This window comes from Perca fluviatilis, chromosome 10, assembly GCF_010015445.1.
Source record: "Perca fluviatilis chromosome 10, GENO_Pfluv_1.0, whole genome shotgun sequence".
Taxonomy (NCBI): domain Eukaryota; kingdom Metazoa; phylum Chordata; class Actinopteri; order Perciformes; family Percidae; genus Perca; species Perca fluviatilis.
The window spans coordinates 22,360,090-22,432,178 of NC_053121.1; the positions used below are offsets into that span (position 1 = coordinate 22,360,090).

General features: G+C 39.7%; 1 protein-coding gene and 1 long non-coding RNA gene across 4 annotated transcripts; one reads left to right on the forward strand and one right to left on the reverse strand.

The window, feature by feature from the left end:
* Positions 1-15,176: 15,176 nt before the first annotated feature.
* Positions 15,177-48,122, reverse strand: tsc22d3 (TSC22 domain family, member 3). Of its 3 annotated transcripts, none has more exons than XM_039812944.1 (3): positions 47,301-48,122; positions 17,363-17,414; positions 15,177-16,876 (listed from the first exon to the last, which is right to left on the reverse strand). In XM_039812944.1, the coding sequence occupies exons 1-3, from the start codon at positions 47,639-47,641 to the stop codon at positions 16,616-16,618; spliced, it is 654 nt and encodes a 217-aa protein (XP_039668878.1). In that variant the 5' UTR covers positions 47,642-48,122; the 3' UTR covers positions 15,177-16,615. The 3 variants fall into 3 exon arrangements, with proteins under 3 accessions (XP_039668878.1, XP_039668876.1, XP_039668879.1); XM_039812942.1 differs by lacking the exon at positions 47,301-48,122 and adding an exon at positions 22,102-22,451; XM_039812945.1 differs by lacking the exon at positions 47,301-48,122 and adding an exon at positions 17,959-18,277.
* LOC120566464 lies at positions 30,264-36,962 on the forward strand. Its single transcript, XR_005640407.1, has 4 exons — positions 30,264-30,540; positions 31,559-31,619; positions 36,179-36,390; positions 36,513-36,962. It is a non-coding gene; the product is annotated as an uncharacterized LOC120566464 (long non-coding RNA).
* Positions 48,123-72,089: the final 23,967 nt, after the last annotated feature.

A 72,089-nucleotide genomic window follows, 5' to 3' on the forward strand; every position in this document is an offset into this window, starting at 1 on the left:
TTTTGGCTATTGGAGTTTTGCTGAGCATGTGAATCTCTAAAAATCATTTAATCAATTACATCCAAATAAAAATGTATTGTTGCTCCTGTTAATAACCACCAAACGAACAATCCATGCAAAACATTTCACCAGACATCTGTGGGCCACCAAGACAAAGAGGTGGAACCATTAACATTTCCTATACAAAACCATAGGGAATATGACCAGCCATTGTATTTTCCCATATGTTGTTTTTACTGCACAGCTAATCATTTCCTCTGTTACGTACTTAACTTTCCTTCATTCTATTTCTGTATGAAACCCTCAGCTTAGACTTACAGAGAGTAGAAAGAACTGGTGTATTGTCAAATGACGTTTCATAGTTTAGTCTAGATTCCAGCTGGCAGCTGTCCAGTATTTTACACTGACACCTCCAGTTAAGAAAAGATCCCACACACACTGACTCATCCAATTGAAATGTCGTCTCTGGTCAATGAATTAATGTGAATATTCATTCCCTTATTTTATTTTACAATACGGTTTAAACATTGATCCACTGTGTATAGAGTTTTAAAATTCATAGGAACAGTACACGGGAACAAGGCATTGGTTTGAAAATAAGTTAATACATTTGCACACAAAAAATCTTGGTTAAAGTGTGTTTGTATCTGGAAAGTTGTGGAAGTATATTGCTTGGATCACTTGCCTGCAAAAGGTCTTTGATTGTCACTCTCAGCTCTTTAGCTGAAGTACCAAAGAATCCAGTACTGTCAATCAAAGAGTATCACATCTTATAATTCAGGTTCAAAATGTTCAACATATTCATTAATTTAATGTCTTTATGTGCTTATTCCTTTTAGTCACAGGGAGCCGGATCCTGTCCTCTGATCTTTTGGGGTTATAATGTTTATATTATCACTGGCAGTGGAACTTAAAATGTTGCAGTGACCTAAATAATGGTATCATAAAAAGATATAACATAGACATAAAAGGTATACATTGAAAGCACACAAAGCAAAAAAAAGTGACACTTAAACACACTTAAGCACACACACATATTGCATGTACACACAAACCCTGTACTTGGGGAGTGTTGCGTGTGAAGCTTGTTGAGCCTGCAGAGCTAGACAGTCTCTGCTCTGAGCTCTGTGTGTCTGTTTTAGAGGTTATGCAACACAGGCTTGGCTACACCACAACTAGCTTCTCATTGGCTCACTTATTAGCATCCCCTCCCCCGAACCAGTTTCTGTCTGGAGTTCAACCGGGAGAGAGTAGGGCTGCTTTGAATGAATCTGTTATTTTAGAACATCTTTGTTAAGGCCTACTTTTCTTCTTTTGTTGCAGTTATTGGACGTAAAAGACATCTTAAGCAAATTATTTGCTGGGAGGAAGTGAACCCAGTGAACTGAAAGAAGGAAAAAGGAGGAGAAACATAAATCAACATGTCTAACCTCAGGGTTCAAGCTTCAGTGGTGTAATCAAATGTGGGAGGGTACAACACGTCCAAAGTCAAAAATGAAAAAGCTGCCTTACATAACAATCTGAATTCCACTTATGTCTGCTATGCGACGCATGGGAAATATTTTATTTTTCTGTTTGACCAACTCATCCAGGAACAAATATAGAGTGACCAAAGCTAAGCCCTTACCCTTAGCAAAGTCCTCAACTATGAAAAAAACATCTCAATCTGGTTACAGCTTATAAACAACACGGACCACCAGAGATGAAAAGATACACTGGCTATTTCATGCTGCATTTTTGCAGACAAGGCTGCAGGCAAGACTAAGCCTCTCGGAAAATGTTGTCTTTTGATGCAGACATGATGTCGCTCAGACTGTGTGCAATGGATCCGGAGGCATTAAATATTCTTTACAAAGAACTGCTGTCTTCCACATGATGTAACATTTCATCGTCACTTCTAATTCTAATCTATTTTACATGGTAAATTGCTGATCATGTGGAGGGGGGGGGGCAAGCCACACCCTTCTCTTTTAAAAGAGAAAAAGAATATGGTTTCAGTCAACAATTGCACAAACCCAATATTTGTTAAGCACTGAAAAGTTTGAAGAAGTCTTGCACTCGCACATGCTATGTCATGCAATGGTCGTTTTCTCATTCCACTCAATTACCAAATGCGCCAACCTGATCTCACAGAATTCCGTAAAATGAACACGGGCCCTTAACTCTAAATCCGTGGCAGTTTCACAGAATTGCAACAATGTTTTCCGTGGTGGCCACACGGAATTTTCACACATTCCGTACCACCACCACGGAATGAACTGTTACCAGTCCGTGCCCATTTTACGGAATTCAGTGAGACCGGTCTGAATGCGCAGGTGTTGCAAAAACAAAAGGCAACTGTGTCGGCAGATCACCTCACTGTGCACTTCCAGAAACACACACGCACACGCACATGCACACGCACACACACACACACACACACACACACACACACACACACACACACACACACACACACACACACACACACACACACACACACACACACACACACACACACACACATCAGTTGTGCTAACAGTTCTGAGAAGCAAAAACAGATGTGATCTGGTAGCGCGTCTCCTTCCATCCTGTCTGATCTTCTGTCCTTCTGATCAGCACATCCTCATACCTAATCGTTGTTATGGGTTCCGAAGACTTCCAAAACGACAAATAGGACAGACCTATTTACTGCCGCATGGTGGCGGTTTAATCGTGTGACTGTAATCATGTGACCTTTTAATTTAATGTAACAGGCGCGGTTTTGAACACGTAGTAAACGTTGTGACAGAACAGGTTAAGTTTAGGCAACAAAAATACTTATTGTGTTGTAGTGTTGATAAAACATCAGCGATTGGCTTAAAATGAGTCACGTTTAACTATTAAAATGAGGACGTAATGTGACGTCACGGACGTCATCGCGTCACAGACTAAAACTCTATTAATTTTAAAATGACAGTTGAATTTTGTTTTCACATGGGACAGCAACCTTGTTCTCCTGAGTGAAAGTCCTGTGTTTATTTGACCCATCCACCACCCCAACCTATCTCGTCATGTGAAATTTGGCGCTCTTATACATTGTCATCTCACTTCCTCGTTTGCTCTCGCGAGAATTACTACAGCCACGAGAGGTTGCTGCCTAACATGAAAGGTATAAACGTATATACACGTAATATGATCGATTTATGGGTGAGGACGGGCTGTTCTGATGGTCAACATGTTAATATCAATCGGTGGCATTAAACTGCCTGGCCTTGGCCTGCATTGGAGAAAGTAGCACAATGAATCAGATAAAAAAAAATCACTTTCCGTGTTCCTCTGGTCCAGAGGTGAGTCACCGTCACAAAAACAATTCTACTTGATGCCAAATACATCTGATCATCTCTGAGGACGGCGACCTGCCTGGCATCGCACCCTGTACAGCTTGCCTGTGCTAGCGAGGCTGCATTCTTAGAAATAAAGTTGCATCATATATTGATTTTCAATAAATGGATGAGTTATGGGGTCATCCAATGAATTCTGCTCTAATCTTTTTGTCTTTTCTGATAACTTGAGACGTCTGACTTGTCTTATCCTGACATAAATCAATTGTGTCATAAATTGTGATATAGTTCTCTGTTTTAAGTCTCTTTAGCTGCATATTTGTGACATTAATATCAGCATTAATATGATGCATATTCAAGTTTTAACCTCACATTGTATACATTTAAAATTAAAGCCCAACAGAAGTTATTTGTTCAAAGGCACTGATGTAAGAAAAATTAAATATTTTGTAGAATTTTTTTGTTTCTTTCAGAGGTGGCCAGCCACTTGAAGTTTCATTTGAAATGAGGCCTGAAAGTTTGTATTTCGTAATCGTTTACATGCTTTAGATTTTAAATGATTGTAATCTTTTTCGGCCGTTCAACCTGCTTAAGTGGCACGTTGACAGACCTAAAGCGGTTAAGTAAGAGATCTGGGTTAAAAGGGTAAGCGATATGCAAAAAAAGGAAACATGTAGTCTGACTGCTACCTTACACATGGAGGCATCTACAGTATATCCAACATGTTCAGTATGTACAGTGAGTTCTGGAGCACTTATATACGCTCAGGCAGCATATAAGTATATCATGTATCATATTCAGCTGTCACTTTTATGCCCCTGGCTAGGTCTAATTCAGTAGTCGGGAAAGTTGTCTCTGGGGCTTTTTTCATGAGGTGACAATACAAATTCATAACATTTCACAACATGTCATACAAAACTGTGCATGGTGTGCAGTGAGTTGTTAGTGACCCAGGAAGAGAGACTACAGGCCCATAGAAGGGTCAGGAGTGTGTATGCATTGTGCCTGTGTGTGCAGTTTTATTATATTTTTTTTTTGAATGTCTTTACTCTGCGTGCAGCATATGTTGGCTCACGAGCCTGTGTATGTGCATGACTGGCTGGCTGTGTGTGTGTTTACATTATGAGTATTGTTTGCTCTAAACAACTTGTTTATTTTCCTTGGGAACATACAACCTAAATAGAGAGTGAGGTCTGACGTGCCAATGTCCTCCACATTAAGACTGAGGTAGTCTATATCCTCGACGTTCCACTTCCGGGATTGCTCCGGTTCCATATTTTTCTCCCATCAACAACAGACATGGCAAGAATCATGGTCTTCTTCTTCTTCTTCTTCTTCTTCTTCTTCCTATTATTATTATTATTATTATTATTATTATTATTATTATTATTATCATGAATAAACAATGAATCATTTATAATAAATGAGGCCTTCGTAAGGGTAAATTCCAGTGTGATTTCAGTTTTATTCTTTTGCAAACATTTTAGGCTCCTTTTGAAGCTTATTGGGTGTTTTAAACTATATTTTATACAACAGAAACTTAAATTTACATTCAGTTCCCAGCATGAATTTATAGTCTAATCATAAACCTAAACAGATATTAATTAGATTTTAACAGAAACAGCTTATTGAGAGAAAGGTTGCAAGAAATGAGAAAACACCCAATAGCGCTGAATCTGCCCTTTGATGCAGTTGTTGGAAAACTAGGATTACCCACTATTTAAATCTCATACCACAATTTGAAAGCACAATGACAACATGTTGTAGTTTTAAAGTGCCTTTCGGTGTAAATGGTTTTCTCTTACAGTACTCTCTTACTTACTTCACTGTGCGTAGTGAGATGCCATCTAAAAGCACTTGAAATTAATGTAAATTAATGTAATGTAATTACTGCTACAAATGTAAGGGGGACATCATTTCAGGCCATCATCAGATCCCTGAAATGAACAATTCCTTATTTTCTTTGGTATTTTTGTCGTATATAGATATGCAATGATGATTGCTGGGTAATATGTATGTTGATGTTGTTGAATGTTATCATGTGACGAGACAATACATGCACATCTGCAAGCTGAACACCTGTGTGTGTGTGTGTGTGTGTGTGTGTCTGTGTGTCTGTGTGTGTGCGTGTGTGTATGTGCGTGCATGTGTCTGTGTGTGTGTGAGTGGGTGTGTGGTGTGTGCGCGTGGTGCGTGTGTGCGTGCATGTGTCTGTGTGTGTGTGTGTGTGTGTGCGTGTGTGTGTAAAACTAAGGTTAGAGGTCAGAGGTTAAAGGTCAACTATTGATATTAAAGAAAAAGAGCTGCATGTTTAACACACATTCTTCCTGTGGTATTCTTTCTTCAAAGAACCTATTGTCCCACAAGTGATGCATTGCACGCCAACTTTTAGTGACAGCTCATTGTGAATAGATTTTTTCCTCCTGAGGTCTTAAAGCTCCATTGTGTAATGTTTTGAGTTGATTCTTAGAAAAAAAAATGTGTTCTTTCACAAATATGTGCTCATTCATGTGTAATTACTTCTACTACCACCAACTAATCAAAATATTCTCGTAAGCATAGAATTTGCCATTTAGAATCATTCAGAATACTGCACTCTGCCATGTTGCGCCTCCATCTTTAAAATACATTAGCCAAAGAGGGACATACCTCTGCGTTTTGCACTTTTACAGTCAGTAGCACCGTGACCAATCCCAGGGGGGGGGGTTAGCGCGCTGAAGCACGGAAGGGAGGGGGAGGGGACGGGATGAGGAGGAGGGAGGTCTCGTTTTGTTTGAAAATACTTTGAACGTCAACGAGAATAACGTCACCCAACCTTGACAGCAACCTTAGAGCACCTTTAAGTTTTGACTCATCTTTGATCCGGTAACAGGTTTTCATTTTGAGATGCAGGGCTGTGTGTTTTAATATTTGGGGTATGTACAATAAGTGCTTCTTGAGGATGAATGTTTGCTTCCTAGAAACCAGTCAAACTCATCATACCGGCGCTACGAGCACCTCACGCTCCTCTCTGGTAACGGTTTGTTATCTGTCTTTCTAGCAGACTCTTACTGTCACTTGAACCTGAGCAGCTGGGAATGCTGTTTGCTGATGTGCCTGCTCTGTAAGTCGACACCTCGTAGCCTAAAAGCTCACTGACACCTCTTGATGACAAATGATTTACAGATCAAAGAGGCTTTGGACCTGTACATGTTTGCTGTCTTGTATAAAGTACTTGAAAGCAATACTACAGAAAATGACTTTGGTAGAAGGTGAAGTCTCCTTTTAGAATATTACTTGAGTAAAAGTCTTAAAGTATATGATATTTACTGTACTTAAGTATCAAAAGTAATTTTCTGATATTAAATGTACTTAAGTATTAGAAGTAAAAGTTCAAGTTAAAAAAAACTTTGATTATGAACTTTATGGCCAAAGGTGTGTAACGTTATCTTCATCACCGCCGTCATCGGGGTGGTCATCATCTGTTACCATGGCAGCAGAGCCTACAGCAGGTGCTTCTATGACACTATCAGTCATTATGCGTCCTCCTCTTTTTCTTTAGTTTGGACCTATGGTTGTTTTTTTTGCCGCGTGGCAACAAGGTCACCAACTGGAATGGAGGGTGCATTATCTTGGCAATTTGGGAGCAATGATTCGCCAAACCTGCTTTTTTCCAGTGTACTTTCCAGTTTCCAGTAACGAGTAACAGTATACATTTTATTTAGGAAATGTAGTGCAGTAAAAGTAAAAGTTTCCGGAAATATAAATAACCAAGTAAAGTACAGATACGTGAAAATTCTACTTTAAGGTCCAGTGTGTAACGTGTTTAGTTGTTCATTATCAAAATCTGTGTTGCCCGTTCACAAACGTGTCCTTTTTCCTGAATATTTACCACCACCATCTATTCCAAGTATTCCTTTTGGCTTGAATTTTACATTTGCATTTGCATGAACTGGGGTAGACGCTCCATGTTCATGCGCCATCTTGAAATACGTTAGCCGATAAGGGACATACATACATATATAATTTATTATAACCATCATCTTCTTAGCCAAGGTGCAGTCGAAGAGAGGTGTTTATTGCCTGTGGCGGAAGATGTGTAGACTTTTAGCGGTCCTAATGTCTATTGAGAGCTCGTTCCACCATTTATGAGCCAGGACAGCAAACAGTCGGGATGCCGATGAGTGATTAGGTGTCCCTCGCAGTTAGGGAGCAGCAAGCAGATTGGCCGATGCAGAGCAGAGTGGACGGGCTGGGGTGTAAGGTTTAACCATGTCCTGAATGTATGACACTAGCAGGTAAACCAGCCAGGAGGGAGTTGCAATAGATATAAGACATATGTTTGAATATAAAAAAAAAGTGCATATAAGCTATACATATACACATGCATACAAATACGTACATATACGCACATGTAAACAACCACCTTTGTGAGAATTGTAAACAGTAATACAAACGAATGGAACCGTGGTGAATAACCGCTGTAATGCAGCAGCAGGATAAAGCGAGCCAAAAAAACAGGGGTGGCCAGACTTGAAATTTAAATGAAAAAAAAAAAAGCTGCCAATATGGGAAGATAAAGATTTGGCCCGTTAGCAAACAATCCTGTCTGATCAACAATAGCTCCACGCAGCTGGAGACAGGTTAAACGGCTGTAAAGCAACCCTCATAAAGTTCACAACCCCGGAAAACCGCAGGAAGGCAATAAAGCATTAGAGAACATGTTGTTCTGCTATCCAAGAGGAGCTCAAAGGAGGAGGCCTCCCAAAGAAGCAGGACAGGACAGGTGTGAACTTTTAGGATGCCTCAGATTCTCTCCATTCAGTTGCCCAGTGTGCAATTATATGATTTAATTTGATGTCTTAGATTATGGGATTCAAATATATGTACCCAGTTTTATGATTCAAAGCTAGCTGTGTGGCAGGGTGTACACAAACATTGATTCTTGCAGTGTGGTATATATTATAGCTATGAGCTTACTTTGGGAATACAAAATACATTCAATTAAATGTTTTAAATATGATGTGTGGGGGCGCCTGGTTAGCTCAGCTGGTTGAGGCTCAGTCCTTGTTGCAGCGGCCGCGGGTTCCCTTTGCTGCATGTCATCCCCCTCTCTCTCACACTTTCCTGACTTAATATGTCCTATAAATAAAGGCAATAAAAGCCCCAAAAAATAAAAATAAAAGTTTTCATAGTTTTAAACTAAAAAGAATAAAATATTAAATAAAACTTAAAATGTATTATTGTGATTTTCCACTGTATTGTATGAAGGACACTCTTGAAAATGTGATGCAACATCTCAAGGGGCCATCCTTTCAATAAATTAAAATGGTAATAATAATAATTATTATAATCACAATCATTCTAATATTACATTAATAAATTCAATTGCGTGCTGTGGTGAGCCTGTGTCTGGTTCACACATGGGACGCCTGGAACAAGATTAAACTAGATCATTGTGTAAAGTCTTTCCTTTGCAATGTTGTTTTTTTTAGAGGTGTCAGAATGTTGTGCAAGGTTTTGGCATCACCTGTTTTACATGCAAGTTGCCTCGCGTTCACTTTTGGGATGTCAACTTGCCAGACACGCCTGAAATAAAGACTGGAAAGTAAAATAAAATGACAGGTCACTCAATTTCATTATGTAGTTTTTGAAACTTATTTGCGCAAGATGAGTTGAGAAATCTTCTGCTGAGTCAGCCTGATCTTCTTTTCAAAACATTCCCTTGTGCATTTCCAAGAAATCTATCTGCTAACTAGAAGTGCTCACAAGGAAATTTTCAAACTCACTATGAAAACAAAGGCACCTACAGATCAAGTGACACGCAAAGCACATACCTTCAAGCTGTTTTCTTACTAAAAATAAGAAAATTGTTTAACTGAAGTCCACAGATGATTTATAACCAACAGGGACAATGTGTGACTGTGACAAAGAGTAATGGCAATAATACTTTCCTATGCCAACCTGTCTCAAATTTCACAATGGTTTATTGTGTTTTTTAAAAACACTAAGCCAGACATAAAGTAAACATTCACAAGACTGAATGGAAATCTTATCAATCACTGTAAATTCTGTTCAGCCCCATACATATAGTAGGCTGCAGGAGTCCTGTAGCAAACAAGAAGCTTGCACATTTTTTTGGTATTGTATTTAATTAACGGCTGCCATTTTGGCACTAAAAATCCTCCTCTGTCAACCTATACTCATTTTCCATGGCAGACATGTCATAGCAGGGAAAGCACAGGTATAATTAATTACATCTGTAACAACTTAATTGCATTTTGGTAAGCCACTGCCCTGTTGTTGTGCGTGTGACACGTAATAGTTCTGAGCCATTGTTAGCTGTATTAGTTACACCTACGCTTATCCTGCTATGACAAGTCAAAGTATCAAAAGGTCAGTGTGAACGGCTCTATATATCTTTGTCATTTCATTTGTACCATTGCAACTGTTTCAAAGTAGTTACAATATGGTTTGTGGGAAAACAGTGGGAAAAGCACAGGTGGAAATCTATAAATTCCATTTAGCTGCTTTGCTTTTAGGATCCTGGTATTGTGCATGCTGGCTCACTGCCACAGCGTCATGACCTACCAGGCCACTTGAGTAAAACAGAGCCATTGTTAATGTTATCAGTAACACCGTTACTGTGCTCTTCCCAGTATGAAATCATGTAGGCGTCTTCCATGAAAAGGCCTGTTGCATTTGAAAACAATAATTGACAGACTTGCAAAAGGCCAACATAAGACTTTTGTTTAATTTGTTTTTCTTTGATTTCTGTTTCCTAAACTTTGTGCAAACCAAAATGTAAAAAAAGTGGATATAGTGCTGGTAACAGAGAAGCATGTTACTTCTAACACTTACATTTGTTACTCAGAATGTTCCATTGATTCAATTTACAGTATATAAGAGGTTTAGCGCTGACATTGGGAAAATAAACTACAACAGTTTTAATCAGTGTTTAAGAGAGTAATTGTTTAAATAGGCTACATGGCAGCAATAACTGCTACTCTGCTAGTATTATATGAAATTGTATTTATTTTACTTGCTTGTGTTTTCCCCTGCCATGCATTTCACAACAAAGGAATGTATTTCCCCCGTTCTAAATAATCATAAAAAGGACAGCCTCAGTATGATGGTTGTTATCATCATCTGTTTTCCTATTTCGATGCGTGCCTTATCATGCTATGACTTGCTTCTGTGGCCACCCAACCAACTCCACCCAGCAGCACATAATAAAAGAGACTAAACCTGGATTTGGGAACATTGTGTTGATGTCAAGAAGGAGTAATAGCTCCTACTGCCTCATAAGCTTGCACATTAAAATGTAGCAAATGTCTCAACAGATGCTGTCATATTTTATAATTTAAAAGTCTGTCTACCCCAGGGATCGTTATGTATGTCACTTTTCACATGTAACAAATATTTTTCCCCCCAAAGGGAAACCCACGCCACACAAACTTATTCCCAAGGTTGTCTGGAGTTCATTTCCTGCTCTGTTTACATCTTAAACTTCCTGCAGCCCACTGACAGCTCATTTCGCATGGGCCAAAACTGATACAGAGGATAAGGGATGTTTACTACACAAAGGGCACAGTCACACAAATAGACAACAATGAAGGAGGGAGAATTGCATAATGGCTCCAAAACTATACCAAATAACTGTTATGATAGAAAATAGTATGAGCATAAAAATGCTGCAGAAAACTGTTCCATAAACTCAGCACTGTCTACATTTCTAGAGGTTTGCTGAAATCTTAGCAACCACCCTCATCTTTAAGTATTGCCACAAAAAAACATCTTTCATTTGTTACTTTGTTCACTTGCATTGTTATTGCTTGTGTCGCATATAAAATATGTTAAAAATAGATCAAGAGACTGCCTATATCTGGAATTACAGCTGCACCGCACTGCAGTGTAGTGTGTAAAACTACAACGGGGCCCTTCTGTGTTTTAAGTGAACTTGATTTCTTGCTATAACACGTCTTGGATAATCTGTGTACACGTCCAGTACACATTCTTGTGCTATTGGTTTTTAAACTTGTTTCAAACATCAGATTTGAGCTGAATGCCATACTGTGGCACAGCTACCTAGAAAACCCAGAAGCCCTGTTCCTGACAATCTTGTGATTGTTGCCCATGCACTGTTATGAAGGAACACAGCTTGGGAAATGTACATGTTCAGTATTATGCAGGTTATGCAACCATCTCCCCTTTGGCCCTGCATGTGTCACATGTTAGTGAGGTCAGCGGGGCTTTAAATGATGTGCGGGCTCTTGCTGTGCAGTGGTGCCATGAACCGGGGTATCACCGTAAATCCGAAAACATTGGCTGCTGACCTTTATTCTTCATGAATTAGATGTCCTGAGCAGGTCGCATTCCTAAAGCGGCTTTGATCAGTTGGGATACAAACACATTCACCATTGAGAAGAAAAAAAAAGAGCTTCTCACTCACAATAGCCAAGCCCCAATCCACTAAAATGCTAACTGTTCTGTTTTAATTTCGCTGTCTTTGATGTTCAGTTTACTGAAAAACAACCACATGTGCTTTTTTTCATATGATTGTGGTAAAATTACACCACAGAATACATTTTGAGTTTAAATGTTTTAGTCCAAGATTCAAATAAAATACATTTTCATCATAGATTAACTTTTCAGAACAAAAGCATCATTGTTCATGTTTTAGTGTGTCACTGGACAGACAAGGACTTAGACAATATAATAAATCCAACCAACAGCTTGCATTAAGGTCAGGCTCTCCAACATCCTCGGGTGTAATACACATTTTTTAAATTCATATATTGTTTCTAGAAGCATGACAAACTCCAGACCCATAGACTCTGTTGTGTCTTAAGGTTCATCAGATGTATCCTCTGAATAGCATTAGCAATGCTATTGATTTGACATCCAGACAGGACATCTTAAAATCGGTTGTGACCTTTTGAATAAAAAACAAATGTATTTGAACAGTTTATTTCCCAACATTTCAGCAAATATGGCAGGAAGACTGATGAGCTTTGTGAAGGTTTGTGCCGCAATTATTTTTGGACCAGAGAGAGACAGAGAGACATTACTTTTTGTAAAAACTAGGCAGAACAAGCACTTTTCTATATCTATCTTTCAGCCAAGAACCCATACATGTCAACACTGACCTCATTTCTAATGTTGACAGCTTTGAGGATTATTGTTGTTTGGCCCATCATGTGGACAAAAATAGAATGAAATGTGTAAGAAGTCACACAGCTACGTCAGATATACAAAGGCTTAACCAAGGATTAATTTGATTATACATGATTCAAGGCATAACCAGCATCTTTCTGTTGTGCAACAACTGTGTCTGTGTGGCTGGACTTTGTACATTCGAGGTTACAGAGGCAAGAACTGAACATCATGAAGCAGTTACTGATACACAGTCATGACCAGACAGCAATACATCAATAAATCTGGCTCTGACAGGTTGTAACCACCCCCTACATGGACTTGTGCATTGTTTTTTTGTTCTTTGACTCTCTGTCCGTCAGAGTTCAATGTAAAACTGTCCCGTCAGCAGATTAAAAAGCGGTGTGGAGGAAGATGTCAATGAAATTATGTTTTTAAGTTTTGAAAAGTGTTGTGTCCCTAAAGCTAGTAATCAGCTTTCTTATGTGAGAGAGCAATAACGGGACATTTTTCATATTATTTAACCATCTCAGCAATTTGAAACTCTTTTGAACGGCTTCGTTTGGAAAAGCAGAGTGACTCCTTGTTTACATTAGAGGAAAAGTGCATTGCATGACACTGCATTACAGCATGGCATACAGCTCAAATCTGACATTTTGTTTCATTCAGCTCTGGCTTTAATGTTGACATGATGAATACGCTGACATTCAAAGGACACACAAATTGTGTGTGTCTGCATGAAAAGCAGTCAGACCAAATGATTCCCCTGCATGCGATCCCAACCACATTGAGGCAGAGCTCGCTTATCCCAGCAAAACCCCTGAATTTCCATCCAAAACAGATGTTCTTTTTTTTTTTGATTGCATAACACTAGTAATCCAACACAAACTCTTCCCTTGGCTGCCTGATTTCAAGTAAGCTCCAATCTAAAGTATAATTCCACACCGAAGGCTCTTCCCACACTTTTAATATTTAACTGTACTTGTGAGTAGTGAGCTAGTGAGCCTATAACCAGGGCTGATATCAATGTTTCATTGATGATTCTAAGAGAGAAAAACATGTTGAAATTGGCTTATGTAATTTAGAACATCTTGGTTTGAAGTGTTGAAATGACATACTTAGTGCTTCATTCATATTTGTTTTTACATCTACACAAATGTGTTATGAGGTAAGAATAATACAATCAAATCCTGTACACCTATATGACTTTAATACTATTTGACCTTAAAAAACAACTTGTATTTCAAAGATAACTGGAGGGAACAAATAAACAAACAGGAATTTCTAAAATGGTCTATTTTCTTGATGCGGCTCCAGTTCTGCACCATGACTGAAAAATCGGTTCAAATCGGTTTCAAATAAAAAAAAGCCACATGCAATAAAGTGATTCTTGAACACACTGTTCCTAAACCACTCCCAAAATAGAATGACAGAATAAGTGTCAAAGCAAAGTAGTAAATCAAGCCCAGGCCCTAATTGTCTTCAGACTTTCTGTACGCCTCTGTGGCATGTACACACGCTAGCTGTGCAGCCAGATGGATTTTTCCACTGTGCTTGAAGGCTGCATTAGCCATTAACGCAAGTATGATTAAACTGCAGTGCCACTTCAAGCTGTAGCAGACCCTTCAGCCTCTTTTAATTGACAGGCACAAGGTGTTCAGGTATCTGTATAAGGAGACTGACTCTAATTATCTTGTGCAAAAGAGCCAATAAACGCCTGACCTTCTCCTCTTTGCCACATTAAACAAAGTCAATATGCTGCACATCCCACCTGCCACTAATCCCATGCAGAAATCATTTCATAACAGCCATATTGATCACACATAGAATCAGTTGTTTTGACACAAAACACCGGGAGGGACCTCAGTTTTATGGGTAACCGTGAGCAATGGGGAAGACACTGTGTTTACTTTCATGCTATTTGACCTGTGGTGGTGATTCTGGGCCCCGAGCTGAGACTTCCTGATCTTAGCGATAGATGGATGTGAGGTCTACACACCAGAGATTCAGATCTAGTTACGCACAGGCTGAACTGACTGGCTGCCAATCGGTCTGAAATGCTACTAGGACAAACTGTTTTTTCACCCAGACAGATTCCTGTCCTCTGGCAACCAGCTATTATTACTTCACTATTAGTGGTCACACAGCTTTTGACTTTGGGAGAAAAAGAAAAATATATATATATATTCTTTCCTTTTCTTAAAAAGTATCAATGGGATGAGTCTTTCCTAAGTCTGAGGAGCCAATATGCTAAATTAAAAGTACCTCAGTCTAAAGTATGGGCCTCGTGGCTCACTGCAACATTTGTAAATCACATGCTGCTCATCAAGACTGATCTTGTAAACACAAACAAGGCTCAAAAAGCTGAACAAATCAACATCCTATGCAAGATGTTGCGATGAGCGGCTCCAACTTTCAAGAGGTTAGTTTTGCGAACAGATGTCGTTTACTCCGAAATTCTAATTCAAGATTTCACAGTAATTCTCTTATTTCAGCACCACAAAATAAAACCATCCCGGGTGTTGTTGCGGCAGCCTCATCTGTCTGTGTTGTCTGATTGGATTTCCAGTGAATAATTGTTTCCATTGCATAGAATATGTAACCTCCAAAACACTACCATAAAGGGAAATGCTACAAAATAAAACTACTAGGGTCTGGCATTACTACTCCTGTAAGACCTAGCGTTGATTACTCCCCAACACACACACACACACAATAAAAAAAAAAAAAGACTTATCGTATTATGTAAACATAAGGTTTATTGCAAATGTGCAGTTGTATCCAAACACCATAGTGAACAACTTTGAGGATACGTTACAGCAACAATACCGTTATCTTTACAAAACAAACAAAAACTTTCGCACTAGCTACATACAAGACTTCTCCCTGTGAAGTTATACACATGGTCCTGGTTTTCTCAGCTTCTGTTGTCGTGAGAAAAAAAAAGAAAAAAAAAAAAAAAAAAAAGGCTAAAAGTCTTTGGTAGCTAGAAAACAACAGAGCTCAGTGTGGAAATTTGTTCCTCTCTTACTAAAAAGGACAGGCACTGTTGTCATGCCATCGTTATCAAGTTGGCATCTGAGCAAGAAACCGACAGATATTGGATGACGCTGCTAAAATCAGAAGTGCATCTGCAGCAACAAAGCTGGCTTCTGCTTGCTCACCATCTCCACTATGTTGACTTCAGGACGTTTCAACTTTATGTACATTGTAGTTATCGTTTACTGTGAAGAGCTAGGCAGACAAGGTAGGCAGATATGCCTGTCCCAAGATTATTTAAAATAAAAATCTTGTAAGACCACTCAATACTCCTATTTTACAAACAACTGATTTTTGTTCAGAATCACAAACAAAAAAAACAAAACAGAAGACATAGCTGGATTAATTCCCCCATAAGCAGCAAGCCCCAACAGCAGGCAATATGAGATTACATTTTATGAATCATTACACTTTACTCATCAGTCTACTGCAGCGGTCCACCAGCTCTAATAGGCTATGCTGCATTAACCTCCACCTGTTGCCTTAGCTTATTCGGTTGATTATTCTTGTTATGCTTAAATGTACATGAACACATACATTATAGGTACAGGAAAGTCCTCATTATGTGGCTGAAATGTGTGGCTGGGAGTCCTTGAAACTTGTATTTTGAGGTCGGACAAATCCACACGATGGGGCTTTTCTCGTTGAGACATGGAGGACCACCTCAGACGGGTCTCCTCTGGGTGAGTGGGGAGCACCCTCCCCAACACTTTCCAAGTTAGCAGCGCCAGGGCCAGCCCAATCAACACCTCCTCACCCCCCCCCCACTCTCTGGAGCAGAGGGTGTTTGTTGGAGGGCAGGGAAAGCCCCCTTGCGGTCTGAAAGCGAGCGCTCGGTGTCTAGCCGGCCCTCTCTCTATTCGTAGCACTTTGGTCTACACAGAGAGACTACGACAAAAGAGTTGGACGGTATCAGAGGACGGGCCTGACACCGCACCAGTCAGAGCGTCCTAAGTTCTGTTTGTGCTTATCAATGTCAACAGTTCTTTTGTGTCCCATCGATCATTTACAGCCCCGATGCGTCACCTTCACGGTTACGAAGGCTTCTCGGCGGCGGCGATTTTTGTAACGCTTACGTTCAAATGGAGGTCCATTACTGTAAAGAAACAGTGGCTCTGCCCGCCCCAAGGCAGAGCCACTTATACAGCAGAGCCAGTGCTGAGGCTGCAGGGCTGATGCTGGTCTACGGTCACCTGGGAGCTCACATTGTCCAGGGGTAACAGCGTGTCCGTCGGGATGCGAGACTGGAACTTCTCCAGCTGCTCTGGACTGGCCAGGTTTTTCAGCAAGTAGTTCTCCCTCTCGAGCTGGTTGTTCTTCTCCGCCAGCTCTTTGATCTGCTCTTTGAGGACTTCCACCTCCTCACGCACCGCATACATCAGGTGGTTCTTGACAAGATCCTGTCATAATAAGAAGAACAGATGGATCAGTTTAGATATAGAAACAGAGAAATGTTAAGGTTGAACTGCTTGGCTGCACAGCTGATGCATGTGCTAAAAAAATGATGGTGTTTGCTGTCACAGTATATCTTCTACACCACTTTGTCTATTTACTGGCATGGATCTACAGTATGTATACTACAGTAGTATACATGTTATAACAGACCATTGGTGGTTTCAATAATTGTAAGCTGCCAAAATGTTATCAGTCTCTGTTTATTTTGTACTTCCTGCCATCATCTTCTGCACTTGTTTTCTACTTTATCACATGAATAAAGCATACAGTAGTCTATGCTGCCTTCACATAACGGGGACATTCATAGAGAGCTGCTTTTGTGCAGAATGCATTGGGATAACTGCATTTTGAGGAGGTCAGCGGGTTATAGCTGTTTTATTATATGTGCATGTTGATGTATTTTTTTTTTTTTTTTTTTCATCTCGGCTTACCATCGCCTGTTCAATCTTGTTGTCGATGGCCACAACGCTAGCACCAGAGGCACTGCAGAAGACAAAGAAAAGAGGACATTATTTAACAGTTCAACGTAATTTACTTCACTTTAACCCCAAACTATTAGGAAAACAAACACATTGCGGATTAATTAATTCGTTGGTATCGGACAGTGAAACAGAAAGCTTGCAAAAGAGAAAGGAAAAGCCGTTTACGCTGCCGTCATTTTAAGTATTGCTTTGATAGTATGGTCAGGCTTTTATTTAGGTTATAGCGTGAGTGTATGAGGAACTGATACAGTACATAGCTCCGCGCACATATATCTGTTCAAAGTCCAAATAGACAGCAGCAAAGAGAAAGGTAGTTGCGCACAGAGCATTTGGAGGCAATGTGAAATCACAAAGTATATCAGACATTGCACACGAGAGCATTTGTTATAAATCGCTATATGGAAATACAGTAACGTTAACGTTAGCTGGAGGCCTGTAGCAACGTCAGAATGAGATTATTCAGAATAGGCTCGTGCTCCTATGTATAAGTAATCATTATAAACGAAATAAATTTCTAAAATATGGCGACTGTGTCGGATATTTACCTGTTGTCAAGTTTGACAGATACAACGTCTCCTCCGAGTAACGAGGAGAAAAACGAGATTGAAAAGTTATGCAGCTGGTAGACGGCCACCTCCATGGGGGTTTTACCGAACATCTCTGTGCTCATGTTGAGTACCAGACTCGTTTGGATTACGCTTCTCGCCACGTTTGCGACTGGTTGGTCACCTAACTGTATATCCGGATTTGTTTCGTCTTTCGTAGCGATGCACTAACTCGCTGAAGCTAGCTGAGCGCAATGCTGTGTCGGTGTATGAGCTTCGCCGGTTTAAACAAGCGACTGTCTGATGCTATTTCTGCCACCGGCTGCTATTTAAATGACTTGCCTCCTGACGTCATCTGACGCGTACATGCGTTCAGTCAAATGAGGTGGCGGGTCAGATTTTGATGGTGCCTTTCCGCACCATAGGAAAAACTGGATTTATGAACTGGACCATGATAAATGCATCCCACCTCAACCTTTTGCACAATAAACACTGAGGGGGGAGATAACAAAGTTCTTCTTTTTGTTGATGCGATTGTGCAGAAGTTTGAAATGTAACACATAAAACCATACAATATGATGCAATGGTGTATACAACCTGCAATTATAAAATATATATAAAATGCCTAATATTAGATTAATGCATTCATTTCAGAGAACTACTGTATTTTAAAGAGCTAATTACTTGATATTTTCATTTTTCATGATACACATACTACAGAGATTATAAATATAAAAGTGATGTAGTTCTAAGACGGGCTCTCTTAAAGTATACCATGCGTCTTGATACTATGATAGATTTTTTTTTGGATGGATCTCATAAAAAAACAATCAAAGACAAAAACTCAGTGTTATCAATTATTTTATATTATTAAAACAATGCATTTGTCATTGTTATGCTGCAAAGCAAAGTGCAAAGTACACCTCTCAATCAGTTATTTTATAAAACAAAACAAATGGCATTAAAAAAAAAATCAATTTTAGGTTGCATTAAAGCTTACTATAAGTAAACAAAATGGATCCTAGAAAAAAACGAGTTTTTAAAGAAGCATTTGAATGCTGCATTACATATGCCCTGATTCTGAACTTTTCCTCTGCCACTGGCTTGTGCAGTTAACCCACAGACCCAAATCCGTACTCGATGCAACCGACAACATCAAAACAACCACCGAAACAAATGTCACAGTAGGTCTGCATAAATAAGTCTAGTATCGGCAATAAATAAAACCCCGAATTGTCCAAAAAAAAGAGCCTATGTTTTCTTTAAATATGTAATTTAAAAGTAGGCTATTAATTTGTTCTTGATTTGCCATACACTTTTAAAACTGTCCTTAATTAGTAGGCTGCACGCTATAATGGAATGTCCTGCAACAACCTCTGTCCCTGTCAATTTCCACTCAGTCTATGTCTGAACTCTATCGGTCTCTAGTGGTAAAAATGTCTAGTACACCGGCCCGTAGGGGACAATATTAATAACAAAGGCTCTGTTCACGGACACAGTGTTTACCACGGAATTGTTCGTACACCTTTTCCTGCCTCTATAAATCAACAACTCCAGGTTGTTTTTTTCTTCTTAGAAAACATATGAAACATTTTCAAAGGACAATCTACATCCATTTGTTTATACATTCATTCATCCATCCATCCGTTCATTCATTCATGTATGTATTTAATACTGATCACATATGCCATAGCATAGAACTTGTTTTTTTGTTTAGTTCTCTAATGTGTGTGGACTAAACAACAAAGCAGGCAGGGGTATTTTAGGGGAACACAGATTGTAGGGCACATGTTCTGTGTACCACCACTTAGGCTATATTTAGTTTAAATATCCACTCATTGGGAGGGCATACAGGAATCTGTCTGGCTTTAAACCTGAAGACTGCTCTCTGGTGTAGGCTATGACCTCTTGCACTTTGTCTTTTGAACATGCATATTACAACATGTCACACAACTGTACTGAGCATCCTGCAAAGTGTGATAAACAAGTTTTAGTAGAAGCTGACCACAGAAGACAGGGAAAAAACACACCTGCTATTATCTGTTATCTTTCTTTTCACCGCATTTCCAACTGAGTACTGGCTTTGTTTTCAGTGAGGCGTTCATGCAGGTTTTAATAGCTTTAATGTAATTGCTCCCCACCTCTCAGCTGTCACATTATGTTCCTTTTTGCTGTTACAATTTTCTGATCCAATACTGATAAGCCAATTAAATTTCTATTAGAGAGTCTCTGTTGTATAATGTTTTTCTTCCAGTGCACTAACGACATGGAGAACATCACTAGCTAGAATTTAAATTCTCTTCTGAGAGGGTCTTATTTAATGTGTATAAAAATGAAATGGTTTTCCATGCAAATTTCCTAAAAGGTTGCACTGTACAGGAAACTTAAATTATACTAAATGACGTAGAGCCCTCACTATAGAAAACTAAGGTCTGCCATATTTTTTGTAGAAAAAGGAGTTATGTAAAAAATGGGGAGAGTGGAAAGGCTGACTTTTGGTAGGCCTAACAAGGCTAAGCAGAAAGCACATTGACTGGGTATTAGGACCCATAGTGCCTGTCATCTCAGATTTCGTGCTGTGACAGTACAGCTGCCAGGTTTAATATCAGGCCCTGTTCTGGCAATGAGGGGCTGGTGAATTACCTTGCCCCGCTGTGATAGTCTCACTTAGGAGGGGGGAGTCACAGAGATTACCTGTAGCTCTCCTCAGATGCACAGATAGAAACAACAGACAGTGGGGAGCCTTCGTGGATGGATGAAGTAAAATATACCTAATGAGCCATATGCAGAAAGATGACAGTGTAAACTGGATGCTCATAACCTTATGCTTTGCCTGCTTAATTCACAGTTTAAAAACTGCTTCAACACAAATCTCAACAAGTGAAAGACATTTAAACGAAAGACATTTACACGCAGCTTAAGCAAGTCTAGTTTAAATTGCATCGGCATGTTTTTTAACAGTTTATGTACCACAGATATTGACCAGTGCTGCCTTCTCAAGAAATTAAGCCCTTCATATTGCTGTGGAACTCTTACTTCCTGACCATGTTTGGGGCGTGCCATATCTAGTGAGTCACTATTCAGCTAGGCGATGGGCCATGGTCTCCATCAGATGTCCCTTGTGCAAGAGCCAACCATGTTATATAATTCTGATTCATCTGCACCAATGGCTGAAGAAGAGTGAGGCTGAAACGCGTTATTTTGGGGTTTTGACCAAATGCGAGATGAACTCAATACAGCCCACTAAGAAACACAGGTAGTCAAATGCACAGAGAAAACAAAATCTATCAGTTTGAGATCACTTCTTGGTCAAAAGGACGCCTTTCTCTTCTTCTTACTGCGCCTGTCCCATCTGCATTTTTATAATTAGGAATGTATGTCGTGTATGAAAATGTGGCCTGAGAACACACAGCCCTGCCTTAGGCTGCAGCCAGAGGCTGTCTCAGTGGAAGCTGTCAGTGTGAGCAACAGGAGCGGTTACAACCAATGAATACTGAACACTCCACATACACTGGGACACCCAGAGGCACTCATCTCATTATTATCACATCACCTATAAGCTGCCATTGATAGAAACGAGGTACATGACCTTGGTCTTGCTCATGAGGTTTTTCAATGAATTTAACAGGCTGTCAATTTCTGCCCTTGGAATGCATGTATAACTTCATGTGATAGCTTGTATCAAACATGCAATACATGCAGAAGCTGATAAAAGACATTTTTATCCAAGGGCTAGTAGCGAAATCACTTTCTGCCTGCAGTAAATGCTGCGGCCAACAATCAGTGGAAATCCTAAAGATGACTTTTAACATCATGATCATCAAGATTTATGCCAGAGAAATAAAGATGTCTTAAAGTGGCACTCAAATCTCATTAAACACAGCTGATACAGAAAAGATGTTGCAGCACCATTTCCTGTTTCGTTCTCTATTTGGCATATGTGTGAATTATAATCCAAACCATTTCATGACAATACTGCATCTAAAAATCTACATCATTTAGACACTGACACGCTGCCGTTACCAGCCGTCTTCTCCTGAGCTGTCTTTAATGTGCACATCTGTCACTGACAGGCCATCATGCCAGATATCCTCTCACACACAAAACAAACTCTCTGACTGTCCTCTGCTGTTCCCTACTTACCGCCGTTCTGGCCTCTTAAACAGACTCGGTGAGTAAGGGGGCGAGTAGCTCATAGCTCTCTCAGGATAGCTGAAGTGCTGGTAGTGGCAGCAGAATCTGTGGGATGGTTCGGCCAGGCGGAGGGCGCACACCGTCCTGGGAGAGGGTGGCATAGCCCCAACAGTGGGACGCGTCTGAGAGTGTCCCATCTTGGCTTCCAAATGAGGCTCAAGAGCCAGGGGCCCTTTGACTGTTTGCTCCCTGTTCTGCTGTTGTTTGTTCTCAACAACTGTTTTCTCAAAGCACAAAGAGACCATTGACTGGTGTGCTGGCGATACCTCTGGATATGCAGCCATAACTGTGAGTGCCATGCTCTGACTGGCACTCGTATGATGCGTCTCGAATCCAGTGGAACACAATGCCCGAGAGTCACAATGAAAAGGCAGCAATTGTTTTGTTTCTCTTTGCTGCTGGAGCGTCTATTTCAGGCAGACAAAGCAAATGATCTTTCTCTAAGTGTACCTGAACAATCATCATGCCTATCTCCATACCTCAATCAATCAGTGGTAATAAGTGTAATAAAACACATCGTCGGGCCGTTGTTCCATGATGTGAAATAAACTTGTGCGACATCTAATGACCTTATCGGGCACCAGATTTTGTAGGACTCTAAAGGCAGCCACACATCCACTTACTGTATATGGAAAGGTTTTGGAGCGCTTCAGAGAAATTGTTACACTGCTCAGAACTTGTGTGTAAAACCAAGCTGAGGCAGATAACTTAGCTCAGTGGTATGTTATGTAACATTTCCCCTAAACACTTTTAAAGCTTAGTGGGTTTGTCAGTTTCAGAAAGCCTCTTTTGTCTTGAGGGGTGTTATTATTTTGGAATGTTTGTAGAGCTATTGCCACTGGTAAAGGTGCAACAGCAAACGTAAGCTACTCTCGCCATGATTAATAGCATATGCTGTCAAGTTTGACAGTTCTGTGTCAATGTCTGAAACCTCTGTCTACATGTTTTCCCCCATCTTTTTGGCAAGTGAAAGGTTTTGAAGTCTGATATGGTATTTTGATGCACAGCAGGTGTGGTGTTGCATGACAGACAGTCGTGTAAAACCAGTTTCTGCATGTTGTCAAAGGTGAATTCTTTGTTTTGTAACATTTGCTAATTGGCATCTATCACTAGATAGGATTTACTGTCTATAAATTCAGAAGGAAAAGGTATAATGAACTAAATGTAAAGCAATAATAGGGAGCTTCAGAAATGTGAGTCTACAATATACCTTAAGATTATTAATTCAAGAAAACTAGATTAATAGCAATGTACTGCAGCCTATAGTTAAAGATTATTTGGTCAGGTGAATATTATTGTACCACACACCTTCTCAAGTCAAGAAAATGTAATTTATATTTTCTTGTTATGGTGGAATTTCAGGTTCACTCAGTTCAGTTTCTAACACTCAATCACTGATCACTAATCATTACTCAGGGTTATTTGCCGGGGACAGCAGTTCAGCTGCGTCTGAATGCACAGCATCAGTAGAGGGAATGGATGGCTTGCACTGGGCATGTTTACACCCATCATGTCAGGAGCAGTTCATTTAAAATCAAGAACATTTAATCCTTTTGTATTCAGCTTAGTCATTCACACTCAGGTGGATGTTTTTTCTTTTTTCTTTTTCGTTGTCTCCAGTTTCTTGGGGTGTTACATGAAAAGACATGTATTCGTCTTAATGTAGCACTTACGATATCCATTTTTTTTTTTGCCTCCAGCAAAAGACAAGATGGCAGTTAGCTGAGACCTCCCTCTAATAAAACCAGTGGGTAACATCGTAGATACTGCATGTTTCTTTACAGTATTGTAAACCACAGGGTGCTTCTTGTTTTTATTTTTCTGCCACACAAGTGGCGCCATGTAATTACACGTGGCCAGACAATTATCTTCTCACACATATGACAAATACTGTCTGTATAAACATGAGAAGGCACACACACACACACACACACATCCAGGAGAACAGCAAGAGTGATTGACAAGGCGTCTAATCGGGTTATCGTGTTGTGTTAGGAGACAGCAATTTATTTTCCTGAATCTCTGAAGAAAAGGAGAATGAGGGGTAAAGAGAAAAATAAATGTGACTTTTGCTGTCATAACATTTCATGATGGCAGTGATGTCACACATCCTAAACAACCAGGTATTAAACCTGATTATATACTGTATTAGTTTAAGAGTTTAAAAACAGTAGCCTATGTTGTGAACGCAGCATTTACTATGAGTCTGCACTGCTGTTACTGTAAGCAGTGTGGCTAAATGTTGGTTACAGATGGCAAAAGAGCAACTTTTTAACAGGCTGTACTTAGCTACAGAAAGGCTTTAATTATGATTTGCATGGCAGGAAACATAGCATCGCATTTTTTCCCCTGTATATCCCTAAAGGCAGCTGTTACAAAATCAGAGGACACCGCGAGCAGGTGTTTGTGTGTGTGTGTGTGTGTGTGTGCGTGTGCGTTTGTACTTTTCAGCATCTGTGCGGAACTGTAACTCATTAGTCCCTGATGGAAGATCTCGTACTATCTGCCTAGGTAACATGATTAACTTTGTTCATTACCACCACAAAAGACTCACTTGCCTTGATTTGATTCCTCGAGACAATACAAAGGGCCACTATATTGCTTCATTTCTACTTAATTTCAGTTCATACAAAGTGATTATAAGTGCATATACAGTAGCCTTCGCTGAAACTAATAGCAGTTTACAGCAGGGCACACAGTACTGTAGCTAATGGTGTGTCTGCAGTATATTGCAGTTAACAAGCTTGGGGACTTGGCAGCGTCTGGCACCAGGCTGTGATTCAGCAGACAGCTTCAGGCCATAATGTAAAGATTTACCTTGTGCTATAACGAAGAGAATGTCCTGGCTAAATTTACTGTGAAATACTGACATAGACCAAGAGGAGTGTGTCCGGGGAATATCACAGTATGGTGAACTCATGTCAGGCCACAATTATCACCCCAACCCGACATCCCCCTAAAAAGAAATAACAGTATGTTCTAGCAAATAGCCCATAGGATTCCCATCTGTGTTTTTTAGTGCAAACAGGTGTACACACACAAGATTGTCTGCTATGGAAAACCATGGATTAGACCCTCAGGATGCAATTAAGTGATCTCACTAATGGCTCTGTGGATGCTCTACAAAAGGTCAAAGGTTGTGGACGCAATTGGCCATGCAGTGTTAAATAGCAGTGGACTATGTTATTACAGTAGCTATGTCATAGCCCTTTGACTCTGCTCGGGTCCCCTATATTACCATAAACTTTTATGAGAAAACTGTTGAAATGATCATTATTTTTTTCTGTCTGGTGTAATTACATACATACCGCTACAACCTATTTGAGTTTCTAATCTAAAATATTATATATATAATTTCTGGAATTAAAATCAGGGTATGCATGTATGCATGCTATTTACTTACATACAGTACAAAGCATGAAAAGTGATATTCAAAAGAATCCAAAACACACTGAGTGGCAATGGCTGCCACTTTGCGTGGCACCTGTGATATTTACACTGTTGGCTGGATCATGTCCCAGAACAAAAGTTTACAGAGTTCACTGCCATCTGTCTATATTCATCTGCCTATGTTACTTTAGTGTACTATATACATCAGCTGTCGTAGTTGGTGTGGTTGTGTGTATCTATGTCTAATCTGAGTCACTTTCAGCCGCGGAATGCTGACATCCCACTAATGGGTACATACTGCACCGAAATCCATCACAAGACTGTCACGGCACTGGGAAAAGGAAATCTACTGTATGTGCTGTGAAGTCGACTGATACACATAGAATTGCTCCAAGGCAGAGCAATGGGTTATACCGCACTATCAGCTCTAAGTTGGCAGGTTTTATTTTTCATTGCAAACAGTGTCATCTGCTGAGCTTCAGTGTGCTACAATTTTCAATAAGTCATTACAAAAACGTTTTTGGGACTGCATGTTCATCATGAGCAAAAAGGATGTCACTAAGAAGGTTTGTGGCATCTGTGCTGTATATAAATATATCTGCTAAGTGAAGGCTGAGCATCTTTATATGGCAACATATGTGCTATAAGTGAATAGATCTGCTGATTGATGGCTGGGCATCTTTATAGCCCTTCCACTTAATTGCTTTAAATCACGAAACAGTAAAGAGGGCAAATGACAGAAAATCAGTGACGTTTGAAAAACGGAATTTGAGATTATCTTTTAGGGAAAAACATCAGAGTGAGGGATGACAAGAAGTAACAGTATTTTGATGATAGCAATTAGTCATTTGACGGATTCATTCGTCTTTGGTTAAAGTTAAACAGATAAAAGAAAAAGGGTGATTAAACGCCCTCGCCCGCATATACAGTAACATCCTGAGTACCTTTCTTTTTTTTGTTTAACCTTTTTTTTTTTCTCTAAAGTATACCTTATTTTAATATTCCCACCTTCTTTCATTTCATTTCTACCTCTCAAATTCTCCCTCTCTTCATCTTCCAACTTTCCTCAACCTTTTCCAGCTGTGTGTCTGGCTCAGCCTGCAGCTGTGTGACCCAAGTCACCAGCAACTGGGACAACACTGGAGGGAGCTGGGCCCACGATGGACCGTCCCCTGATGTGTGTTTGTGTGCTTGCATGTGTTTTTGTTATGCCCGTGTGTATGTCGATGCGTGCGGTTCGCCACACGCTCGCATACGTGGATTCTCATGCACGTCTGGCCTTGTCTGCACAATCTGGATTTAACTGGATGATAGGCACCCTGCTTACTATCGCTGTCGGTGTCATCCAAACACAGAATCGTTCCCACAGACTCCAGCAGGCTCTTCCGCTGAGCATTAAAGCGAATCCTTTGTCACCTGCGAGATGACGGTGGAACAACAACTAATTTCCCACGGATAATTTGAGACAAGTCATTAGCGGTCATTGCTGCTGAAGAAAAGCGCTTTTATGGCTTACAGCTCCACAAATGAACATCATATATTCCTTCGTGTTCATAATGTCTTTCAATTTCTTCACCTTTTCTCCAAGTAGGGTTTACATGTATGCATGTATATAGATTTCTTTCCAGTTTTGTTGTTTTGGCCTGCATGTGGATAAACAAGATTACCATGTTTGTATTCTTATGTTAAAATTATCCATGTCCAGTATTGGAGATGTATACATAGGGTGATGATTTGCTGTTATTCTAAACCTCCAGTATGCAAAAATCTTAAATTTTATCACTACCAACAATTCTTCCAGTAGAAGTACAAGTCATACATACAAAAACTTTGTTTAAAAAAAAAAGAAAAATTTAAATATTATAGGCCTATATTACTTGTTTCTTTGTAAAGTCACTTGAGATAGCAGTGACCAGGCTGCGTTTCTACCAAGTTGCTCATGATGATAGAATAATAATTGATCCACTTGTGGTATATGTATGACAACTTTATTTATAGAACCACGTTGTAGTATACAGATACTGGGGACCATAATGCCCTCAAAAAAGCAATGCTTTTAAAGGGTAACATTTATATGATATCCTGATTAAATTGTACGCTATCGGACAATCGGACATCAAGCTAATGCAAATTTATACTGTTGTTGAATTAAAACCATTCACAGGCCACTTTTTACATTCTCTCAAAGGGGAACCATATATAACTCAAAGTGCAGCTGTGAAGTGGTGCACCAGGGATCTCATGTATATTCAGCACCTCGTATAATTCTCCCTTTCAAATAGCATCACAAATTAAAACCATTGAACTCTGGTGTCTGAAAAGCCACAGGGGCAATAGGGCTGTGCAGTCCCACAGAGGTAAAGTGTGGATCACATGCAAACAGAGAGGAGGGCCAAAGAGCGAGAGAACACAATGTACGCAATGTTTCCTCAGCCTGTCTGCGTGGTGAGGATCCCCTACCGACAGAGGACAGGCAGAGACGGATGAGGACAGGGCCAGATGTGCAGACCACGTTCTACTGAGTCTTAAAAGAAAATATGCTGGAATTTAATAGAAGAAAGCTTCAAGAAAAGTTAATGAGAAGGTAGCCACATCTCTTCAGGAGAAGAACTGAAATGTGTAGCCAGATGTCGGCCACCCGTGTGAACACTGTAAAACGCTATAAACACACATATTACATCATAACTCTCACTGCTAAATTTTGGAAAGTTAATGAGGACTTATTATTACATTATTGGTTATTGTGGCTGTAGCATCTATATCTATTACCACATGAAAAACAGGAAGCTAACATGGGCTAGCAGTTACAGTTATGTAGCCTGATCATGATTCAGGTTCTCCCTATTTTTTGAAGGGAATAAAACGTTCTCCAGGCCTCAAAATATTCAATGCTCTTGTTTATCCTTGTGACTGATATCAGTTCAGAAGGATTTATAGTGTAACACAAGAGCACTATTTCAGGATGTGAGTCAGCCAGGGGAAGGATCAACATCAAAAGCTGGTGCATGATCCAAATAAACTGGGAACAAAGTGATATGTGCAGTGCTGAGCTGAGAGGTTGTTTGGGAGTTTACAGGAACCCCAGCCTATCCTGCCTTCAAAAAGCCAAAAAGGCTACCTCTCACACAAAGACGCAAGTCTTATAAGCTTTACTGATTGGTCATTTGAAGGTTGTTGTTGTTTTTTCTTGGTCATGCTCCGTTTGCAGACGTGCAGCAGGGTCAATAAGAAGAGAACAGATCGGAACTTGACTTCAGGATATTTGGTGACTTGTTGTCCGAAGTCAGAAAATCTGACAAATACATAGTGAGGTAACATCTTACATCCCATGCACAATAAAATCATGCGATAAATATACAAGTATCCACAGTATCACAAAATGTTGCATTCACTGAGTTTGGAGATTGTCTTTTTCTGATGGGATTCTCCTCGAAAACACTTCCCAGCCACAGCTCATTGAGCATGCTGCTTTATAATAAATGCAAATGTTTGAGCTAAGCAAGTACGTTATGCTGTAGCTGTTGAATAATCACACTGATGGTGTCAGTACTTTGCAATTGCGAAAGTCTCATAGGGAACAATTTATGTGCTTTAAATACAAACACATGTAACTGTGAGGGATACGCTTAAAGCCAGCATTCATTTCACCTCAACGTTCTCTTTAAATTTGAGGATTTTGCAGCAGATGATCGGCTGACAGCAAAGTTAAGGTTCAAGCTCTCCTCAGAGAAACAAACAGGAAATACTTCCACTTGAAGTGACTCTTGAACTTGGAGTCGGTCAGAGTCACAAGACAAATTGTCTTTTTGAGATGTAATTTTCCTGGTCTCGAAGCTGCACAGAAGAGAGAGTAAACATGACCTGCTATCCCAGTCATTATATAAAGGCTTGGATAAACAATGTACGCTAAATTTGCCACCTCCAGCGTGTACCCAAGAGGTCCAAAGTTCACTTATAAAACCACAGAACACTCTTGTATCTGTTTTGCACGCACATGCACCACACAGGTACACAGGTACACTCCCACACAAGTGAAGGTGTGCATTCAAGCATGGACGAACAACACTGAGAGATTCATATCCATGTACGCATGCAAAAAGGACAAACCTGCGCCAAGACACGTAGACACACACAGAAATGGACATGCATTTGATGTGCACACAAATTTGAGATCATTGACGTATGCAGACAAAGCACAGACCCACACACACACATACATATAAGTATACATACATGCAAGCAAGGACGCACAAATACACGCTGCTTTTGTCTCTGTCTTGACGTGTAGATTTACAGCGCTTGGCAGGCAGCTGCTCACATTCTTAACACAATGAAATAAAGAAATTCTACCAGTTTGACACCTTTCGTAGGGTTGAGCTCTTTTTACGCTGGATTAAATACACCTTAGAAATAATTTTTTTGGAGATACAAAGATTAACATTGCTAGGAGCTCAAATTGAGGGAAAATGTCATACTCAATTCTGAAAATGTCGGGCATCAATCAAAACAGCTGTTTCATAAAGAACAAGAAGAAGAGGACTGCTATGCTTGAGATTTTTTGAAATGAAAGCTGAGTACATAAAATCTCTAATCAGATCTGGCTCATTGGCATAGAGGAGTGCGCAAGAGCTCTTGATTGTTTTGGAGTTTCGCCAGATTTGCCCACGTAAGCAGCGTTTGGGAGCCAGTAAGATTTCACCTTATCTTCATACCAAAAGAGTTCAGGCATTGAGGGACAAGACTCCCACCAAGCTTGGTTGTGCGTGACTCGGATTTGTGGCGGCACGGCAAGGTGAGGAAGAAACGAGTACAAAGCGTTCAAATGTGTTTCCTGGAAAGCAATTAAAACTTCCCAGAGAAGATATTAAAGAGGAAGAGACTGGGAGAGGCACTGATCAGCGTACTAATCTTTGGCTTCAACCCCACCATAACACAAGAGCACTCTGCAGCGCATCATAAAATGGGAGAACTACGTCAAACTTAGAAGTGTTGTTGCAGGTATGTGCCAGGGTGTTTGTCAGAATCAGTTAGAACTAGATTGTCATGTATTATCTGCCCGCAATCAAACCATCTATCCATCATTCAGTCCAGCAAACTGTGCTGTAACAACATATTCAAAGTATGTAGCCACTTACATTTAAATTGCCACATTTCATGTGATCCACGTCATACAAATACGGCACAGATCTTGCAGCCTTTCGCTGTATCGGTTCAATAAGATTTATTGTCATCTTTATAGATTCTCATAAAGATAACTGATTTTTTTAAAGTCATTTTAAGCATCTTCTTTGTTCTTACAATAGATTAACCTGTGAATCGTAAATGAAACTAAAGTCAGTTAAGCTATACCAGCTATTTTGAGGAACTATTTCAGGATTTGCAGAACTGAAACAAAATCGGGTATTTCACAGGTTCCCACACCCACTGGATAACTCCTGATCCACACACACACACACACACACACACACACACACACACACACACACACACACACACACACACACACACACACACACACACACACACACACACACACACACACACACCAATTACATGCACACAGTCAAAAAGAGCAAGTGATTATGTTTGTTTTCCAGCCTATGTGACTGATTGTCTTCTTCACACCAGTTTAATGACTATGGTGTGCTTTCTTGTTAAGACTGTAATTACAGTCCGACCGCAGAGGAAGTAGCACGGCGTGGCGCCAGAAAGGTAGTTGCCAGCCTTTACAACATAGTAGACATCCCTCAACAAATCATAATAGTAATAGTAACAGTACGTTTTTAAGTTGCGTTTTTAAATATTGTTAATTGAAGTAGCAAATATGGGAATGTGTCTTGATGTGGCTGTGTCACTTTTGTATCTTGCCTGCCACCTTGTGCATAGTCGTTCGTCCTGCTGTCTCTGTCATCCTGGCTTGTTTGTTTGGGTTCTCTTACTCCCTCTTTCTTCTTCTCTGTCTGCGCTGCACACCTCCTCCTCTAACAGTCATTGTTATTCCTGTCCTTTCACACAGTCTCTGAGCAGTACATTTCATCTGATTGGAATGCTTCAGGACAGCCTAACCCTGACTTCAGGTAATTATCATGTCTCTGACCTGTCTCGTCATATTCCTAGTTGTTGTCTGGTACACGTTCACCTATTTTTGACACAGGTGAGGCTGTTGCGCCAAGCATGTTCATCTGAGAGGGGCAAGTGAGTGCGAGACTGTGCTGCATATGGATGCAAGGTTGGAGGGGTCACAGTGAAACAACATCAGTCTTGCGCACAATGAATTAAGATGCTGGTGTTTACTTTGCAAGTGTACCATGTCTGGGCTGTATTCCCGCATAAAGAGTGAGCAGTGAGCATGCAGTGATGCAGCAAGATCATGGCCTTCCATCCTGTTGTTAATAATAATAATAATAAAATAACACAAAACATTTAGGGACAGAACATCTTCCATCTGTCCATCAGTGCTGAAAGCAAAGGACAAAATAGGCAGTCACACACACGCACGCACACACACACACACACACACACACACACACACACACACACACACACACACACACACACACTACAGAATATTACGGATAAGATTAAGTATAATGTTTCTTTTTATTTTGATCATCTTTCAGCTCTTCTATCAAAGCTGTCTGTCTGTGTGAGCAAAATAACAGTCAGACATACAAATTGACGCAATAACAAAAATCCACGGTGTCGCCTTTCCTCAGTTCACCAGATATTGTGTCTGCGCACCGGGGACAGCCCCTTGCTTTGTATCAAAGACTAAGCAAAGAGCTACCAAACACCAAAACAGGAAAATGCAAAAATGAGGAAGAGAAAGAGAGAGGAGGAGAAAGAGGGAGGGAGGGAGGGAGGAGAGGGCTTTCACAGCTGTTGTTAGGCAGTGTTTCCTCTGATAGGACGCTGGCTGTACTCCCAGTTCTTTAGGTAAACTGTCAAACAACATGGTTACCTTGAGATATGAGGGGGGGCCGTGCTGGTGTGTTTGTAAAACAGAAAGAGCGATAGGGTCTTAATATGGCAAAGACTAGATTTACAGTAAATGCGCAAATGACACACTATCTTTCAGCACTGTCGGTTTTGGGTTTATTCAATCAGCAAAAAGTTTTACCCAACACTGTATTCGGCCGGTTCCTCCGGTGGGTTAGGAAAATGCTGCCCACTTCAGAGATACACTGTTGTCACGTTTAAACATCAATTTTGAAAGTCCAACATTTTATTTGATAGCAACAATACATAGGACAATATGATTAATCATTGTACTATAACTGTAGAAAAGCTGAACAACAGTTAGGTCTGCCAGATAATCAAACCCCCATCTGTGTTTAGACGATGACACATCTGAGAGCTTGTTCAGTGGGATGTTGTGCAGCAGTAATAGTGCAGACATCTGCAAAACGTGTTAGCCTCTTATCATGGGGTTGAGAAGATAAGCTAAATCTAAATCTTTAATCTGTCTCACTGCACGTCTCATTGCGTTGGTGACAGCAGGTGCCTACGACTGTTTAGACTATCAATGCAGGGCCACAGTTTTGTTAGAAAATATTCACTCTATTGTTGTTACCGTTAAGGCCTTGGACAATATGGAAAACATGTTTTAAACATGAATCTGTTTTGAACAAAGAATAGTTATTTCAGAACAAAGGTGATGGAGATGCTAAGGCCTTGGTTTGAGTTTCACATTCACAGTAATGCTTTAAAATAAGAAATATAATAATCATGACAGTTACAAAATTATCTATTCAAGATAACTGCAATAGCATTTTGGAGATGCTCTTTTCACATCACAAACCTAAAAATGTGGATTCCCAAAAGATACTACCCAAAATATTTGCTGTGTGCCCATCCAAGTTGAACCATTGCATTGGTGTCCATCTGTTTTGATAAAATGCTAATTCCATTTAAGATGCCAACCTGAGAGGGCAAATGAGAGACTCACCTAAAAAGACAGGTCCCAGGAGAAGCGCTTAGCGATGCTGTTTTCAATGCAGTAGCCTAGATATTATTTCACTCACAGGGACTAGTAGGCTACTGCCTTGTCTGAATCTGATATCTCTTTCTAAAAAGCATATTTGAATTTCAATAGGAGGAAGTTTCCTTCTTGTCTTTCCGTTTGTATTCTTTTATATCCACCCCTTGCTGGCTGTCACAGAATAACAGCAGGGGATTTTGTTTTTTATCAGGGTGTTTCTCGGAATTTTCCCACTGATATGAGCTACAATAGCATCCTTTCCCTCTATAGGGCTAGGAAGTGGGCCCATGAACAAATAGAGCCCTAGAAATACACCAAACCACCCACTCAAACCACTAAAGGGATCAGATAACAGCACATTCATTCTGATTCAAAGTGATGATTCTACTGATAAAATCCTGGAAAAAGCGTGGAAGGATTGCCAGTGTTTTGCCAACTGTTGCATCTGTCTGTTTTTTATGTAACCTCTGGTGAGAACAGGACTCTGCCTTGAAATCAGGAGGAGCTCTCAGACAATACTGTAAACCTACAGATTATTCATGCTTGGAGTATCAGAACATTTACCTATTGACCGCTGCAAACTAAAGATGACCCTCATCACCCACACGTTACAGGATTTACCCTCAGACGCATACTGTACGTGTGAGACGGCATGGGCATTCTGATCCATGCATCATGTGGGATATACTTTGATAACATTGTCTTAGTTTCTGTTTGTTTTATATATGTAGGGAAGTAAGTTCAATACAATTGAAAACTAAGCCCTATGTTTGCAGGAAATTTGCTTTACTTAGATATATATAAGGCATTCTTGACTTTCTTGCGTGCAGTTTAGCAATTTTATCAGATGCATACAATGAACCTCAAATCCTCTATATGCTAAATTGTGTAACAGCCTGATTCTGTATGTGCACTGTTTCCCTCCCACGCATCGTGACCTGTCATATGAGAGAAGCCTGACGGTGATGCATCAGTTAAAACATCAAGGTCGGGTAGCACTTGTGGAACGGACAGATCAAAATGTGGACGGGAAGGACAGAGAAGAGTCATGCACCACACAGATGACTATGATTTCCTGTCAAATTCCTGCAGATAGGAGCTATACTTTAGCAGCATGGAAAAGGATTAATCGTAAACTGCTACTTAAATAGTGCTAAAAATTAAAAGCCAGTCTTCTGACCGTCAGTCCTTCCTGCTCAGCTCGAACTCTTCTACAGCAAGATAACCTCCTGACACCAGCTCACTTCCACAGCCATCGTCTCAAAAGTACTAAAAGGTTGTGAACTTGAGTGTTACATAAGTTTCTCTCTTTTCTCTCTCCCTGCCAGAGCTGTGCAGGCTCTACTTCCTCTTATATGACACCAGTGGTGTAGTCTAATGTATTCTAGTGGGTATACTGTACCACATATTTTTTTCCTGGCTCAGAATGGGCCTTTTGGGAGGGGGGGCATATCAAAGTGTGCGGTCTGGGTGTCCTCCCCCAGGGTTATTTTGAGCGTCAAAGACTAATATCCTGCATTCTGATACACTTTTATGCACCAATTCATGGTGGGAATACCTTTATTTATCCTATGAAAAGGAAAACACAGATGACATTCAAAATATATCAAAAATATAATGGAATATAAAGCAGTAAGGGGGCTTTCACATCAGGGACCTAATCCTGGATCACAAAAGTTGACCCCAAAGCAACAAGGACAAAATAAAATAGGCTACTTATATTTGTCTTAAATGTGCGGTGAAGGGAGGATACTGGCGTTAGTGTGGGCGGAGCATTTGGTCGATGAAAGATGAGAGTCTCTCTGCATGTTGTGCAGCGTTAGTTTAGTTTGCTGTCACATTACTATGAAACCGTATTTGTGAATACAAATATCTGAAGTGAAATTTCTGTCACATAAATATGTTGTTGCGTATCATAGCACATTTTTAAGTGGATATATGGAAATCCTGGAGCTTTCCTAGTGGGTATACTGCGTATACCTACGTATCACGTAGACTACACCACTGTATGACACCTTGTACAGACTAGCAATAAATAGGCCTTTGTGTGCCTCTAAAAGACTTGTGTCAGGGGACATGGAGGGAAGCCTGGATGGAATCTGTGTGGAATAAATGAAGAAAGGGAGGGAAAGCATTTCAGCATTCGTCAACATTCCTCCCAGAGTCCCACACTTTCTTGGCGCTGGTTCCTAAGCCCAGCATCTATTACTTTACTGCAGAAGCATCCACATGATTTCAGAGATTCGTTGTTTAGCCTAATCCCGACTGTGTAAACACCCAACACCACAGCATGCAAACATAATGATGATCTGTGACTCATTCCTCTCCATGACAACATACTGGAAGGAATGCAGGAAGAGGTCATATACTGTAATGTCACTTGTGCTAATGCTCTGTATGATTGCACAGTAAGAGGGCAGGGGATTGAGGCATAAGGCCGCATCAGATAGGACCGGCCCGGGCTGCTCCATGGTACGACTGCCTCTTTTAAATACAGTGACACAAAGACAGAAGTGAGCTCTTGGACAGGATGCATCTTGTTATTTTCGCTCATTTGAGTCTGCTAGTCTCTCCCTCTCTCCCTGCTGGGGAACGGCCAGAAAAAAAATCACTGAAACTTGGCAAAGAGTTATTTTTCTCTTTTCTCTCTCACAGGCTCTTGTCTGACAGAAAGGCATCCACAGAGAGAAAAAGAGCTTGGCAGAACAGCTCCACCTTTTCAGTCTGCCAGCAGGACCAAACAGGTCCTCAGTCCAGAGAAATGAGAGCCACGGTTGTACACCATAAATTGCTGATATAAACAGCTTTATTTCTACATGGTCTGCGACTCACCGTGATAACTGCATGGTCATCCCAGAAGAAAAATGGTACATTTGGAGGTTCACAGGATCACATTTCTTTGTTTTCCTCTTTTTCTTTATTTGTTTGTTTGGGCCCTTTACTTTATTTGCATTTTTTACAGTTTCTTTCTCCCCTTTTCTTCTCACAGAGCCCCTCTTCAGTTGGGCAGGAGCACTTGAAGCCAATGAGTTTGGAAATTTGGACGCACCAGTAACAAACAGGAAACCATATTCATTACACTAAAGTCAGAGTTTGATTATGGTTCATGGGGATTTGCCAGTCATTTGGTCTTATTTTAGAGCATGTATACTGTAAACTGTAATTCAGAGTGGCAGTTATATTACATTCAATTTCTGCCAAGCTCTGCCTCTGCCGACAGAAGAAAAAAAATGTTTTCTTGACTTAGCAAAGAAGTGTATTGCATACTTGGATTCATCTGATGAAACAAACTCATTGCACCAAGGCGTGAGCAGGTTGCCTAAGATGTTCTCTCAGCTAGACAAGTCTCTCGCGTGTTTCTTTTTTTTCTAATTCTCTCAATGTTGTGCAAAAGCCCAGTTTAATGATGCAATTATGGATGACAGTACAGCACAGGAGTTCCCAGACAAGGGGCAGGGGTGTAGAGGTGACTTGTCTTTCAAAATGAGTTAAACACTTCAGAAAGCTTTAATTGAACTAAATGTTAAAGCACCACTCAGGTGCTGTAGATTAAATTAAGGATATGATTGTGTGATTGGAAGCAGATGTCAGAGTCTCCAGTATCAATCTAATTACACATTTACTTAAACACCCGCATTAGATAATTGTTTAAAGGGCCAAGTCAACATAATGCTGCTTAACTGAGTTTGACATTATGCTCCCTGTGTTCTTTCATGGGTCTTACTGTAATTACCATTTTGCTCATTTCATGACAGGAGAGTCATGTTTCGGAAACTTTTGGCTCTTAAATTACACATCCACCCCAAGAGCTCAAAATTGTTTACCAGGGAACACAGAAGTAAAAGTCAGAAAAGAAAAACACAGCATGTTGCCAAACTGCAAATGTCCAGTAACTTCAAAAATAAAACATGTGATTGGTCCTAGTGCTGTAACCTTTCCTGTGTTTTGGAAAGCATGTCTTCATGACCTGCAGAGGTTCAGAGAAGTAATTGTTTTCTTTCCCAGAGACTCTAGGAGCACTTCTCAGTAATGGGCTGTGGCAACACCGTTGCTAAAGTATGTCTAATACTAGCTCCTTGCCCTGCAGGGGAAAAGACATCATAAAAATGTGTGTGTGTGTGTGTGTGTGTGTGTGTGTGTGTGTGTGTGCACATGTATGCGTGTTTACTCATGGATATTTCATATGGCTGTACAGATTTCTGTGTTCTGAACTGAGAAAAGATGAGTTCCGATGTGCATCCTAATTTTCCTGCATTTTAGTCTTTTTCTCTTCACTGTGCACGTGTGTCACTATGTGTGTGTGTGTGTGTGTGTGTGTGTGTGTGTGTGTGTGTGTGTGTGTGTGTGTGTATGTGTGTGCCCAGGGTACATTATTTACCCAACCTGCGTATGAATAGTGCCCAGGGAGAATAAGATAGGCTAATGATAGGCCTCGGCTCGGGCCCTCTCCATAAAAGCACTGTCTGGCTGCTTTGTCTAGCAGACTATTGTGCTAAGAAAAAAAGTCACTCAGTGTGGGACAACAGCACTTGGGATTATGAAACAGGCATCCAGAGAGAAAAAGATGGAATAAGCATCAGTCCTTTTAGGAAATGCTGCAAAAAAGTGAAAGTTGTTGTTGAGTTTTTAGCTCTTTTACTTTGGATGCATATAAAACATCAGTCAAGTTTTTACATATTCAGGCAGCTAAATTACTTCGTTATGGATTTAGAGAAAGGGGCACTACGCTCAGCCTGTGTGGTATTGGTAATTCTAATAACTCAACTTTATTTCAGCTTCCCTGCATTTACACCATAAATTACATGGGAGACCATTCCGTTCCCTGACTAAAGGTGCAGGTTGTCGTGTGTGAGCTGCAGTCTGATGAAAAGCAAACCAAAGTTTCCTAATCCCTAATATCAATGTTATGCAAGCTGTGCTGTCAAATGCCTATTTAAAGAGTGTAATAATAACATATTGACTGTTTGACACTATTACTCACTCTCAAGTACAGGGCTGTGTGCGTGTGGGCGTGTGTCTGATGGCAAGTGTTGACAGGCTGCCTTATTATCTAAGTAGGCGCCATAGCAATGGTCCAAATAGATAAGGCAGCACAAGCCATGGTCACTCCAACGTCTTGCCTTCCCTCAGACTTATGTAATTCCAATGGCTGGCAACTAGAACAACTAAGATGTAGAGATGGAGAAAGAAAGAAGACATAACGATGGAGGAGGAGAGAGGGAAGAGATGTGGAAAATAAAAGAGGGAAGGACAAACAGAGTTGCACAAACATGAAGCATGAAAAAAGAAAGGGTTTCAACGGATGGGTGGTACTGCTTTCCTCTCTTGAAGTATTTGTGGAATCAGTTTTGCAAGAATTCTCACTTCTTTTCGTTGTTCTGAAATAATTAAAATTTGCCCTTTCCAAAGGTGTATGCTCAGCTGTGCTGTAGCAGGTGAGAAGATCCTTGTATTTATTTAGCCTTTATACTTATTTTTCTTGGACTTAATGGGCTTCGGTACAAAGAGTTTCAACAGAAACCACCACATTATTCTGGAGAAATTGTGCTCCATGACCACAACACAAAGAACACAGTGTTTGCTTGACACTTAGATGTTGGATATTTATGATTTAGAACCGCAGCATGATAATAATCATAAAGCAGGCATTAAGCAATCAGAAAAGTATCCTTTTATTTTCACTTTCATTCATTTAGTTTTGTTTCAAGTTTGTTTTTAACTGCCAAATGAATTAGGTTTTCAAGATCTACTAAGTGTATATCAAGTGTACTTTATCAAAACACATGCATACAGTAAGGAGTAATTGTAAAATAAGTAGATTCCGGCTGTTCAAAGCACTTTTATGAAAAATCTCTTTTTCATGCATTTATAATGACTTTTGTCAAAATTTACTTTGTGACTAATTTTTTTCATAATTAGGTTTAGACAAATAAATTTAAAGATGGATGGGGTGAATCCCTTCTTACAAAAAAGATGTTCCAGCACAGTCTGATTGAGGATTGAGGATTTGATAGCAAGCTTGATGTGGTACTTATAGATTTGTAATCCACCTTACTGTACGCTTAGCTGGATGGTGCAGTGGAGACGTGTCGACAGCAGCATAATGCTCTAGGTCACCTTTGTGTACTGTATATTGTAAATGTGTTCATATTTGTGTGTGTGTGTGTGTGTGTGTTGCCAAGGAGTGTGCCTTATGTCTTCCAGACAGACAGATAAATTACTAATTCCTGAGCCTTGCAGCTGTCATTGAGGAAAGGATTGTTTCATTAAAAGATTCCAGGGCTTATTTATAAAAAGTAAAAAACACATTTGAGAACAAGGTCATCATGGAGTCTGTCTAACCAATCCTTAAATATTAAGGCTGGCTGTATTTGTTTTGTCAACAATTCCAATAGTTCATCTTTCAAAATGCTCAGACTTCCCCAAACTGTCTGTGCTGTCAGCCTCATGCCCATTTGTTCCTACTGAAAACAATACATTTATAAAAGCTGGTCATGAATAAGACAGGGCTTTAGGCAGGTCATGAATAATAAAGGCTAAATAATTTCTTAAACAGGTTGGCACTTGAGTTTTTAGCAAAGTTTCTCAAACAAGAGTACAACCTGTTTAGTCTAGTAGTATTTTGGGGCCTATTTTCAGTCATGCTATTAAGTATTTGCAACATTAGGATGATGTATGTGATCTTCATAAAATAAACCACAGTCCCCAACGGTGTGGAATGTTGTGTTTATTAGTTTCTGGAAAACAATTGAAACCTATGGCACAAATGATTAGCTATATCAGGTTTTAGAGACACAGCTAATACTTGTAAGAAGAACCAGTTCATTGTTTGATTTCTTTTTTTTTTTATGGGATTTTTTTGCAATAAAAAAATATTGAATATCATTAGACCTTTAGGTCGAAGAAATCTTTTTAAAAAAAGCAGACCTTAAGAGCATGCCTAAAAATCGCATACAAATATACATTTATTAAATCATCTATCACCAACAGTTTATGGAACGTGTGAGTCTGTATGTATTATAATAACAAAGTAACATAATTCTAATGAAGGCGTGTCACATTTTCTGAGTCATAAAAACAACATATAAAAGATTATTTAGTGCAAAGAACCTAAGCACAGAAAAAAAGACATGTACCTGCAATCTGTATAGCATGGTTTGTTAATCGTGTTCCTAGGAACCATAACAGTGTTGGTTAAGACAGGCCCGTACACAGGAGGTTGCATCAACCTATTTTGTCTCTGTGGATTTCCCAAGTTGACAATTTCTGTTGGCTGAAGTGTATGCTGTGTGTGCTTGGGAGATAAATGTATACATGATAAACTGTGTTCATAGGCAGAAGGCATTGTCTAGTGTGGTCCAGAAGTAAAGGACCAAAGAGTACTCACATACACACAAACAGACATATACACATACACTTGCACACAACCCATCCAACAGTGGTTCCAGGCATCTACTGGCACGGCACCAAGAGCAGCCTATTCACACAGTCCCAACACAACAACACAGTAAATCAAGAGGTCCATTAAAAAGCCATTATTGTACATCCCTCTTTAAATTGCACCCTCAGTGATAAAAATGAAGCACAGGGCTAAGTCGTGGTGCAAACACACCAAATATATACCAACATGGGTTTGAACATCTAGTAGTTGCTCATATTGTGAACCAATCTTTTGCTCCCTGAATGTGTCTTTTCAACACAAAGTGGCCAAAGCAAGTGTTATTGAGGAACCCCATACAAACAACGGTAAAAAACCCCACTTGTTATGGCTTTTTACTTCCTGTTGCCACTAAAGAATGACTTCCTTTAGCTTTAGAAAAAGGTTGTGACTTTTGCCTCAGACGTCTGCAGACTATCAATATGTTAGTGTCCCATCTAACGTTGACAGCACACTATTTTTAGCAAATCCTGTCTATGTTTTGTCTTTGCACCGGCCTCCTGTCTACCTCTGACTCTCCCTCTAGCAATCTCTCCCTGTAGCTCTCCCTCTCTCTCCCCTGACATTGCTCAGACCTCGCCTTTGTGGCCTTTGTTTGTTAGGGATTGGCTCTTAAGACTTGCATGGCCATGAATCTGTTCTTCCACCCAGACATCCTTCCCTGTGCCTTCTCGCCACTAATCCCTGTTTTTTGTTTACATCCGTGCCACCTGCAACCAATAAAGTTATGTAACTCTCGCCAAACTTTTGTAGGACACGTCGTTTTTCCTTTTACACCAAGTTACACTGTTTAGTTTTGTTACAAAAAAAGAGCTTGGATCAAAAACAATGTAATCGGGTATACAGGTTCTGTCGTCAGCCAGGATGTGTTTGACATGTATATGCCTTTTATGTGGCCAAAACTGGGAGAGACATCAGCAGAAAAGAAGAATAGTTTCAAACTGTTTTGCCTCCCTCATAATGTGTGGTATATCTATAGTTTGCAGGACTTTAGATCACACTTTTCTCTCATCCAGGGAATGCTTTGTAGCAGAAAAGATGTGAAATTTGAATTTCAACACTGGTGCAGTTATACTCTGATCCCTACGGCTGGTAAAGCTTTTAGCATCTTGATAATTCTTAGACAATAGTGCCGTAATTGTGCTGTATGTTTGTCATGAGTGTGCTCTATGCTCTGGAGATATTTTTTTCATTATATGTAGCATTTGTCAGAATACAGAGGAAGCAGTGTTTTGTTTACCTAATCTTTCCATTCCTGACTGATTTGTGTGTTTTCATACAGCCACAGTGTTATCTGCAGAGCAAGCCTGAACACACTGTCACAAGTTTTAAATTTGTTCCAGCACCTCAAATCTCCTCTCTCTCTCTCTCTCTCTCTCTCTCTCTCTCTCTCTCTCTCTCGCTCTCTCTATCTCACTCTCCTAGACATTGTTTACACTCCCTTTTCAATAGTAAAGCAGAAAGTCTGTAAAGCGTTGGTACACAATACATAAAAACAACCAGAGGCAGGGATGACACAGGGTGCACTATGATCCCTGCGACTTCTTCAAAGGATTGTTTATTACTTTTGTGGAGAGTCTTCTATGCAAATGATTTGCCCTCAAAGACTGAGCAGGCAGAGCTGCCCTGTGTATTCAGCTTTGCCTTTGACTGAGATAGATTTGCAGGTGTGACCTGCATGTAAATGAACTCAACAGGTCACTCTATAGTCATCTAAGATATAGAAGGTATTTACTTCTTATCCAATCTAACTCATATTGTAGACAATTGATCCACTGTCATGTACCAAAACAAAAATATGAAACGGACTTATTGCACAATGATGCAGGCTGAGACGGAATTTTTTTCCTGGGTTACAAACGCTTCTTCAGTAGTTTCACAGACAAGGTTTCTCTTTTGGGAATTATAATAATTGCTAACTATACATTTGTATGGATTCCTGGATGGCTTACACATGGCAGAGACACTTCCCATAACTTCCACAGTGGATCACTGAATGCAGGCTTTTGACTTGAAAGCTATTTCATGGTTTATATTTTGATCACAGAGTGGAGCTCTGAAGCACAGTACGGTCTCTGACACAGCTGGATCCTGTCTCCAATCCATGGTGGAAGGCTAGGTCATGTTCAGTAGTCAACTGGACCGAAGCCAGTGATCGTCTCAGGCCAAAGTTTTACCACAGTAATGATACTGAGGATGGTGTTAGAAGGTTAAATAGCTATGTCAGAGCACAAAATCCAAACCTAGTCAGAGGTTGTAACTCTGCGCAGTTTATCATACAAAGCTCAAACTTGGAGTCTGTGAACAAGAAGTGAACCTCACCTCCAACCAGGGGCGTAGCACAAAATTCTGGGCCCTGTCGAAATGTATTTTCTAAAGGCCCCACAGCTATTCATTCAAGCTTCTTTTGGGCCCTCCTCACATGAGGGCCCTGGGTCCTCAGTCCCCTTTGACATCCTTTTGTCTGACAAGAAAAGCACTGTCTTTCCCAACCAGGATTTGAAACTTCTTTTTCAGTCAACAGACCTTTCTCTCAAAGACATGGACAACTGCACCACTGCATTACTCAAAACATTTGCTTTCTTCAAAGAAAGTATTTTTTATCTTGTCTATAAACCTGGAGGGGAGCTCTGTAGGCTAGAGGGTACAAACTCCTCTTTAGCCCTGTCATGTTCACTTTAGTGGCCGCTGCAGAGAGAACCTCTTTTATGGATGTCTTTGACACTCTGTAACATCTTTTGTGCTGCCCCTATGTTGACTGCTCACTGACTGACTGGTCACAGACCCGAAGTCCTGTGATAAACGTTTGTGTCATCACTGCAGGCTCTTCACCCCTCTTCACCCTGGCATGTGATTGTGTTTAGTGGCTGCTAAGTACTGACTGACTGCCTGGGATGAAAGGTGTGCAGGAGTGCCTTTCTCCTTCCAGCCAAGTGTAGCTTCTAAGCCTCAAAGTAAATCAACACAGTTCCTCTGTTTTTTATCCTGTGGAAATCACAGATCCTGCCCCTCTCAGGGCTCACTGGCTCTGCCTCAAAAACCAAGCAGGACTCTCAGCACAATTCTGTGACCCTCAGATCATTTACATAACAAGTGTGCAGGGCACTGCCACAGATTTACTTATTACTTTACTGATATTCAACAAGTCCAAAAGATGTCCTGGCATGCTTTCTCAGGCTATGCAGACCATTTCCTTCTGTTAACAAGTAGCCAACAAGAATAATGGCCGCTTGGACGATTGACCACCCAGGGTGAGGTCACAGTATAAACCTCAGCCAGGCTTTCACCAGAAGCCGGGCCCTCCTGAAACAAGCTCCAGAAACAATGTATGAACTTCTGCAAACCTCAGCTTAGCTTGTTTCAACTGACAGGATTATAATGTGAGAACATGTGTGAATGAATGAGTGCGTTTGTGTTTCTGCCTGATAAACTGTAAAGGGTACACATTTGAAATCAATGTAATAAATAAGCATATCCATGAAAGCCACATGATCTGTGTCTGTGATTCCCTCCTCAGAAGGCAAGGTTCAGGAACAAATTGTTCTGGGTAAAGACTGTTTGTCAGGCAAACAGTTCAGCTGGCACAGACAGATGCGCACTCACACTGACCAATGGTGCGAGTGAACACATTGCGTCTGGGCCAGAAATGCCTAAATAATATTGGCACTTATAACCAGATTTTTCTCCCCTTCTAAGAGATGCCAGTATATATAAGGAGATCAAGATTTGAATCATTTGTTAACGGCATAGTAAGTAAAGTTTGACTACTATGAATATTCTCAGAAATTGTACAACCATGAAAGTGTAACTCTGTGGTTAGTGAGAAAATGCATGAAGCTGCAAAAGTATAACTGTGTTATTAAGGGTAAGTCTAAATAGCAGAGAAGGAAAAAAAATGTTGTGTAACATTTTTAACAAAGCCCTGCCAGCAGGCATTATTCAAGTTATGATAATGTAAACACTGAATGCAGATAATAATAACTCCCCTGAGCATATCCAAGTATAGCTTCAAGTCTAAGGACATGTTCAAAGTATTCAAAAATTTAAAAAAAAGTTTAGTTTGAAAAGCAAAAAAGGGAGTACCGGCTGGAGCTGCAGTCCAAATCCAAAGTTTCTTCACTCCTTGTTCTTTATTCTCAGTATCATAATGACACACCCTCGCTATCATAAATAAATCAAGAACAGACTGTTCTTTCATTGAATAATGCAACTCCACAAGAACAATATCACCTAAAAAGCTGTCAAATTAATGAGAATTTTAACAGCTGTTATGTAACAGATGGAAAAACAAAGTAAGTGTGTGAAAGTTACATATTATATACAGTAGTCTATATGTGTTTTTTTTTTTCAGACAGACGGTAGTGTGCCATGTATTAAAAGCAAATACTTTTTTCAACTGCCTGAGAGTTTGGCACGGATGAGCATTTGCAGTCAAAAGTTACAAAATACAATTACACCTATTTAAGGTCTAATCATCACTGCCATCAGCCTATCAGTTGTAGTGCACAGTAAATGGTTTTACTGTACTTCCATTGTACTGTCTGTACTAATGTAGTATCAATCATCACAGGAGATAAGAACAGTCTGTACTAACAGCATATAGCAAACTTATGCCAGGTTAAAGTTTAACTTATTTAGATACACAGTAACAGCTAAACTCCTGGAGAAATTTGATTAACTACTGATAATGCTTCTTGGCTAGAGACCTTTGCTGATATGATAATCTCTGAAAATACCTGAATTGATAATAACAAATACCATTGCCATGTTCAGTCCAGGCACATCTTATCAGGATAAACATTGTCAAAGATATTCTATTTGACTAAACGTGGAAAAAAAATCTGGTTTTACATGACATGGATTAATTAATGGCACGTAATATACGGACTATTTTAGATGCTATTTTTACATGCTTTTTAAATACATACCTACATTATAATGTAATTAAATGTTTCCACTTGACGTTTTGTCTCTAATATTTGGTTCTAAAACCCAAACAAACATGGAATGTTATCCCATATCCCATGGAACAATAACTCAGTTGTCTTAGTATGTATTTCATAATTGGGTTAGAGGAAAAAAGACTTGGAACAGCATCATTAGGGTATGAAAGTCAGTCTGTACGTTTTAATATACAGTGGCTTCAAGCAAACAGTCCTGAGACAAAAGTGGTAAGAGTGGGGGCAAAGCTCAATTATGATGATTCCTTCTGTACACCATAAACAAAAAATTAAACCACTCTTTTATTGGCAATTGATCAGATTAATGTTATCATATGGAAACATATCTCATTTTACTGACACTGTAGTGTTTGCTGCTATTTCCCCATGGCTCTCTGCATTTTACTGCTCCGATAACCAGACAGACCATACATAATTACATCTTTTCCAAGTAAGCACTGACTGTACAGTAACTTCTGGCTCGGGTTCAGGAGTTCAGTGACAGTCAAAACTGTAGCCGTCTGGAAAGATGGTAACTGTTAATTTGAGGCTGAAGTCATTGAACAGTCGCTGCCAATTAAACTATCCAACTGGCAGCAACTTTGTAGCAGGATATTCTCTTCCTCACAAACACTACGAGGTGAGCTGCCAAACACTGTTTACGGAGAAGGTGTCAAGCCAGTTTTAATTGACCTCTAGCAATTAAAGATCATTTTAATTGAATCAGTATGACAACAAACTGTTGCTTTAGAGTAACTTTGTGTTTTTGTAGGGTGTAAGATTTGGTTTAGTTTACCCCTGTTTTCTGGGGTTTTGGAGTTTTGTTGTTTTGATGAATCTAGGAACATTTCTTTCTCAGACTCAAAATATATCTTACACATTTTGAAGATTAATACTTTATCGTGTTAATACTGTACAGCTCATGCATACGTTATTGTCAGTGTCATGTTATGTAACATATCAAACATGCTGCATGAAAGCCATGAACTGTGTAGATGTAAATAGACACTGAGCAGCAAACATATAGTAAACTAGTAAACTAAAGTGCATTAATAGTCTTATCTGAAACTCATTTCTGGAACATATTCAAAATAAACGCCCTTGTCCTGTCCTATACTTTTCCATGACTGTAAACACTTATGCCATCCTTTTCAGACAAAGTGCTATTCCAAGAAACCTGATTAGCCACTGTTAGCTATCTGGTTACGATACTTGAGCAGCACTCATATTGGGATTTGATACATGCAGATCCAGAAGTTTGAGTCCCTAAGAGGGGTAAAGGATAACTTCCAGCTCAATTTCAAATTTCATGTAGGCTACTTACGACAGAGCCTTTATATTCAGTCGTAACCTTATTAGCTAAGGGTGTACCTGTCAGATAAGCAAACAACAGACATACCTGTGAAAGAAGAGCAGTATAGACAGCATGGTCTGGTCAATGTTGCTGTTGCAGATCCCCTCATTGAGCAGGAAGCAGGGGTCCCTCACCACCGATTCCAAGGAGTCCTGCCTCATGATGTTGTTCAGCTTGTCAGTGTTCAGGTTCTGGTACATCAGCTGGTTGCGGAGCTGACGGAAGTGACTGACACTGGGGCTAGTGGGGCTTCCTGGCAGGCCCCCAGTATTACCGAGACCTTGTGCCGGACTGCTGGCCATGGAGTCATCACAGCCATTGGCCAGGTCCAGGCAGCAACTGCAACAGTCCAGGCCAATGGGCGAGCGGCAGTCATCGTCTGACATCTCAGAGGACAGGTGAATGAAAAGGAAAGATGCCCAGGTGAAGAAGGGCAGGTGTAGGAATCTCAGTAAAGGTTGACAGAGAGTGAGGTGTATGAATGTAGACAAAGTGAAAGACAAAACAGGGTGTTTTCCTCAGCTCAGAGAGACAGACAGGCAGCCTGTGCTGGTCTAGTGTACAGTCCTATCTCCACCCCGGCACCAGGAGGCCTAAATGGCAGGTTGAGTTCCTCCCTGAAAAGTGCAGTCACGCTGGGTCACTCTTTCTGCATCTATCCATGAGTTTCTCCTCCTGTGGCTCTGCTGCGTTGAGCCTTTTGTTCGGGGCCGGCGCTGCTGCAATGTGTTGCTACTGTGGCAGGAGAAGGAGTGAACGCCCCACACACACACACACACATACACACTCACTCACTCACACGATTCAGCAGGAGTGCGCTTGAAAGCAAAACCCAGAAGCTGCTTGCTGCTTATCACTTTTTTTTCCTGCACTTTTTTTCTTTTGGTTGATGTGCCTAGAGACAGAGGGAGGGAATGAAAAGGGATCGAGGGAGGGAAAGAGGGTGGGGAAACCCCTGTGATTGGTAAAAAAGCATCGCTGGTTACACGCACTGGGCCCTCCCTTTTTCTTTTGCAGCTTAGCTGTGCAGCATTGAGGGGAAGGGAAACAGACAGAGAGGGAGTGAAGCTAAAAGAGCATGCTTGAAACGTGCAGTTCCACCCTACCATGCTGAAAGCCCAAGGAGTGGCTGAGTGAGGGAGGCTGCAGGAACACACACAAAGACACAATAACATAATTGCTAATTTGTGAAAATGTGTGATAGGAATTGCCAGCATTACATGCTTTTGAAGTCAAGGGAAATTATTTTTTGGTGACCTTGTGTGGTCTTATCCATGTTACCGGCCTCGATTAAATGGAATTTTTAATATTCAATAGTAGCAAAGGCTTTTTTAATTATGCAATTAATTATAGTTCAAGATGCCTTTGCTCAGGAATGGACTAGTGAATGGGTCACAGAGTCACAATAAATACATAAATGCATATAATATACATGAATTACATCAATTTCTGGTGGTGCATTGGTTGGCACTGCTTCCATACAGCTGCAAAAAAGGTTGTGGGTTTGAATCCAACCAAGTTGTGGCTTTTCTGTGTATGGGACCTTGCATGTTCTCCCTTTATTTGTTTGGGTTTCCTTCAGGTGTTCTGGTTAGTTAAAATGGAAACTCTAAATTGTAGGAGTCGATGTGAATGGTTGTCTGTTTTAGCCCTGTGATAAACTGGTGACCTGTCCTGGGTGTAGACGCCTCTCTCCCAGTGTCAACTAGGATAAGCTCCTGCCCCCTGCAACCCCGACAGGTTTAGATTAGATATTACATAGGTTAATGCATGGCAATCAATATAGATGACAATGCTTGCTTTATGTTTTACAATAATGTGTTTTTTTCCCACCAAGTATTATTAGTGTAATTTGTATATTTGGATCATTGTGCAGTGAATGTGTGTGTGTGTGTGTGTGTGTGTGTGTGTGTGCGTGTGTGCGTGTCTGTGTGTGAGAGAGAGAGAGAAAGAGAGAGAGAGAGAGAGAGACACTGTGTGTTCTCAACTTGCACAGTAAACATTATCTTTTCAGGCCTCCCCTGTGTTTGTTAAGGATTTTGTCAATTTCCATATCTGTTCCCAAACAGATTTGGATTGGGTAAATTGGGTAAGAGCGTGCTGTGTTTTTGTCCCCTAGACCAGTGTTTCACAAGCCTTGGTAAATACCAGGACAATGTCATACAGCACTGCAGACGGCTCTGGGAAGAATGCAATGCTGAGCCCCTGACCTCGGCCACTGACCAACAAGTGTCCTGCAGGCTGTCTACAGATGGCCAGTCATGCAAGAACACAACAACAAGATAATTACAAGCATGTCTTACTCTGAGGCATGCTGCTGTTTCTGCTGCAATAAAAACATGTCACACCACGCATTGTTGGGTAGCAGTGGGATCAATTAAGCAGAGAAAATGACTGACTATTGCTTTATTGAGTGTGTAACGATGTCCTAGGGCAGCGTGGCTGCTACACGTTGGTTGGTGGAAGGATGGGACTGAGGACTGATTTGGGTAGAGACTGCCCTCTAGTGGGAATCTGTTAGTACATCTTCATTGACATAGAAGTCAAGGACCCCATTCTGTGAGTATTATAAGGCAAACGTTCTACCAAAAAAAAAAAGAATATAAAGGTAGATAAACTAAGCTAATGTGGGTTTTCTATATCTGTGGTTAAAATGTGTTCTGGTGGAGATGAGGAAGAAAATTGTCTCTGCAGTCAAAAAGCAAGAGGAACAATTGAACTATGGATCCTTACTTTATAACCATTTAAAAAGCAATACTGTACATGCATTCATCATGTTTTAATTAAGAATTCAAGAATTTCTATTTAACCTTGATTCATTGTTTGGCCATCATTCTTATGGATTAAGAAGTAGCCTATAACACAGTAAATCATCTAGCAAACATTGAGTCCACAAGAGTAAAGGTAAAGAGAGTAAAATACTAACAGTAACAGTGTTAGTATTTGGGCACACAGTAACAGTGTGCCCAACGCTTATAATGTTGTTTTAGCAACACGTCAGTTTCAGATAGCTAACGTCTAGCTTGGTCGGCAAAAAGCTGTTTGCAGAAAATCTAAATTATAAATCATCAAGCACAAAAAGAATAAAAAGAGTACCTATAAGGGTCCAACTGGGGCATTTGGGAAGTAAAAACTCTTGACAAAAGACTGGATGCAACCATGTCAGTTAAACTGCAACTGCATTGGAACTGTGCCAGCAACGGAACACTCAACTGAAACCGACTGCCAGTGGCAGGACAGTCACAGTAGTTGTTGAGATCGGAGGATACGTCAACATTACTAGGGCCGAGTCCACTGGAGTAAGCAACACAAGTGAGTCAGCTTATCACACAGGCTGTAAATAAATTGCTAATTTAACACATTATATACACCACTTATATAAACTAGCTCCTGAAATGTCAGCTGCAATCATCCATTGCATAGAAAGACTGTGTGGATGCAAAACTGTGGTGTATCTCAAAGTTCAATTTGAATAATTGAATAGGTGTTCACAAATGACAGTACAGAAAATAATTTGAACTGTTTGCCTTAATTTCTTCTTCAAAATAGGTAACATTTGACTTCTGAAAAACCACGACTCCAACCACCTTCTGACTGCCGGTTTTCTTTCACACTGGCAATGTTGCTGTTTTCCAATATCTTTGCAATTAAAGTGATGGTTCGGAGTAATTTCACCCTAGGCTGCTTTGCACCTTGACCTCGAGCCAAACAACCCCCCATAAGCTTTTTTTCCCTTGTTATAACATTGGTCAAGTTAGTGTTATCAACTGGTTAGCAGGCGCTAATGGATCCACCTTTGTATCTCGTAAATTACCCCACTAATAATGCCCGGAATGATACCAAACGTCTACAGTAGTACAAATAGTTTCTGTACTTATAAAACGAGGCATTAGAAAGTTTGTAACTAAACCAGAAGTATATTTAAATAACACTTGCCTGATGGAGACTCCTCTTGGCTGCTACCTCGCTATCGCGTGAGATCACGCGAAGAGCACAACATCTATTGCTTTTAAACCGCAGCGAGATATATACAACTGTGTGGCATCTTGTCTTATCATCTCACGCTGCAGTAGCTGCTTCTGCTATTCACTCGCTTCTTAGATCTTCTTCTCCAGTAGTCTTTTCCAGCAATAGATGTTATGTTGTGCTCTGTGCGTGATCTCGCGTGATAAGCTTGTTTTGGGTGATTTTGTTTGTCTCTAAAAATACAGACTGCACTAAGTTAAATTATGTGGACGGTGTATATTCAGTGTATCACTGATTCTTGAAACTTTGGCAAAAACATGTCCCACTAAGAAAGTGCCAATTCTGTTGGAAATTAATAACTTTTTCTTGAATAAAAAGAATCAATGTTATAATCAAGGGGTCCTTTGCACATATGTAAGGTTCTTTTATAGTTTAATTTTTAATTTTCATTAATTTAATGATTATTTGCTGGCCCATTGCCTACAAAATCAGTTGTCCTCAGATAGGAGATAATCATTTCAACTTGATTAAAAAAACATAAAGTAATAATTTAATTGAATAATATCTTTACCACATGAAATAGTACATTGCAATATGTTTTAAAAACTATAAACAGTGAGTTTTTAAAATATTTACTATTATTTTGTGGTTGCTCAAAATGTGTCCCACATATTCGTCACCACCATCAGATATTTATAAAAAGCAATAAAGTCAGGCAACTAAAAAGGTCAACTAAATTCCTGAGGACCCCATTTTCAAACCTTCAGCTCTACTGCATGCTTCAAGATCACTCAAGCTCCCTTAAGTTTGCTATTTTCTCTTAAACTTGTTCATATTTTTGGAACTGCTACTGTCACCACCATAACATGTCAACACCGTCTCTTTTGTATAAAAAATACTAGATTAGATTATGACATAAATGTATACTTTTTAAGAAGAGGTCTGAAGTAGCTAGCAATAGAGGGGAAACAAGATGGCTAATGTGAACAACTCATGCAGATCATATGAAAGAATAGGTTTTTGTCACCACCATCAGACGTCTCCACCGTCAGGTTTTCGTGGATATCCTCACAGCGGTGGTTCGGCCTTGAGGCTGCGGCCGAACCACCGCCATGAGCCCGTATATATTGTGATCAACAATTATATTCTAGCCCCCGTTAAGGACTATTTGGAGGTTTTTGTCACCACCGTCAGACTGTACGTCACAAAAAACCTGACGGTGGTGATGTCTGACGGTGGTGACAAAAACCTACTCTTTCACATGATATGCATGCTCAGGATTGTTATTTTTTGGACCCAATAGTTAAATGAAGTTGTTAAGCAAGAAGCCATCTTGTGTGGTATACATTTTGGAATTGTATGTTGTTATGAGGCCACTGTCACCAGATTAGTGTCACCACCGTCAGTTCTAAAGTCACCACCGTCAGAGGGAGTTTTATTTGTTTTAAATGAATATGCTTACAATATGTTTCTTCAGTGCTGTTGAGTTATTAAAGTAAAAGTCTCTTTTAATACAAATATATTTTTGTTAAATAAAAAAACACTACTTTTTTCTATTTAGGCTTAAAGTAAACGTTGTATGATATTAGATCTTTTAAAGGAGTACACGTGAAACAGTATAAAAAATGAACAAAAGTGAATATTCAACATTTAACAGCATATCTGTGTACTACAAATGTCTGATAATGATTTAAAAACTCTAAATACATATTAGACCAAATAAATAAAACATAATATGCTTTTTATTGTGTCTGACGGTGTTGACAAAAACAAAGTAATAACTGGAAAAACGTCTATTTTATGAAAAAAATACAAAATGAGGAGGTTGCACCAGTACATTGCTGAACAGCCAACACTTTGGTCTATAATGATATACCTTCAGATTTTGTAATTTAACTAACTTTTTATTTTCAAAATTAAAACCTGTTTTATCCAAATTCCCAAGAATCAGTGGTATATTATTGCAACAAATGGAAATACAGTTACACTTGGCAATGAAGGCTCTGTTCTGATTATGCTCCCTGGATCAGCCAAGCTGCATGATAAGATGACACAGGGAGCATGCTGCTGAGACCCCCCTGTATGCAAGAGTAGGCCCAATCCAAGACATCGAAACAATTTAAGACAGAGTTATGATGACACCCAAAACCGGGAAGGTGGAGGCTGGGGTGGTGGAGGCAAGCTTTGCCATCAGCAGCAGTGTGAGGCAGCATTGGAGTAGCAGGAAGCAGAGAGGAATAGGGAGACATTTAAATGGACCGCCTGATGTGAAAATGGTTATTGGTCATTGGTTGTGACTGGCTGGCTGGAATGATAATTCAATTAGTGGGCTTATGACTATATACAGGATATATATATATATATATATATATATATATATCCTGCATGAACTAACGCAATGCTTGATTAAATTATTAATTAGAGGAAAATTGGCATTAACAGACAGACTCCAACAGCTGTCTTACTGTAACTAGGTCAGTGAAACAAGGATAGTGGAAGATCATTGCTATCAGTGGTAACTAAAATCTGTCCAAATAACACAAGTGTAGTCAGGCCACAAGACACATGACCACATTTTGCTCTCATGTGCATAAAGTGATAAAGGTCATGCATTGCTGGTGTTGTAATAATAATTTATTTATACAACTGAATGATTAATACAAAATAGTAATGGCTGCAGCATAGTGTCATAAATATATTATCACTATAATTGCTATTTCACTTTTTAATAATAACGGGCAATTAAATGTGCAGTATGTAATGTATTCTTGCTGAAGCTTAACTAAAGCACAATGAATGCTAACATGAAACTAAAGACCGAGAGTTTGTTAACAGCCTACTTGCATTTTATAACTTTTTCTGACACTGAACATTGAAAATCCAGGATTGAATTTAAAATCCTTCTCCTGACCTACAAAACTCTAAATGGTCAAGCACAATCATATTTAGAAGAGATCCCAATACTTTATTGTCCCACTAGAGCACTGCGCTCCCAGAATGCAGAGTTACTTGTGGTACCTACAGACTCTAAAAGTAGAATGGGAGCCAGAGCCTTCAGTTATCAGGCTCCTCTCCTATGGAACCAGCTCCCAATCTGGGTTCGGGGGGCAGAAACTGTCACCGCATTTAAGAATGAACTTAAAACTCTTCTATTTGATAAAGCTTATAGTTAGGGAGTGAGGAGTTGCAGCGTCCACCTAACGAGGCCCACAAGCTTCTCTTCATAGTCATTAGATTAATAATATAACAAAAGTAGAGGGAGGCAGGCCAGCACAGCCCGATCCGGCAGGGGAGAGTTTCAAGCCCGAACAGGCCACCTCTCCTTATGACCTGTCTCTCTTAGTTACGCTGTTATAGTTCTAGACTGCCGGGGGAATTCCTTCCTTTGACACACTGAGCTGCTCTCTCCTCTCCCTTTCTATTACCATTTGTGTGCATCCTGTCCCAGAAATGCTTGTTATTAATCCTAGCTTCTGGGGAGTTTACTCCCCGGAGTCCTTATGTTTTTTCACCTAGCGTATTTCCTTGGAGAATGTTGGCACCAAGATCTTGGTTGCAGCTGTCGCCGTGGTCCTGCTGCACTCCCTGCTAAGCTCTGCGGTGCCCTGTAATGTCATGCTGCGTCCTGCTGAACCCTGCTGCTTCCTGCTACATCCATCCATGCTCTGCTGGGCCACGCTACATCCTGTAACGCCCTGTAGCGCACTGATATGACATGAACTACTACGACTACCATTTTAAGTCACTGTTCCATTATTAATGTGACTATTACTGCCACTGTTCATCGCATCCCCAACCGGCACCGTCAGACACCGCCTACCAAGAGCCTGGGTCTGTCCGAGGTTTCTTCCCAAGAGGGAGTTTTTCCTCGCCACTGTCGCACTGCTTGCTCTTGAGGGAATTACTGTAATTGTTGGGGCTTTGTAAATTATAGAGTGTGGTCTAGACCTACTCTATCTGTAAAGTGTCTCGAGATAACTTGTGTTATGATTTGATACTATAAATAAAATTGAATTGAATTGAATTGAAAAGAATCCTATCAATCAATGAATTAAGTAAACATTTACCTATATATTATATACCTTGGCCTATATATTTATTCTTCACATTGATATTGTGGGTTCCTTTTAAGCATCTAAACATTAACAATGGCACTATAGAAAAACAACAGCATTGTTTGTACAAACAGCTATTCGGTTTATGAAACACATATGCTGTAGGTCATGCACTGAAAATGACCTATTGGGGTTTTAACTGTAACTTTAAATATTTGTTTTGGTAAAATCCTTTTACACTGCCATGCCAAACTTCAAGGTGTTGTTTCCCTTGCTTGAAAGCAGTTACAGGAACCTCATTAAGCTCTGCCAGAGTGTTTAGTTCGAAAAGGACAACTTGAGTGTGTATGGGTTGGCACCGAAGTAGGACAGGTGAACTCACAACTTCTGCCTCCAGCACTGGGACAAAGTTGTATTTGATTTGTTTCCCAGTGCCCGGTAACTTATGAGAAGTGGAATTATCGTAGGCTTGTTTATTGTAACAAGATTTATAAGCTGCCAGTTATACAGTCTTGCATCAGGGTGAGTCAATGTACATCTAGTGTTCATCCCTATAACTTTAGCTGAATTTGATGGAATTCTCTATTTTCTTTACTTTAATATTTTTTTCTACCTGTGTTCCTACATTTGCTGTAAGAACACTTTAAGGAATAGTAATGTGGGCATTAGTATAGACTTTCATTTCATGCAACATTTTCCAGGCAGTAGAACTACTGTCTTTCAGATGACAAGGCAAAGAATACGTTCTTATTTAATATCTAACCAGTCTGGGGTGAAGGAAGGTCCAGGGCATGCAAGTAGCGTCCTTGTTAAGGTGATACAAATGTAAGCCCCTCGGACGTCATGAAGTCCAGGCAACAAAAGGGGTGCAGTTTTAGTTTTGGCCCATTATGAAATACTATTATTTGCATAATATAACAGGCCAAAGGTGGTATCAACAGCAGGGTAGCAAACCCAGCAGCAGATGTACACTGTTAGGTGCAGTACAGGGGACTGAAATTATCACACACTGTTGTGATGCATACCCTTAACATGGCTGTGTGAACTAATCACATCTATCTGTCACTACAAGTTGTGTGAGTCTAAAAAGGGAGGAATGTCTTGATGGGAGTGCTAACTGGGTTATCTTTAAACTGTGAGCTGTGAGGCGAGAGTGCTAACCACTGAGCCACTGTGCTGCAGATATTTATATACATACACTATTCCAAAACGTGCACTTTAAAGAAAGACGTTTCTGAAACTGCAAAATATATACACTTCTTAAAGTTTACTCTACTGGAAATCAGAACGGTGGCCCAGTCAATAGGATGAAGTCCACCTGTGTACAGAATAGAGTATCCTCAAACTACTAAAACTAAAACTACTACTTTCATTTATTTGTTTTAGCACTATCTTATCAAAGCATTACAAATAAATGTGATCTCCTATATCAGTTCAGCTGTAGAGTAATTATGATTGTACACCAATCTTCCAGCCAAATTTCTAACATTTCTGTTACACCGCCATTCTTTGGAAAGCCATTGAAACAACAATATTATCTCTGTGGGGAGAAATGATAGCACTGTCAATACATGTAAGTTACATGTATGTAGGTCAGACTTTAACATTTTCGAATGTAGTAAAGATGTGCAAAGTTGTTTTTTTTACACTGATATATAAACATATATAGGGGCAGGGCAACAGGGGCATAATTCAGTATAAATGGACAGAAGATTGTGCAGTATCTATCAGTACATGCATGCACATAATGTGACATCCATGTATAGTGGATTTTTGCTTTGTTTGAGCAACACTAATGTACTGCCACTAGATGGCATTGCATGCAAACAGAATATACTTACATTGCAATATAATTTGTGTTTAGTGTGCAACACACACACGCACAGTTACAGCTTCATGAGGGGCCAGAGTCTGCCTGACTAATTCCTATATTCCTATTCCTAACAGTGTTAGGTTGATAGGGCCCCCTTTTTATTAACATGCATTAACATATGCTCTGTTACAACTTTTGGTTATTTTGGTGCACTGCAATGCAAATTAGAGCAATGTAGCTACATGGATTGTAGATAAAGAAGATGCACTGCAAACATGAAAAAAAAAATAAAAGAAAAGGAAAAATGTTTTGTGGTTGTCATCGAATTCTAAAGTATGTAATTTATTTAATTTGGATACACTTCTCTTTCAAGTGTTACAACAGATGAACAGATGAAAGCCATTATTCATTCATGCCCAGCATTGATTTGACGCTGTCATGCTGATGAAGTGAATCCAAACAAGCACAAAATGTTCTCAATATGATATAAATATTTGATTAAAATTCATATTGACAGCTTTGAAAACTGACTAAATGTTTACAGTTGAACAGTCTGTGGTATAAACATCCACATTAACATCATTACTGGGTGTTTCAATTAAACAAAAGTGCATCTATTATCTTACAATGAGACAGTCAAAGTAACATTAACATTATTTTTTCTTCAGGTACATTTAGGTATTCTGCAGAACAGTAAAGTAACTACTTTACACCATGGCTATCATAGTGCATGATTTCTTCACTACTGCTTTCTCCCATGTGTATTTGATCCTCAACCTCAGGCTGTGATTGGCCGAGACATCCGGGCCAGACAGACTCAAATCCTCCCATTGGCTGGTGAGATAAGGGAACATAATCCTAAATTTCTCTTAGCCTTCTGAGGATTTGCTGTCCAGTCATCTTTAAGAAGTGTGCCCCACTGGTTATGCTTGGATTGTGGAAAAAGTAAAGCACAAACTCTTTACAGGCAATCTCTCGTCACAGGAACATACAGCACTGAACCCAAGCGGTGAGCATTAGTTGGCTGTGAAGAGGATTCAGGCCATGAGTTAAGCCAGGGAAGTAATTACTGTTGTCAGGAAACCGAGGTCTGAACTCTCAGACTAATCTCATGAAGTGGCGTATGTATGACACGCCAATTCGTACACCATTATTAGCGTGTTATCAAGATGCATACTCGCTTTGTAGCGTGTTTATCAACGCTGTTTGGCCTCCATTGACTTACATTACCTTGCGATTGCGTGAGAATTCACGCCGTAGCGAGTCGTATGAAAGGGCGAAAATCCGAGTAGGGGGGTTGGTCGGGGTGGACGATGGGTAAAACACAGGACTTTCACCCAGGAGACCGGAGATTGTGTCCCGCGTGTCAGGTTTCCTCAAATCAACCGTTGCTTTCTTCTTTTACTAAAGCCAACCCCGTTCTTTTTTTCCTAAACCTAACCGGTTGTTCTTTTCCTAAACTCAACCCGCGTGTCACGTTTCCTAAACTCAACCGTCGCTTTCTTCTTTTACTAAATCCAACCTTGTTGTTCTTTTCCTAAACCCAACCGGTTCTTCTTTTCCTAAACCCAACCCGTCAGCTGTATACGGCGCTCAAAATGCATACAGATAACACTCCACTTGGCTTTAGAAAAGTGCTGTGTATGTTTACACGATAACACGCCACTTGTAGAAAGTGGCGTGTATGTTTACGTCCACTGTAAACAGCATAGACATACACGCGGATAGCTCAAAAAGCGTACAGATAACACACCACTTGGCTTAAGAAAGTGGGTGTGTATGTTTACGCGAAGTCATGATATCACGTTGGAACTCTCCTTCCTCAGACTGTCAAGGCTCGGCCTCACGCAAGCCAGTGCTCTCCCGTACCATCTCTTTCGCTTTAAAATTTTAACTCTATGCTTTTCCTTTTCTTTTTCTAACATATCTTCTGCTCTGTCGAGGTCTATCTTTCTGGCTAAGGAAACCTGTATTGACTCAGTGTCGGTATCTATCATAGACTGTATAAAAGAAGTGGGAGTAGCCACCATGAAGTGACCCATTGCTTTGGGAACCACTGCTTTGAAGTCTTGAGTGTGGCATTTTGGCCATCACTATGTTGTTTTTTTGGAGCCAGAAGTGACTGGACGAGAGGGTGGAGTTTTATCAGCCAGCGCTAGCTAGCTAGCTAGCTTGGTTGGCAAAGTGCATCTGTTAACTGTGATATTAATTATGGTGCCAATTTTGGCTGCCGAAAAACAAAATGTACTTTCCGGGAAAAAAATGCTCTCTTTTAGGACAACTAAGGTAATAAATGAAGTGAGAAGTAGGGTAATTTTCTCTTTGGCTTTTATACAATCAGACCTCTTTTTGCAATCAGTGGAGTCGCCCCCTGCAGGCCTTTAAAAAGAAAGCAGGCCCTTCCGCATTGGTTTCACTTTTGAGACCCTGAGGCTACATCCACTTCTTTTTTACTCTTTGCCCTCAGCTGTTTTCTTAGCATGCCTAGCCCCAGGCCAACAGCTTCCTTAGAAGAAAGTGTTCCCACTGGCACAATCCTGGCACATTTTAAGTGGGCTAACCCTGAATTATCCTAGGGCTTGCCCTGTTCCGGAGCAGGGTTATGGCCTTGACACACCAATGAGATCATCAGCACTTGGTCCTAGTTGAGCGTCAGCGCCCTAGTGTTCTCGGTGTGTCACGCACCGTCACTACTTGTCTGCCTTTGTCTGCCTTTTTCGGCAGATTCAACATTTTGAATCGGCGTCGGGGCTGTCGGTCAGAGGAATCCCTCTGATTGGTTATTCAGTTTAAGCAAAAAACAGTATTGAGGATATCAAGCAAACGACTGTCAGGAATGCACACACAGTAGTCTTTGCGGTGTGTTCAAGTGCAACGTTTTTGACAAGACACAGGCAGTGTGTGAGGGCCTTTGTTTTCTTTTAACTACTGTATACCTCCTGGAGTATGGAGATAATTGTTTTAGCATTCTCCATTCATATACATGAAATGGTTGGCATTTAAGCTAACATTACTAACATGATTGAGTAATGTACCCCAGCCTGCCAGTAGCTTTCAAACCATGTTAGGCTAATTTGAATTCTTAATCTAGCTAAAAGCTAAGAAAAATGCAGAGCATTGTTTTCCCATTGGGGAGATGATTGAAAGTGTTGTGTGTTGTGTGTCAGCTTGAGGGTGTATCGCATAAAGCCCAGCTAATGACGACATTTTAAGTTTGTTGCATGCTGTTAAAGCATTTTAGAATATAAACATTAGTCACGTGCTCCAAAGAGCATTTAAATCAGGGCTAGTAGGAGTGCAGTGTGAATCGTATAGCCCTGGTCTTAGGTTAACCCTAGTTTAACTGTGTGAAAGAGGCTACTTTTTATTTCAGAGGCCAAAATAATACAGAACCTGATCACAGTTCTGGCAAAAAAAACAAATATATTTAAGTGTTTCAATTTAGGATTCACTTGTTCCTGCAGCCAGTGTTTGAAGTGCTGCTACTTTGACTTTAATGCTTGATCTCTCCTCTACATTTGTCTCCAGCTTATTTGAAGTTCAAACAGATTTATGCTGATGCATTTTCAACAGCAGCATTTAGATATTGCTTTTAAGATTACTTTTTCATTATAGTCTGCTATATTCAAGGAAACATCACAACTAAATAAGAAATTCAGGGTGCAGCTTATGTGATTGGAAATCCGATTGACACAAAAAGAGGATTTTTTTTTAATACTTACAGTCTAAGCTCTGGATGGATATTTTGGTTTGGAAATTATATTTGGGCTCAGAAGTATTCTAAACATCGCAACATATGTGGGAAGAAAGAAATTAAAGAAGACTAATCTTGTTGCTGATTCTGACTAAATGTATAATTTGTGCCAGAGCTTCTTAAGGTCAGACCTACACAATCTAAGCAGTGCTTTCACCCTTTCCGTATAAATAGCATCGCTTAAAACTGCCTGTAATTCCAATTATGAACCTTTTATTAATATGCATGATCGTAGGGCTTTAGGCCTTTCTGAAAATAAAATCTGAGGTTGATTAATGTGAAAACGGTTTAACCACATTCATATCGACATGTGCACATAATCCCCCAGCTGTGCCTCTGCTGCCAGTATGATCGGGTGCAGGACCATATCACGAAATGGAACAAAATGGTAATAGCAATCAATAGAGTATTGATTATCTTTAATAGAGGCAAAATAAATGAAAAAGCCACAACTAAAAGCATGCAATAACGATCTGCCACATTTAAAATTTGTCTCATCTCGCACAGTTAAGAGAGTTCAGTTCCAAACCATGGGTCAGGTAGTGTAGACCTGACATTTTATCAGTTTTAGCATCTGCTGCTTACCCATGCATACACACACACACACACACACACCAGACACACAGCCCTTAAAGAGACACACACAAAAACATTCAAATTCAAAGCATCTTCTCAAACACAGTTGTGGACTTAAATTATGTGCATACTTGTATTGTGTTTCTTACCTATGAATAGGATCATGGGACAATAGCATAAATTAGATACAATGTTTTGTGTGTTCACAAAAAATCACCCACTCACAGAAGATGATATCTAGGGGAATTAAAATTTGGTCACCAGAGTTAAGGACAAATCCACTCCCACCCATTTATGTATATAACTGCTTTTAAACTGGAAATGGCAGGAGCACTCCCCCTGATGGACCAGCCTTGGTGGCCTGGGTTTAAGCGGAGACTTCAGCTGCTCACTGTCCTCCATGTGGATCAGCATTGATTGGCCTTGTCAGGCTTTTAAAGTCCACCTCCTCTTGGTTGATTACAGCCTAGCCCTTACTCGAGCATTAGAACAATGAATATGTTTATTTAAAACTTCCCAATGTCTTTTGTTTTCTACGTGAGTGACGAAGGAGCTGTGGTTAAAAATGGATTTAAAAACAAACGGCCCCTGAAAGCTTCCATGTTGTGACAGTTACGGGCTGATTGACGCTGCTGATGAATGCTTTGTGTTTGCTCCTGAGGCTAGTTGTAGCACTCAGCGTTTGTTTGACCAGTCACAGAGGATGTGTGACCTCAGCGGCAGGTTGAGGGCGAGCACGCCAGAAGTTCCATGTCTGCAGCACAGTCGAAACCAAGTTCACTCTTACTTTTTAGGTCATTACTGTAAGACGTTGACGCATCTACATTTATTGCAATTAAGTCATTAAGTATTTGAAATACTGACTAAGCCCCTCACAGTGATGTAGTAATCCAGGGTTAGCAGCTATGTCTACTTGGCCACATTCTCTGACATAATAATACTTGAGCAATTACTGTAAGACTAGGCTGTTTCCCTTCTTACGAAAATGATTTTGCCTCTAGAGTAAATCCCCCAAGCCCACAACTAAAATGAAACCTTCTGCGCTATGCAGCAGAGTTCTTGCATGACAGGATTTAAAAAAAAAGAAAAAAATGCTGGAGAACACAGCGCCACAACACCACAGCTACCGGGCCCTGTCACTCACTGTTATAATTAAATCCCATCGGTAGTTTCATGGAAAGATCCTTATCTTTTTTGGACAAACACCATTAGACCAAGCACACAAGCAACACAAGGTGGCCTGAAGTCCTACCACTTGTACAGTCCCACTGCATTTTCAAAGAGAGTCTTCACAGTGAAATATTTTCTTTGAATTATTATTTTCTCAAATGCTTTGTTGTCTCTAATGAATTCTCAGGTCATGGAAAAAGAAGCAGCCTGCCTGAGGCGGTTTTTAATAGAGAAAATGTTTTGTATAATTACCCTGCATTTTAAACAGTATTGAGAGAATGAAATTAATTGTAATATGCTTTTGTACTCTCTCTGTCTCGTGTGTGTGTGTGTGTGTGTGTGTGTGTGTGTGTGTGTGTGTGTGTGTGTGTGTGTGTGTGTGTGTGTGTGTGTGTGTGTTTGTGTGTGTGTGTGTGTGTGTGTGGTTTTGGGTGCTACAGCTTCATTACAGCTATTTCTATAAGTAAGAAAAGTATCTTGTTTTTCTACTATACATCCCATTGTCAGGTCAAACAATTTGTGGCTATCATCATGTTCAACCAACCTTAGCATTTTTGTTTACAACTTTTGGTATGTTTTGGTGCACTGCAATGCAAATTAGAGACATGTAGGTACAGGGATTGTAGATAATGAAGATGCACTGCAAACATGAGAAAAATGAGAAAAGGAAAGAGAGAAAATTTAAAATATTTACGTGGTTTTCATAGCAAATATCTTATCATATGTGTGTATATATATATATATATATATATATATATATATATATATATATATATATATATATATATATACTACCGGTCAAAAGTTTGGGGTCACTTAGAAATTTCCATTCCACTCCATTATAGACAGAATACTAGCTGAGATCAGTTGCATTGTTTTTTTTAAACAGGGCAGCAGTTTTCAATTTACATTATGTGCTTACATAATTGCAAAAGGGTTCTCCAATTTTTTCTCAGTTAGCCTTTTAAAATATCAGATTAGTAAACAGAATGTGCCTCTGTAACACTGGATGAATGGTTGCTGATAATGGGCAATGTAGATATTGCATTAAAGATCAGCCACTTCTTTCTACAACAGTCGAGAACCCTTTTGCAATTATGTAAGAACATAATGTAATCTGAATGTAAATGTAAACTGCTGCCCAGATAAAAAAAAAATGCTGTTCTCAAACTGATCTCAGCTGGTATTCTGTCTTTAATGGAGTGGAATGGAAATGTCTAAGTGACCATAAACTTTATATATATATATATATATATATATATATATATATATATATATATATATATATATATATATATATTATATATATATATATTAGTGTGTGTGTATATATATATATAAATCCCAACTGAACATGAGTCTGTATGTTTCAGCCTTTTTTCTGTTCACTGTAGGTCTCCCTTGAGTCTGATTGCCAAAATGAGTGGCTTCTTTAATCAAATCTTGCCCCGGATAATTTACTTAAATTTGTAAGTCAGTAAGTGAATTTGGAGAAGAAATATTGTAATAGGAAAGCCCAGTCTTAACATGATCTCTGGGGTAACCTAGTTTGTAGTTGCTTTTGGATTTAGTGTCTTAAGTGCAACAAACAATTTGATGTAGCATATTTATTATATTCATCAAAACGTGTGTTTAAAATTGTCTAAGTGAGATTCCTTAAAGATTCAAGACTTATGAGCCTCATTTTCAATAAGAAGCTCAATTTGAGTTTTTTAGTAGGCCATGCATCATCATATCAGCATACGATATGCATCCTGATAGGTATCAGAAACAAATTATACACTTCTGTGTGATGAGGTTTGAATTTAAATGCACTGAATGCATTATGTAGTATGCTTTTCAGAATTCTTTCATTTTCTTACACAAGAACAACTGATTTTTTTTTTTTTTTTTTTTAATCTATGACCAGTCAGACAATCTGAAAACAACCCTGTCTTTGTAGTTTTTTTTGATCCCTCAAATACTATAGATTATTCTGTGATTTATATGCTGTGAGTTAAAATGTTACAGGTCCTTAGGAACCAACGACCCTTTGAAAGACAGAGCATAAAATGCCAAAACATCTTCACCTCTCACCTCTCTCCCTGTGTGGCTCAACCTCTATCATGTTAACTTCAGTAACAAAACAGACGGGTGTGCATTTCCCCAAATGCCACATTGGGAGGGAGCTGTATGGAGTTGCCGGTGCCGGTGGGATTGGGTGACTTAGAGATCAGAGTTCAAGACAACTGTGACAGATTCCCAACCTTATCTGGGTGCTGAGTTAGTTGACTGCAGAAGCAAATAAATTGCCACTTCTTAGACAGCAGGACAATATCAGACAGTTTAGGTGCTAAATGATTAGTGCAGGGGTCTTCAACATTTTTTAAGCCAAGGACTCCTTAACTGAAAGAGAGATTGAGCAGGGACTCCCTACTACATATATTGCCTAAAATGAAGTTGCATATTAAACTGGGCCTACAATAATGTGTAGGGTGGCCTAAAGCCTTTATACATGGGCCTATCTTTTTTTTGCATAGAATAATAAGCTATTACAGTAAAATAGCCTAATAATTGTTGGCATTATTTTATAAATCATGTTTTAATGTTAAACATACACAGTGAATGCTTAGGATTAACTATCTGTCAGTGGTTATTTTAGTGACTACCTTACCTATAGGCCAGTAATCAGTGGCGATTTATATTTGCTAATAATATGTTGGATTCATGTTAAGACCTTTTTAATTTTCAAAAAATCTTTAAAAAATTAACAATTATTTGGAGGCCCCCCTGCATTGACTCTAAGGACCCCCTGTTGAAGATGCCTGGATTAGTGCATATGAGTGGGTTATGTGTAAGTGTCTGAGTGTTAATATGTGTATTAGAGTGCATGCATGGGTTTCATGGATATGGGCTTGTTTGTGTATACATATGGAGGAAGCGAAATGCTGCTGGGTCACCCAGTGTGACAGAGAAACTATTTGAGGCCTTTGCCTTTGATGTCTGTCCAACAGCACAGCATGATCTTCTTCTGTGCGCTGTTGGGTTGTTGGTGGTGTGGTCACAAACAACATTGTGCGCAGCCCTCTCATTTCCCATCACATTCAAACTGAAGCTCGCTCTGATTTCTGCTCTTTTTGTTTCATTGTCTCTGCCAGTAACTTGCTGGCACTCAGGAAGAGTGCTTATTTAAGTCACCCTTCATTTGCTGTAAATTGATGAGAAACCTACAAAAGCTGAACATCTTTTTCTTCTTTTACTTTGTTCTTTTAAGCCCAGCGATCTTTCCAAATAAATGTAAAGGCATTCTACCATGAAATGCTGAGGAGGACATTTTCATTAATTTTCATCTGTTTGCAAGACTGTGGATTCTGTTATTTGCTCATGTGTGTTACAGTACATTTATACTTATCAATCTCATGATAAAGATATACCTCTTTTTCCTCTCCCTTTCCCCTCTCTCTGAGCCATGCTTTCTAGTCATGCCCCAGGCCAGATGAATGCAGGCAGTCCCTCCTGGAGGACTGACATTTTGGGAGATTTTTTGGGAACCATGACGAGTGGTCATGACCCTTAGGTTTGGGCAGTGAGAGCCCATGGGTCCGCAAAGTGGGAATTAAGTGGCAAATTAAAGGGGGACAGTCTAGAGCAGAGGAGGAGAGATGCCAGGGAATTCAAGTTAATGTGCTGTCACTTTGTACCTGCTTCTCTGGGGTCTCACAAACAGACCACTAAAAAACAGGGCTCATTTCCAGCATTGAGCTTAAACATCCTGTTGCAGCAGTGGCTGTTTCAGTCCACGTACACACTGCTTCTTTTCACAAGCCCTGTATCGCAAGCAGCACCATCTGGATGTATTGATATCCTATAAGCGCTATGCTTCCCTGGAAATAAGTGTGCAGCACAATTGAGACCATTTTGCCACTTCCATTTCCTCTCCCCACACTCTTTCAGCTTGATGGCATGATGCACAAAGGCACAGATAACACATTGGCCAGTGCTTTCTCTCCATTGATGACCACTCTAATGTGCAATGCCTGCAGAGCTGCCATGCACTCAGAAACCTGATGTGGGTATGAAATGGCATTTTTTGCACTACATCAAAAGCTATATTGTATTTTCAGCTTTTTCCTCAGACAAATATAGTGTTTTTTGGATAATAGAGAGCAGAATCAAAGAGACACATTCAGTAGATGATTATGAATCAAGCAGCCCAATACTGCTACACATGCTTTTCTTTTCAGATTAGGTTAGGAAGTATAGCCATCTAAAATGCAGTCCGTATTTTGGAGTCACATGGAACTTGATTTTTTTGCTTTTTGCTGCAAATTTTTTCCATCAGAACTAATGCATTATATTTAGGCTGGGTTCCTTTTCTCCTTAATTTGAAGACAATACTTCAGTCACACTTTCCCTTACAGTCATTTTGTTACACTAGCGCCATTATCCCTTCACAAATTAGCAATCACTCACTTTCCTTTTCCCTGTGGGTGCAGGTTTTCTTGTAGGTTAAATATTCTTTTTCTCTGAGTCAGAAGTGTGGAGAAATAGCAAAACTCCTTTTCAGTGGTTGAAATTAGTCATTATTATAATTATTGATTGAACGTTCTGGAGTTTTATTGCATAAAAAATGTGTTTAATATTAGTTGGCCTTTATGTTGAAATTCAGCATTAAAAGTTTAATTGCATACACGTTAACAGAATGATAGGATAGCAATTAACAGCATTTGGAGCCACTGGAGCTTCTTACAGTCTTAAAGCGTAACTCTTGCCAAAATGCAAGCTAGGGTCTTTTTGTGAAAGTATCACCAGGGGCTCTACACGTGAACTCGAGCATTGAGAACATTGTTTGTGTACACAGAGTTTACTAAAAAGAAAGGTTTCGAACAACTCACTTTAGCAGTTGGTTTTTCCGGTCGCCGTCCATCTAGCCAGTCAAAAAGAGTCGATCTCCGAATGCGAATGAACGGACTCCATACGAGGAAATGTCATTCTTATATGAGGCTCCTTTTTCAACTACAAGGTCAATATTGTTTTTCACTAATGACAAAACAACAAATTATCCGTGCATTTATATGAACCTAAGCTTTAGGAGCTTTCCATCTTTACTCTTCCCTGTTATGCATAGATATATACCTGTTACGTTGCATTCGGAGATCGACTCTTTTTGACTGTCAAGATGGCGGCGACCAGAAAAACCAACTGCTAAAGTGAGTTGTTCAAAACCTTTCTTTTTAGTAAACTCTGTGTACACAAACAATGTTCTCAATGTTGGAGTTCATGTGTAGAGCCCCTGGTGATACTTAGAGCAAAGTTTCTTGTTGTATCGAGCCTTCTTAGTGTTTTAAAAATAGTGATTTTGATGTGATCATAGTAGTGCCCAAAGCACTCCCATTCAAAAGGCCATTTGACCAAAAACAACAATACGGTAAATCTTAAAAGTGGGGTTTCCGTCCTAATTATGTTCTTAAACGAAAGTTTGACTCGGGTACATTCACAAAAAGATCCTAGGTTGCATTTTGGCGAGAGTTACGTTTTAAGAGACAGCATGAATGTTTTCAGTCTCTTCTATCTGCTGTGTAACAGCATGCCTTCAGCAGTATGGCAGATGTTTTATTATCAGTTAATGTGGTTCGTGAGTGTAATACTTGTTTACAGAATTGAAGCCGCAGAGACACTAACCTAAAATGAACTTTACTTAATCAGGAAAATTACCTTCTTCCCATCAGTTGGTCTTAACTGTGTTCAGTTCTTTCTCTCTATCGCTCTGTCTCTCTCACTTTGTGCCTTTCTGCCTGTTGCAACTTCCTGGCATTTTCACCCCTATCTGATTCTATCACACTGAGAGCCAAAGCCTTTAAATCCATTAAATCCTTCCCAATTCAATTTCAGGATGGCGACACTGCCTTGTGGGCCACTTCCAAACAGGACTCTTGCCGTAGACAGGGCCCCAAGATAATCACAGACCCCTCAAGGTTTCCTAATCTGCCGATGCTTCCTGGGCAGGCAGGAGCAGATGGTTGGATATTCTGTTTAACTCTGCTGTGACATGAGACCACCCCTCAGGCCTCTGCAGCCGGCAAAAGGTTCATCCTGCACATATAAGGCTGCCGTCAGGTACCGTTATGGGGCAGTGGACTGGGACATTCAATCATTTTGAGAATTAAATAGGACCACGTTAGCCTATACCTACTGCTGCACCCAGCTGGCTTTCATTCTTCAGATGTAAACAAAACCCTCACTGCTTACTTTTGGAGTACGAAAAGATTTGGCTCCCTGCAGTCCTGAAATAAACCGTAACCGTAATCCACTTGAAAATACTCATGCAGAGAAGGCACACTCCATAATCAAATACTTACAATAATTCTCACACACAAATGTAAACAAATATGTGCAAACACCATTTTCCTAGATGTTTTTACCATAATATGAAAATAAAATTGCAATGAACCACCGCAGCACATCTTCCCATTCAGTTTATGTTATGTATACCTGGAAATACATCTACCATCTTCACAAGGTTAAATTGTACCACTGCTGCAGCTAAAATGTGTATGTTTTAAAGGCACTCAAAACTAAGAGCATCTTTCAAATCTAATAATCAAGGACACATTTCAAACTTGTGACTGGTTTTATTACAAGACTTTACATGAGGCTGAAATTCTTTCACAGCTCATGCCTTTCTTCTATGGCGAATGAATCAATTCATTCTATAAAGTACATTATTTCACAGTTTTCTGTTTGCTTCCAAGTTCAGAGAAATAAATGCAAAATCTTCCCAGAACCAAAACCTAGTGGGTTGATCTCTTTCACCAGCTTGCTCTACACTTCTTTTTCTCTTTTTTTTCCCATCATCAATAGTGAGTCAACTGATTTTTCAACCCCTGAGCTATGCTAACTATGCCAAGGTTTTCATAGTTTTAGAGCTTGGTGCCACCTGCTGAGCACTGTCTTTATCTACCTCCCTTCATATCTTTCTAAATTGTAAGACACATCCAAATTCCTGTCTGTGTCTTATCTTCTATATCAGTATGCAGCGGGAAAGTAGTCGATGTCTACAGAAAGCAAGATAACCTCCTCCCAGTTGAGGAACCCCTGGGCTAATCTGATTGCAATCTGTTACTAAACAATCCACTTTTCTAACTTTGCTGTATTTCTGATTTTGTGATTGAGAATTCCCTCCAGTAATGCACACGATCAGCCAGTGATAACATCAGTGACCACATCTGACCCAAATCTGCAACAGTTACAGATGAAAAGACAACTTGTTTACCTTTCTGGCACAGGGAGACAATTTCAGACACGGGATTCACTAAAATGTTGAGGAAAAAAAAACTCTATGATAAACTTAGAATTAGTAGAATTATTTACAAAAAGAAATTACAATAAATGTACAATAAACATGAGATTTGGTTGAAGTGTAGTGTTTATTAGTTAAAACTAACATACCTTGCATAACAGACTATATGATCCTCAAGTTTTTTATCAAAACAGTACAGATGCCAGATACAAACTGCAGCTCTCAGATTATTTAAAAACCATGAAATACTCTTAGGGAATTTAATCCCAAGTCTTTTATTTTAATGCCATGGGTTTTTTCAGCGCTTTTTAAAACATGGTTACCATGTGTATTGTATTAGCATGGCATTTGAAACAGAACCTTTTTTTTTTTATTTATAGTAGACAACAAAAGTGAAAACAGTTTTGCAAAACTTGATCAGAGTGTACAATTTTACGTATGTAATATAATGTTTCAAAAAACATTGTTAACGGAAAAGAACTTTGTGTTAACAGTGTATTTGATAAATTATACACAGATTTCATCAGCAAGTTATGACTCCTTATCACTGGAGGTGTTCCTGTATGAGCCGGCGTGGTTGCAGGATTTTATATGTGGCTGGCTCAGTTACCAAGCGATGTGACTGGACGGTGAGCTGAAAGACAGCAGCTGGCAGCTACTTACATCAACAATGTCCTCAGAAACCCCCGACAGACAGACAGACAGACAGACAGACAGACAGACAGACAGACAGACAGACAGAAAAGACAGAGCAAAATCCTCACAGCTGTTTAACAAAGAATTTTTATTTTTACTTCAGATGCTAAAACATTCACAGTTGAAGAGAAGAGATTTAGCCACTGAGATATTTACATAATATACAATATACAGTATTATGCAGCCCTTGGAAGCTTCCACTGTGCATTATGCTGTTGCGTTAGCCTGCAGGCATACAGCTCAGCACTGATTAGAAGTTTAAAAAAAATTGTGTCTCTTTGTTTTCTTGCTTTGACTCCTTTTGAAACTGTATACTAACAACTATCCTTGTTTTAAATTGTTTTTTTATGTTTTTTTAATTTTCAAACTAATAAAGACTTAGAGAAATAGTAATTTAGTTTTACACAAAAAACATTTGGTCAGTGTTGAAGATCACATACAGTATTTCCAATAGCTTTTAATCAAAACGTTTACAAAATGCTGCATGTCCATGCAACATCATGGGGAAAAAAACATTTTTTAATTGACTTTAAACTTACCCGTACTCCAAACAACTTAAAGAAAATAGGTCATTCTCAGGGCCAAAATTTAATTAAGTATCCCATACTGTCCCATCTGTGCCCAGCCTCATTAATTATTGCTTTTCCCCAGCCTCAGTTATCCCTCTCCAATTAACTATTCATAAACCCTGTAATGATTAACAATATGTTTTGGGCTAATCTCTATGTCGATTAAGGGAGCTTTGTAAGAGATAATGCAATTTGCCACTTGTCGTGCACGTTACTAAATACTCTTTATTGACCTCCAAGGGATCAGTGTTGGTGAGGGTTCATGTTTTGTTTGGAGGACTAGCTGTTTTTCTTTCCACTGGTAGGTGTAAAACTATAAAGATACCAAGATCACAGTCTGTAAAAAAGAAGGTCCAAATTCACAAACACATCAGTAGTTCTCTAACTGTGTCATTTTAACATGCTGAGAACTACTATTTGCCAATAATTTGTATTGTATCTTGTTGTAAAACGCCTCTAAAATCAGATCAAGGAGTCTCAAAACAAACCAACAGAAAGGTTGATATTGTAGTCAGTCAGAGATAGACAGATACTCACAGGTTTCCTTGGGCAAGGCACTACATGTTCAACTCCACATGTTGTCACAGGGCAAACAACACTTATGTTCATATAGTATTCATCACCGAAATGACTTATGTGTATGTGTTTAATGCAGTTATTTCCTAATACAGTGTTTGCAGAGCTGATTTAAAATATTAAATCCTGCATTGTTCACAGGCATATTTACTTGTTCTCTGTCTTTGCACGCTCGTTGCTTTACACATTTAGATTTGTCATGTTGGGAGTCATTGGAAATCAATGTTACTGTAGGTATGAGGATGTGTTGGACATGACCTTGACAAAGATGAAACCTGCCTAGCTAGGGAACAACCAGTTTTGCAGTATTCACATGCCAGCGCAAAGATCCAACTGCCACCTTTGATATTCAGTCCTGTGGACATGCTGAACCCTAGGGA

Excerpts from the sequence above, each read along its gene's own strand:
- tsc22d3 (XM_039812942.1), bottom strand. The coding sequence starts at position 22,451 with ATGGCACTCACAGTTATGGCTGCATATCCAGAGGTATCGCCAGCACAC. Across the intron at positions 17,415-22,101 it reads TTTAAGAGGCCAGAACGGCG|TGCCTCTGGTGCTAGCGTTG; the intron begins GTAAGTAGGGAA and ends TGTCTTCTGCAG. Across the intron at positions 16,877-17,362 it reads ACAAGATTGAACAGGCGATG|GATCTTGTCAAGAACCACCT; the intron begins GTAAGCCGAGAT and ends TTATTATGACAG.